This window comes from Aedes albopictus, chromosome 2 (assembly GCF_035046485.1).
Source record: "Aedes albopictus strain Foshan chromosome 2, AalbF5, whole genome shotgun sequence".
NCBI classification, from domain to species: Eukaryota; Metazoa; Arthropoda; class Insecta; order Diptera; family Culicidae; genus Aedes; species Aedes albopictus.
The window spans coordinates 218,291,838-218,350,361 of record NC_085137.1 but is presented as its reverse complement, the minus strand read 5'-3'; the positions used below and the strand labels follow the sequence as shown (position 1 = coordinate 218,350,361).

Here is a 58,524-nt window from a genome sequence, read left to right as displayed (position 1 = left end):
GTCAATGATGTTGGCTACTATACAACTATCAAAAGATGGATTTCAATATTGCGGTCCATCATCAGAAGTTTCTGATTGAAGTTTGTTGCTCGTTATAATGATTATTCGCTGAAAACTGCATGCCGGATAAAGCGGGATATCCCAGGACAGAGCGAAGTCCGTTAGCCGAACACAGATTAGCGTCGGGTAGAATTCTGCTATACTCTGGCCTACGAGACGAACACGTTACTCGTCACCAGTGAACCGTATAGTACATATGCGGAGAGGTTACGTAGGCGTTTTCGAAGGTAACGGAGGGTCTCAGGTGCGTTACATGGGTTCCGAGGGGGTTTAAGGAGGATTTCGGAGGCATTTCAAGAAGCTTCAGAGCATTTTCGGTGAATTTCAGAGACATTACGGAGGCGTTACACAGGCGTTTTCGGAGAATCTAGGTGCGTTACATGGGTCCGAGGGAATTTTAGGGGGAATTCGGTGGATTTTCAAGAAACGTCAGAAGATTTTCGGCGGGTTTTAGAGACGTCACAGAGGCGTTTTTGGGTATTTCTGAAATCCGTAGTAGTGCCCCTATATTGCCCCCGAAAACCCCAAGGGCCATCTTTAATTCGAAAATGGCATAGGATTTAGGATATCGGTGAAGTGTTCCTCCACCGGAAGCCATACCTAAGGTGGCAACCCCACCACGGTGGATAGAGGGCCTTAGGCCAACAATCTACTGTTTCCGAAACCCAAAAACCGTTACAGAAACCGAAAATGACAGATTACGAACTGATTTAACGACAACGACTTCTAGCGCGAAACAACGGTCAAGAATTGGAACTTAGAATGTATTATCCCTAGCCCAACAGGGTAAACGGGCACAACTAGCCAATGATGCATGCCGTATGAAGCTTGAGATCCTAGGACTGAGCGAAGTCCGTTGGCCGAACTTTGGAGAACACATATTGGCGTCTGGTCAAATTCTGCTATACTCTGACCTACGAGGTGAACACGCTCCTCGCCACCGTGGAGTTGGTTTGCTACTCAGCGCTCACGCCCTCGCTGCGCTTATGTAGTGGGAACCTGTTGATGAGGTCAGGTATCAGTAGGTCGGCTCTAGAGGCACGTTCAAGATTCCGAAAGGTGGTATCAAGATCCTCATGGGCGACTTCAACGCGAAGGTTGGTTCTGACAACTCGGACTATGAGCACGTCACGGGACGCCATGGTCTCGGAGAAATGAGCGAGAACGGAGAGCTGTCTGCAGAGTTTTAAGGTAACAATGACATGGTGATTGGGTGATCGCTCTCTCCTCATCGACCAGTGCACAAAGTGACATGGGTTTCCCGTGATGGCGTCACGGAAAATCAAATCGACCACATCTGCATCAGCCGAAATTGAAGACGGAACCTTCTTGATGTGCGGAACAAACGTAGCACCGACATTGCGTCCGACCATCACCTCCTAATTGGCGAGATATGATTGCGCAATGCTAGGATCCATCGACAGGAGGCGAAAATCTGGCGCTGGTTCAACACATGCCGACTGGAACACACTGCTGGGCCCATATAGCCGAGGCGGTAAACGCACGGGTATTCAGCATGACCATGCTGAGGGTGACGGGTTCGATTCCCGGTCGGTCCAGGATCTTTTCGTAAAGGAAATTTCCTTGACTTCCTTGGGCATAGAGTATCTTCGTGCCTGCCACACGATATACACATGCAAAATGGTCATTGGCAGAGGAAGCTCTCAGTTAAAAACTGTGGAAGTGCTCATAGAACACTAAGCTGAGAAGCAGGCTTTGTCCCAGTGAGGACGTTACGCCAAGAAGAGGAGAGGAGGAGGAGGTTCATCATCTGAAGTTTCTGATTGAAGTTTGTTGCTCGTTATAATGATTATTTGCTGAAAATTGCATGCCGGATAAAGCGGGATATCCCAGGACAGAGCGAAGTCCGTTAGCCAAACACAGATTAGCGTCGGGTAAAATTCTGCTATACTCTGGCCTACGAGACGAACACGTTATTCGTCATCAGTGAACCGTTAGTACATACGGGAGGTTACGTAGGCGTTTTCGAGGGTAACGTAGGGTCTCAGGTGCGTTACATGGGTTCCGAGGGGGTTTGAGGTGGATGTCGGAGGCATTTCAAGAAGCTTCAGAGCATTTTCGATGAATTTCAGAGACGTTATGGGGGCGTTACATATGCCTTTTCGGGGGTTTCGTAGTCTCTGGTGCGTCCGAGGGGCTTTTAGAGGGATTTCGCAAGCATTTCAAGAAGCTTCAATGCATTTTCGGTGGATTTCAGAGACGTTATGGAAGCGTTACACAGGCGTTTTCGAAGGTTTCGAAGAGTCTAAGGTGTGTTACATTGGTCCGAGGGGATTTTAAGGGGAATTCGGTGGAATTTCAATAAACGTCAGAAGATTTTCGGCGGGCTTTAGAGACGTCACAGAGACGTTTTTGGGTATTTCTGAAATCCGTAGTAGTGCCCCTATATTACCCCCGAAAACCCCAAGGGCAATCTTTAATTTGAAAATGGCATAGAATATCGATGAAATGTTCCTCCACCGGAAGCCATACCTAAGGTTGCAGCCCCACCACGGTGGATAGGGGACCTTAGGCCAACAACCTACTGTTTCCGAAACCCAAAACCGTTACAGAAACCGAAAATGAAAGATTACGAACTGATTCAACGACAACGACTTTTAGCGTGAAACAACGGCCAAGAATTGAAACTTTGAATGTATTTACTCTAGCCCAGCAGGGTAAACGGGCACAACTAGCTAATGAGGCATGCCGTATGAAGCTTGAGATCCTAGGACCGAGCGAAGTTCGTTAGTCGAGCTTTGGAGAACACAAATTGGCGTCGGGTCAAATTCTGTTGAACACGCTCTTCGCCACCGTGTAGTTGGTTTCCTGCTCAGCGCTCACGCCCACGCTGCGCTCATGTAGTGGGAACCTGTTAATGAGAGAATAATTGTAGCCTGATTCAGAACACGGGTTCGATACCTTACCATGATCAAATGTTACGCGCTAACCGATGCTGCCGAATTGCAAGATAAAGAGAACTTCTACAGTCAACTGAATGCTATCATTGACAAGATTCCGAAAGGTGGTATCAAGATCCTCATGGGCGACTTCAACGCGAAGGTTGGTTCCGACAACTCGGACTATGAGCACGTCATGGGACGCCATGGTCTCGGAGAAATGACCGAGAACGGAGAGCTGTTTGCATCAATGGCAACAATGACATAGTGATTGGGGGATCGCTCTCTCCTCATCGACCAGTGTATAAAGTGACATGGGTTTCCCGTGATGGCGTCACGGAAAATCAAATCGACCACATCTGCCGAAAATGGAGACGGAGCCTTCTTGATGTGCGGAACAAACGAAGCGCCGACATTGCGTATGTCCATCACCTCCTAATCGGCGAGATCCGACTGCGCATTGCTAGGATCCATCGACAGGAGGCGAAAATCTGGCGCTGGTTGAACACATGCCGACTGGAACACACTGCTGCGTTGAAAAGGTCCTTCGTCGAGGAGCTGGAGAACCGTGCTGCGGAATTCCAGAAGGTGGGAGCGTAGAAGATCATCAAGAACGACTTCATCGTCACGGGCATGAATAGTTTGGGTGAGCTACGCATTTTGAAAACCTTTTTCAAGCGTAGGTCACGCCACCAATATCTTAGTATGATCCAAGAGTTCGACGCATTATCCTTGTTAATACCGAAGCTCCTTCATTGCGGGAAATATAAACATCCGTAGGTGGAAATCGAACAGAACCCCAGGGTTCGTCGCATGCCAGCGGAAATGCTCCAAGCTATCCCGTGTACACTAATTACACAAGTTTACAAAATAAAACGAAAGTCGTGAACTTCTGTCAACGACCAAAATTTTTGAAGCACAATTTAGTGCTGATTTCGAAACCGACCTTCAAAAAATTTTAAGTAGAACAGTTTTTGAGTTTTAGCTCAATATCGAGTTTTGCAACTTTTCAAAATATGTAATTTACTAAAATTCAAATATATTGCGTTTTGTTTAACCAATTTAAAATCTTTTTCTATAAATTAAAAGCTGAATACAATACCATTCGATCATCTGAATACAGGTTTTGCGTCAGATTGATGAAATTCAAGATATTGGCGAGTTTTAGGGACGATCTTCTTAAATTTTAGCAAAATTCCCAAATTTTTTGAAAAAATGTATTTTTTTCAATAAGAAAAAACCCGATTTAATCCACCTATGGTGAACAGAACCCTTCTTACACTTATTAAAATTAGTGTTGTATTATTTGAATTTAACATATTTGTTTTGTGGAATTGACCAAAAGTTTTAGAAAATATTGTGGATTTGGCATCTAGTGGATTGGTTTCCAAAATAGCATCATGGACCTTGGACTAAACTACCAGAAATGCCAGACACTTCCTAGAGTCTTGTATGGAATGTTTTAAAAATAGCATACATATTCTGGAATTTTGTATCTTTCATTAACTGCTAAAAGATCTTGAATCGATTAACAAATGGGTAAGAAAATCAGCGAGATACACTTTGTCTAAATCAGTCAATTAAATTAGCTCCGAAGTACTTGGTATTCATGGTTATGGTGTAAAAACGACAAAAATGATATATCTACTAAGTTAATTAGTTTTGGCATTAGCTAGTTATTTTGGCTGTCTGGTTCTTCATAGCTTTCATTTAACATATTGTTAGTTTCCATTCCTGTGTATTTGTAATTTGTTATTTATAATTTTGTTGAAAACAATAACCTGCTAGTATACACTTTGTATGAGGTCAGCATCATTTATTGAAAAATAATTTCCCATTGACTGGTCAAAAACAAATGCAAGATAACAAGTGAATATAATAAAAAAAAGAATTTATTGAAATACTCTTCGTAAGATATCTCAGTAATCAAATGTCGAATCGTAATAAAATTTCAGGGGCTTATACAAGCATATTGTAGCTTTCATTTGGTGCTTAGAGAACCCAAATCGGTTGACAGACGGCTGAGATATTTATTATGGTACCCTTGGTCAAAAATTTCTCAAAAAGTTAACCTGTATTACCGTAATCCGGGGTAACATTGATCAGAATTTTCGATCTTTCTTGAATAATTCTCTTGTTAAAGCAAATGTTACATGTTTTATATTTTTAAAAGAAGTACTGGCCCTCTGAGTTTGTGTTAAGCTACTCGAAAAAGTATTGTAAAACTTTAAAACATGTTTAAAAGGGTTTTTAAATCTAATTTTTGATTGTGTTGATTTGGGGCAACATTGATCATGTCAGTGATCAATGTTCATTTGTGTTGAAAATACCCTTACTTACTAAATTCGGGGTCGCTGATTTCGAATATGTTGTCTAAATTCTTACAAATAATGTACTTTTAAAGTTATTTAAGGTAGGCAATGGCTTAAGGAATTGATAGTCGACTTTTAATAAATCGTAAATTTTACTGAGAAAAAGCATTTTCATAAAAGTTTCGTTTATTAAATCGAACTCTAGGATATCATATTGAAGTAATACAGTGATTTCGAACCTCATATTATATCTAGTATTCACGCCAAGCATGAATGTTTGGCAGTGTATCTCATTGCGTTACGAAACACAGTTATGTAAAAATCGATTTAATTCAATGTTTATGAAATTCAATTTTCATAAATTGCATGTCATTTAATAGCTAAATGATAGCAGATTACGATATACCATTCCTTATTAGAAACTGATTCAATGTAAAATGCTTGTTTGAAGATTTCATGAGGTGGGTCAAGCCGATCAATGTTACCCCGGATTACGGTACTCCCAAGTACTCTTTGAAAGATATCTCGGTAACCAAATGTCCAATCCTAATGAAATTGTATAGGGTTCTACTAGAATGTTGTAGCTTTTATTTGGTGCCAGGATAACCGAAATCGGTTGACAGACGGCTAAGATATTTATTATGATACTTTTGGTCAAAAATCTCAAAAGGTTTAGTTGTATAAATCCGAAGTACTCTGCGAAAGAAATCTCTGTAACCAAATGTCCAATCGAAATAAAATTTCTGGGCGATCTACTAGGATGCTGTAGCTTTCATTCGGTGCCAAGAGAACCCAAATCGATTGACAAACGGTCGAAATATTTATTATGATACACTTGGTCAAAAATCTTAAAAAGTTTAGAAGTATGACTCATAAGTACTCTTCGAGAGATATCTCGGTAACCAAACGTCCAATCGAAAAAAAATCAATAGCGTTCTACTAGGATGTAGTAGCTTTCATTTGCTTCCAAGAGAACTCAAATCGGTTGACAGACGGCTGAGAAACGTGCGTGACTTTTTTTTGTAACGCACATACACACACACACACACATACACACACACACATACAGACATTTGCTCAGTTCGTCGAGCTGAGTTCATTGGTATATGAGACTCGGCCCTCCGGGCCTCGGATCGAAAGTCGGTTTTTCGAGCGATATTTATACCCTTCTTATGGGTGTAAGAAGGGTAATAACTTAAAAATTCTTTCTCGACGTTTATTTGACATATCATATGTAGGCGAGTTACAGTAAAAATTGCAGCTCAATCGGAGCATTGATTACGGAGAATGAGATGTTTGAAGTGAGCGACTTTGCTTAAAAATAGAACAAAAATCGATTTCAAATCATCAACCTTGTATGGAAAGTCGAAAAAATTTCCGCTCTACTGTGATTTTTTTCTTTCGCGTTTTCGAACTCAGGGCATGATTCTACACCAAAAATGATCATCAGCTTACCGAGTTCAAAAATGCTGTAAACTAGTGTTATTGAATCACCAGATTGCTCTTGACTTCCTGCAGAACTTTGCCGAAGACGACACTTTTCTATCTGCTCTGGATCCCGGGATAAAGAAGTTTAAAATTTTACTTCACGACTAGTGCCACCTAGTGGCGAAATCACCAATTAATTGTTGAATCATTAGATAGCTCTTGACTTCCTAAAGAACTTTGCCGAAGACGACACTTTTGTATCTGCTTTGGATCTCCAGATAGAAAAGTTGGAATCTTTATTTGACGACTAGCGCCACCTAGTGGCGTAATCTCCAACTAATTGTTAAATCCCCAAATTGCTCTTAACTTTCTGAAGACCTTTGCCGAAGACGACATTTTTCTATCTGCTCTGGATCACGGGATAAAGTTTGAAGTTTGAAACTTTACTTGACGACTAGCGCCACCTAGCTGCGAAATCACAAACTAGTTATTGAATCACCAGATTGTTTTTGACTATTTTTACATACTTTTACATATTGATTTCTACAATACCAATTGATGAGCCTCCCGTTCCACCGTCGAGAACATAAACAAAAACTCACAAGTTCCAGCTGCCACTCCAAACAAGATTTCCTCCTGCAAAAAAATCATGTTTCACCAGAAGTTTCCTCGAAATCCCATTGTTTTCGGGAGTGTATGTTATCTACATGGTGTTAGCATTGGAAATGCCACGCGAAAGGTGGTTCATTTCAGTGAAGAAAATGAAATTTAATGGAAAAACAAATATTTCCGCCAACCTGCCGCAAAAAAAAAAAACAAAAAATTTTACACTTGTTTCTAACATAACCTGTCAGAAGATGCATGTTTGTTTCAAACATGGATTGCATTCGCTTCAAATGTGACGTTCGATTAGCTCCAAACAGTTTTATTTTTGTTGCCTGAGCAAATTGACAATTTATTTGAATTTACCTCAAATATTTTCGATTTTACCATATTGTTTTCTGCGTGTAGCAACCACTTCTACATAGCGCCTCTATCGGCCAAATTGCCAACTAATTGGATGATAGTTAGCATAGTATGGTAGATCTATTCTAGAATATTCTACAACTTTGCCAAAGAAAGTATGCTGCTATCATGTAATACGCCTGAGATACTTGTTCACACCTCCATTTAGACGAAATCCTATAAGCTCTGTGATTCCCATAACACGGACTGCCGTGTAATAGGAATTCGTGTAATAGATGACCGTGTAGACGAAAGCCGTATAGTAGGAGTCTAGACTGTATCTATCCAAAAAAGGTTTTCTGACTGTATGCGATAATTGGCGGGGTATCATGTTACTGTGTATCGTTCACAAAGTTCTCTGCAGGTCATTTTTTTTATTATCGTACAAATTGGGCCGAATGGTCTCAGATTTTCATGGATTTTTTCCACAGGCAGGGCTCATGGATAAATGAATTTAAAAAATGAGAAAAAACAGGGTCGCCTGTTTTCCCAGAAAATTCAAGTGGAAATTTCTTGTTTTCCCCTGATACTATGTACTTACTTTGAAAAATCATAACTCAAGAACGAAGCATCGTAGAATCAAAGTTTTAAAAAAAAAAACGAAAGCACATTTTCTCAGAAATCAAAAAAAAAATATGAACCGGACAAAATTTTCCACAAAATTTTCCACAGTTGAGAAAATTTGTAAAGAAAAGCCGCAAAAACTATGCCCGAACTCGTGGAAAATTTTCGAAAAATTATTTTTGAGAAGGTTTTTTCATAAGCTTTAATTGTTAAAATTTTTGGAATGCACTTTTTTTCGTTTTTGAGGTATGGCCAATTTTGTTCAAAAATATCTAAATGTGCCATATAAGCCTTATTTTGAAAAATCATAACCCACGAACGAAGCATCGTAGAAACATTTTTTTTAATGAAAATGAAAGCAAATTTTCTAAGGAATCCAAAAAATATATAAAGTGGAAAAAGTTTTCCACAAAAGTTTCCACCGTTGAGAAAATTCATAAAGATAAGCCGGAAAGCTATGTCCGAACTCGTGGAAAATTTTAGAAAAAAATATTTTTGAGAAGGTTATTTCATAAGCTTTAATTGCTGAAATTTTTGGAATGCACTTTTCTTCTTTTCTGAATTATGGCCAATTATGTGGAAAATGACCATGTAAGCCTATGTTATGTGGTCATTTTTCACAAAATTGGCCAAAACTCAGGAACGAAAAAAGAGTGCATTTCAAAAATTTCATCAATCAAAGCTTACCTTCTCAAAAATATTTTTCCGAAAATTTTCCGCGAATTCGGACATAGTTTTTCCGGCTTTTCTTTACGAATTTTCTCAACTGTGGAAAATTTTGTGAAAAACTATGTCCAATCCTTATTTTTTATGGATTTCTGAGAAAATTTGCTATCATTTCTCAAAAAAAAAACTTTGTTTCTACGATGCTTCGTTCTTGAGTAACGATTTTTCAAAGTAGTATCAGGGGAAATCAAAAATTTTCCACCTGAGTTTTCCGGGAAAATAGGCTACCTTGAATTTTTCTCAATTTTATTTTGTTCATATAGATCCCTGCCTGTGGAAAAAGTTTCATAAAAATCTGAGACCCTTCGGCCCAAACCCGTACGGTAATAAAAAAAATCCCCTGCAAAGTGATCCTTAACCGAAAACAGGAAAAGGTTGACGCAACACTCTGGCGGCAACAAGAAGGATCCCGTGCCAGACAATCCTGTGTGGACTATATTGTCACACTCCGTATCATCTCCAAGATAAATAAAATCAATGAATTCCAAGCATCTCTCTACCTGAATACGAATAAGCTTTCGGCCATCTCAATCACGAAAATATATGGGGCCTCATTGAAGCGCAGTACAGGGCGTTTTCGTGCAATGTACTGTACAACGGTGTCTTGTCCGATCCTATCCGGGTCTTTGCTGGAGTGAGGCAAGGATGTATTCTAACACCACTACTGTTCCTCATCGTTATCCATGAGAATCGAGAACCAAAGCGTGGGTTGCTGTGGCAGCCCATTATCATGGAACACCTAAATGACTTCGAATTGGCAGATGACGTTGCTCTCCTAGCTCAACGGTGCTCTGATATGCAGAGTACGCCCGATGATCTTGCCGATCGCTCTTCGGCGGCAGGTCTCTATATCAACGTCAACAAGACCAAATCGTTGTTAGATGTAAACACGGTGAACCCTTCCAGCTACACGGTAGCTGGGCAAGCAGTGGAGAATGTTGAAAGCTTCCAATATATTGGTAGCCAAATGGCGGCCGATGGTGCAACCAAAATAAATCGTCATAGGCGCACGGATCAAGAAGGCGAGGGCTGCCTTTACGAGTTTAAGAACGTGAAATTTGTGCTGCTGTACCCTAGTGAAACTTGGTGTGTATCAGCGGAGAACACTCAACGGCTGCAGATCTTCATCTGTAGATGATTGCGGTACATAATTCGTGCATGGTGGCCTCACAACTGGATCTCCAACGTGGAGCTCCCTTTTCGATGGAGGTGGGTTGGCCACACTCTACACAGGGACGAATTCTGCAAGTAAACGTTAGATTGGAACCTAGCAGGAATCGCCGTAGAGGCAGACCCAGAGGCACATGGCGGCGCACCCTCATCAAGGAAATAAAGGAAGTCGACCGAAATTTGACCTGGCCATAGGTCAAGGCGATATGGGGGGGCAATCGCCCAGGATGGAGATCTTTCAATAAGGCCCTCTGAATCACCATGGGCGCTCAAAACTGAAAATAAGTACAGTGGCGCATCCGTCAATCCCAGAGTCGCTAGCACGAGCATTGACCCGAACATCATCCCATAAGCCCTCTGAAGCCGATGAAAAGTTGTGAAATTAGAAGAAATTTCAAAATTGATCAATTAAACTTCGCGGTGATGACCTTCAAAATGGCGAAGGGTGTTTTTGTTTGTAATTAATCCAAACGGCATTGAAAGTGATTTTGAAAGAAATCGCAATTTAAGAAACTCTTCTCCCCATTTGATCGATCCATAAATTCGGCATTCCCCGCTGCTGCGGAACCTTCCAAGTGAAAACCCCACTCAGAGAAGCACGTTTCGGCTCGTCTGTCTACTCGATTATGAAATCGCTCACACACGGATGACGGCATCTCCGACCGATCAGAGTGCAGCACCAGCAATAGGTAAAAAGCCGTTCCATGAGATAACAACCTGATTCATGAATGAAAGTCACAACCGTTGCGCGGTCGCCGTTCGTTGAGTGTGACGTGTGATGATGTATGCGCACCACATCCAGTCCACACATATGTTTCAGTTTTGGAGGCGCGAAAGAACCTGCTTTCTTGCGGGTCCTCATCTCTGGCGTGAATTCAATCAATGCTGCCTGCCTGCGGGGGCACTTATTGTGAGACCATTCGGAAAAGAGTGAACGATTGCCCTCTTTAGAAGGACAGAGCAGGTTTCCTGATCACGAAAGTACACTCGAGGGAAGACAATTCGAAATGGGTTGAGCATGAGCACTGTGGTGATACAAGGGTGATCTTTTCCGCTGGGCGACCTGCCACATACATGACATGTTAAGGCCGTTTCGATGTAATAAACAGGTTGAAAGTGTAAACTGGGAACTTTGTTTACGAGGAGTTTAGAAAGTATTGAACGGTTATGAAACTATGGGGTTACACGGAGCTGTACAGTAAAACAAATCTATAGTTCACAATGACAAAAATTCACATGCTTAAAACGGTCTGCAGTACACGGCTTATTCAAATGCTCAGTGGTTACCTGGACAGTCATCATTTAACCCTCTAATACCCAATTCCGCCTTTAGACGGGGTATAGTTTGTGCATTTTTGTAATTTTTGTTTCGTGGAAAATCATTTTTTTATATTTTTGGCTGATATTTAGGACTATTCTGAATATCTCAAAATGGTTTTTGGTATAATTTAAAGCGTATATGGGTCATTCCACACCTAGTGTACACACCGCGTGTTATCGACCATCACGGATTTTGACCAAATTTTGTTGGAATGTTTGTTTAAATGGAGGAAGAAAAAATCCAAATTTTGGTGCGGATCGGATTACCCCTCGGCCCGTGGCAGCACCCCTCGTCTTTGCCAATACAAGAAAAATCCAAGTTTTCCCTTCCTTTTCTTAATTTATAGCTTTGATACTATAACATATACACATTTGTGACCTTCGGCTTTTTTGAAGAAAACTGTTGGAGGAATCCAGGAAAAATATTATTTTTTTGATACAGTGTTGCCAAATATGTTATTTTTCAATTTTAAAATTTAAAATCGATTTTTCGTCGAATGAGTATATTTTGATTTCAAAAATTTTGATTCCATCGTGTTTATCAGACATTTTCCAGTCGAAAAAGCTTAACTCCCCGAGGTCTTTTTGGGCGTTCCAGAGATACAGCGTTTTTAAGCTTGAAAACCGTTTTTCTCTAATATATAAAATAACTCCAATTTACAAGTTTCGCTAAGAAAACATTATTCGATGCAATTTAAAGGTGATTTGGGCTGAATTAGACCAATGAGAATAGAAAACGATGTAAAAATAATAATATGACAGTGTTGCCAGTTTTCAATTATGGATTTATTAGAATGGATAACAATAAATTGATAAAGTCAAACATTTATGTATTATAATCCTTATTTCAATTGAAGTTCTACCTATGTAAACATTAAGGTTGACGAAAGTGTTGCCAGACATTTTATTTTTTTTGTATAAATCTACATGAGAACATTTGTATCAAATCAAATTATCAAGTAAGAATCATAAATTTTTTTTTTACAATTTTATTGCTATTGGCAACACTGAACCTTGATAGTTTTCGTTTGATGTGCAACTTTTTATTCTTCGAACAAACCTTTAATAAGAGCAGTGGTAAATTCAAATGTTCACTGAAATTTATTCGTGGTTCAGAATTACGCAAATTGATTCCGACTGTTCTTGGTGTATTTTTAGGATTTTTAGCTTTTCAGTCCGATTGTGAGATCAAAAACAACCTTATGTTCTCATACTCCGACGCTTCGTATCGCATCTTGAGAAAGATCTGATACGGGTCGAAACGTTGGAGTAAGAGAACATAAGGTTGTTTTTGATCTCACAATCGGACTGAAAAGCCAAAAAATCCTAAAAATAAGTTCAGGATTACGAAAAATTATTCTGGATGACTATTTTTTTTAAAATGTGCCATCTAATCCTTCGCTTGGTTCTTTTTCATGTGCGAAACAATGCACCTCACGGGAACTCAAAAATCCTTCTCGTGAAACTTTTACATTTAAACTAACTTTTGAGCTCTTTTTGCATCCTTGAGTAATTTGAAGTGGCGGTTGGGTAAAAAGAACTTCTACTCAAAGTACTCTGTCTGTATGTGAGTTAATGAAGTTGACTGAACTCACTTTTGGGAACTTTCCTTTCCCCGTACAAGTTCAAAACAATGGATAAACAGAAAAAAATATGAATAGAAACTTGTACGTTAAGGCATACATGTCATCCAGAATGGGTTTTCGTAATTCTGAACTTATTTTTAGGATTTTTTTTACTTTTCAGTCCGATTGTGAGATCAAAAACAACCTTACGTTCTCTTACTCCAACGCTTCGATCCGTATCAGATCTTTCTCAAGATGCGATACGAAGCGTCGGAGTATGAGAACATAAGGTTGTTTTTGATCTCACAATCGGGCTGAAAAGCTAAAAATCCTAAAAATACACCAAGAACAGTCGGAATCAATTTGCATAATTCTGAACCACGAATAAATTTCAGTGAACATCTGAATTTACCACTGCTCTTATTAAAGGTTTGTTCGAAGAATAAAAAGTTGCACATCAAACGAAAACTATCAAGGTTCAGTGTTGCCAATAGCAAGAAAATTGTAAAAAAGGAATTTATGATTCTTACTTGATAATTTGATTTGATACAAATGTTCTCATGTAGATTTATACAAAAAAAAATTAAAATGTCTGGCAACACTTTCGTCAACCTTAATGTTTACATAGGTAGAACTTCAATTGAAATAAGGATTATAATACATAAATGTTTGACTTTATCAATTTGTTGTTATTCATTCTAATAAATCCATAATTGAAAACTGGCAACACTGTCATATTATTATTTTTACATCGTTTTCTATTCTCCTTGGTCTAATTCAGCCCAAATCACCTTTAAATTGCATCGAATAATGTTTTCTTAGCGAAACTTGTAAATTGGAGTTATTTTATATATTAGAGAAAAACGGTTTTCAAGCTTAAAAACGCTGTATCTCTGGAACGCCCAAAAAGACCTCGGGGAGTTAAGCTTTTTCGACTGGAAAATGTCTGATAAACACGATGGAATCAAAATTTTTGAAATCAAAATATACTCATTCGACGAAAAATCGATTTTAAATTTTAAAATTGAAAAATAACATATTTGGCAACACTGTATCAAAAAAATAATATTTTTCCTGGATTCCTCCAACAGTTTTCTTCAAAAAAGCCGAAGGTCACAAATGTGTATATGTTATAGTATCAAAGCTATAAATTAAGAAAAGGAAGGGAAAACTTTGATTTTTCTTGTATTGGCAAAGACGAGGGGTGCTGCCACGGGCCGAGGGGTAATCCGATCCGCACCAAAATTTGGATTTTTTCTTCCTCCATTTAAACAAACATTCCAACAAAATTTGGTCAAAATCCGTGATGGTCGATAACACGTTTCCACTTTTTCTCGGTCACTTCATATGGAATGACCCATATACATTTTTTTTTTAATCATTGAAAAATTGATGTTTTAGTCACCTTTTAGAAGTCATTGTTTATTTTGTATTGAATCGCTACAATTAACATATTTTAAATTTTTCCCAAATCATTCTATCCTTGTTTAATAGTTTATGTGAATCGAATACACTCTAAAATTATTTGTCTTAAAATTACACGGAAAATAAAATTTTCTTTGAAAAAAATTGAAATAATAATATTTTAACAATAATCATAAAATCTCAAAATGTTTTCATCTCAAAAAATCCGTTCCCCAAATCGGCTTCCAGGAAAAATATAAAAGTGTGGGGATGTTTAAAAATAAAAATTAGAAAAATCAAAAACTGAAATTCACGAAATCGAGAATTAAAAAGAATCATCTTCCAAAACATGTTTAAATCGATTTTAGATGACGAAAAATGATATTTAGATCAAAATAAAAAAAATGGGTATTAGAGGGTTAAAATAACGCTAAATACTGCCATGGAGGTGAGCTTTCTATTAAAGTTGATTTGTTGCCCATTATGTCCACATCGGCTCCAGTATCGGTAACTGGCACGAGCTGCATGATTATGTACGCGGTAAGCTACACACTTCGAAAAACTCATGTAATTTTGTGTCATTTTACGCCGACATATTGCAGCGAGCTAAATGACACAAAATTATGTTTGATCTTATTTTTACAAGAGACTGATTTAAGCTTGTTTGTAATTTTACTGCATGTACTTTCTGGCAGTAACATAACCTCAATTCCCCCATATGTTTATCAAGCTCTACTCCCCAGGTTTTCTCTATGTAAAATGTAATAAAGACATGGTAGCTTATTTCAATATGTTTTATTTAAATTTCATCACTTTGTGTATAAAAGCTTAATTACAATTCGCAGTTTTTCACTATCCCAGACCAAACACCTAACCCGTAAGTTCTCTTTCTGCCACACAGAAACGTACACTTCTCTTCCGCTGGATCCGTACAAACCGTATCTTCACACATAGCCACTGCATGCCGCCCTCTTTGCTTGTTTTTTCACTTAAACACTGCACAAATAGATTTAAAAATACTTATTACCTAACAAAAATATAACGCAGAAAAAGGTTTCCAAAATCACAGCCACGACGTCGTTTGACGTTTGATTGTAAACAAACGCAGCCTGGTTGGTTTGCGTTATGATTCATGTAAAATTTTGGCACATGAAACTGAAAAATAAGTGTAATGTTCCAAAGCTACTGGCACATGTTTAAAATTATGTCAAACATATCTTAAACGAGTTTTGCGATGATTGTTTTTGTGTTCACGTGTTCAAAGACGTAAAAATAAATCATATGTTTGTTTGTGTCATGGTCAATCACGTCAATTTCCTCTATTACGTCTCCATCAAAATTTAGAATTTTTAAGTGTGTAAATAAAAAAAAACCTCTCATATGATAGGTAGGGTCTGGGACCATTTGGGCAGGAGCACCTATTTTGGGCACTTGCTGCTATAACTCAGTCAAATTCAAACCAATTGATATGAAATTTTGTGCATGGCTAGATACTGTACGTATCTTACCGTATTCCAAAAATTAAGTCAATTGGTTGAAAATTGACTGAGCTACACCAGCAAGTGCCCAAAATAGGTGCTCCTGCCCAAATGGTCCCAAACCCTATACCTACATTTGCGTGCATTGAATCAATTTGCCACTGCGGAAGCTACGCACCACACCAGCGCCATAGGGAGATAAAAAATACTCGACTTTTTTCTACTCTTCCATTTAATTTCAAATTGTATCGATTAAATTTTCACCCTGCCCGCTGGGTGCCCAGTAAAGTTATAGGGTGCCTGTACCAGTCATAGCACTACATGAGGAAAACTATTTCTACAAATTAATAAGAAGACCAACGAATGTCATCACTATGTCCAATAATAGAGGATGTTTTTTATTATCGTACAAATTGGGCCGAAGGGTCTCAGATTTTCATGAAATATTTTCCACAGGCATGGCTCATGGATATATGAACAAAAAAAATGAAAAAAATCAGAGTCATCTATTTGCCCGGAAAGCTCAGGTGGATTTTTTTTTTGTTTTCCACTGAAAAATCATAACTCAAGAACGAAGCATCGTAGAATCAAAGTTTTGTTAGAAAATGAAAGCAAATTTTCTCAGAAATCAAAAAAAAAATGTCAAGTGGAAAAGTTTTCTACAAAATTTTCCACAGTTGAGAAAATTCATAAAGAAAAGCCGAAAAAAACTATGCCCAAATTCGCGGAAAATTTTCAAAAAAATATTTTTGAGAAAGTGATCTCATAAGCATTGTTCGCTGAAATTTTTGGAATACACTTTTTTTTTCCTGAGTTATGGCCAATTTTGTGAAAAATTACCATGTTATATATTATATGATGGTCATTTTTCACAAAATTGGCCATAACTCAGGAAAGAAAAAAATAGTGCATTCCAAAGATTTCAGTAACAAAGCTTATGAAATCACCTTCTCAAAAATATTTTTTTGAAAATTTTCCGCGAATTTGGGCATAGTTTGTCCGGTTTTTCTTTGTGAATTTTCTCAACGGTGGAAAATTTTGTAAAAAACTTTTTCCATTTTATTTTTTTCTTGATTTTTGAGAAAATTTGCTTTTATTTTCATTAGAAAACTTTGTTTCAACGATACTTCGTTCTTGTGTAGTAAGTACTGTCAAGGAAAAACAAAAAAAATCTACTTGAGTATTCCGTGAAAAAAGGCGACCCTGATTTTTTTCATTTTTTTTATTCATATATCCATGAGCCCTGCCTGTGGAAGAAGTTTCATGAAAATCTGAGACACTCTGGCCCAAACCCGTACGGTAATGAAAATAAAATCCCCAATAGCTTAATTTACAGAAAAAAATATAGTCACGGAGCCAAAACTACTTTTATTATTTTTAAGGCTTGAGCAATTCCTGGATAGAAAACTTCGTTTACTGTTTTTCTGAAAAAAAAAACACTGAAACGTCAGGAGTAAGGTGGCCCACACTTATATGAAAAACGAAAATTTCGAAAAATGCCAAGTCTTACCTCCTAAATCAGTTCTTTTGGACTCCCAGAAGCTACGCTCAAAATTTGAGCAAAATCAATTAAGCCTAAGGGGGCGCTCAAAACGCTTGAAGTTTGTATGAGAAAACTTGGCCAATCGTATGCAGAAATTTTAAGTTTTCGAAATTTGCCGGTAGGTGGCGCTGTAAGCGTTCAATAATCAAACCCTTTTGTATTATTGTAGGTGACTATATGCCAAACAACTTTGTCGAAGACCGCAAAGTGATCCAACTTCTGTGAAAAAAGTTATACCCTAGGTAAAGTGAGGATAAACTTTATTGTTGTCTTTCCAAAACATGTAAAGGAATAATATCAATAATGAAATCTCAATACTTTGCCTCACTTTGCCTAGGGTATAACTTTTTTTACAGCAGTCGGATCACTTCGCGGTCTTCGACAAAGTTCTTTGGCATATAGTCACCTACAATATTAATTGAACGCTTACAGCGCCACCTAGCGGCAAAATTCGTTTGGCCAAGTTTTCTCATACAAACTTCAAGCGTTTTGAGCGCCCCCTTAGGCTCAACCGATTTTGCTCAAATTTTGAACGTAGCTTCTGGGAGTCCAAAACAACTGATTTAGGAGGCAAGACTTAGCATTTTTCGAAAGTTTTGTTTTTCATATAAGTGTGGGCCACCCTAGTCAGGAGAAAAGCAGTTTTTGAATAAATTTTGCAGATCTTTGCAATGAATAGTTTAATCTCATAAGAACTACATGCACGAATACGTATGTAAAACATTAGAGTAATACCATCTTTTCGTAACATTGTAACAACCAGAACGTTCCATAATCCATGAAACTAATTACTGAAAAGCTCGGGTAAACTCACCCCATTTTACGGCTCCACCTGAGAGCCCATGAAGGGAAATTAAGAGTCCTTAGGCCACATTAGACCACCTCGCAGCACCACACACTGCCGCCATTCACTTTGTTAGTGTAATTGCTTTCGAACCCATTAGTCGGGTGGTTGGAACGTTGGAACTGTAAAAAAAAAACACCCGACATAACCGCATCACCACCCGTCCGTCAATTCCTGCTCAGCAGCTCGTTTTAATGTACAGAAGGGGCAATGAATTACGATTGTGTGATTGCTCATGCGAGTTGGTGATTGGTGTCCATCCAATCACCATTGCACGCATGCCCGTTCGTGGTGATACCTGAGGTATGACGACGTGTGAGGCGTCAATTGATGCGTTTGGACGGACGGATTGCAGGAAGTTTGGCTAGTCAAGTGTGAATGGTCAAATGAGTAGGAGTTTTGAATGCGGGTAATTACTCCTTACGATTTGAATTCATTTGAGCTAATTGAGGAACTGACAATGTTGAACGTGTAACGAGGATGCCATTTGCTTGTGAGTAATGTACGTTCACTACGAAATATTTCAGGGATGCGAAATTGAAATCTACCCTACAAGTTGCACGTAAATGACAAATAAGATTTACCAAAAAATCGACATTGTTTGAACTGTTTCTGCATTTAAGAACCGTTGCAAAAGTGGACAAAGTGTTCCTGGCAACCGCTTATGTTTGATTGGTATCGGCGCAGGTCTTGTGCCGCACGCCATAGGTAGTTGCAGAAAACCTCAGCATACCGTTCCGATTCATGATTTTTTGTGCTTCCGAAACTATGGTACAGGTCGGACTCGATTATTCGGGGTCGGGTTCTAAAGCTTCCTTCATAAAGGATAAGCTTACTTCATAAGCAAAGTTACTTGTGCCATTTTTCAAAATTTGTACTTTCCCAAATTGTAAGAAAAGTCACCTTTCTCATACTGGGAAACTTTTATTCCGCCCACCTAAATCTTATAAAATTACCTTTTTATCGTTATTAACGAGATTTCAGCCCAGAGCTAGTTCATCTCGGGACCCACGCTATACTTTCCTTCCGAAGGAAGAATGATATTCTATCTCAGGTCCTCGGGGTGATAGTCAAGTTTTCTAATCATCACACGAGGTCCACTTCACATCACCTCTACGTTTTTTTTCTAATATTTCTGAGTGAAATTTCTCAAAAGAATGTTTTAGAAGGCCTTGCATGGATTGCTTCAGAAATTGATCCAAGAATTCCCGTAAAAAACCGTTTAGGTATTTCTTAATAAAATTCTCCTGCGATCACTTCGCAAATTCCTTCTGGGAATTTAAAAAAAATGCCTGGAATGCCTTTGGAGATTCCTCTGAGAGTTTCTTGAAAAGTTCTTCCAAAGGATTCCTTTAGAAAACTCATAGTTTCCTTTGTAATGTTCTTCAACATTTACAAGAGATTACCCCAGAAAAAAAAACCAGTACTCCTTTATAAAACCTTCCTTGGATTCCTTCCAAAATTACTCAATAGATTTTTTAAGAACATCTGAATGCATCGAATTTTTTCCTACAATTTCCTTCAGATTTTTCTCAAAAGCATCCATTAGAAATATCCCTGAGAATTCCTCAAGAAAATCTTCCAGGGGTCTCCTCATAAATTCCATAGATTACTTCAGAAGACGTGCGAGATTTTTTTTCTTTCAGAAAATCATCCACGGATTCCTGCAGAAAAGCTTTCAGATATTGCTTCAAAAAATCTTTCACACTTTGTAAGAAACCTCCATAAATGTTCCTTTGAATTCTTTGGAGAAACCAAGCTTCTATTTATTTCATCCAAAATTGTTTCATGGTTTCCTTCAGAAATTACACCAGACAGTCGGTTTTAAAAGCTACCTCTAGTTTTTTTTCATAAACTCCACCAAGGGGGCATCCATAAAGTACGTCACGCTTAGAATGGGAGGGGGGTTCTGAAAAGTGTGACAAGCAATGTATTAAGTATAGGAAAACCCCGTATGAAGGGGGGAAGGGGGGTTGAAAATTCCCATTTTCAGCGTGACGTACTGCCCCCCAAGCGGTTTCTCCAAAAATTCTTCCAGGTTTTCCTTTGAAAATTTTTCCAGGGCTTCTAACAGATATTCCCTCAAGAGTTTCTCCAGAAATTCCTCCAAGAATGCTCCTAGATGGATTAATACTCCGCTCAGGGATAACTTTTTTTAAATTCTTTTTAGAAAAAAGCAGTATTTTAGGAATTCTTTTTAGCAATTTTTAAAGGGATTCTGACAGAATTACCTGCAGGAGTTTTCTGGATTGCTTTCGTGTATTTCTCCAGAAATTTCTCCAGCATTTCCTCCATAGATGATTCCAACAGTTTCTCAACGGATTCCTTAAGGAATTCAGAAACATTTCCTAGGCAGTTATACAGGAATTCATTTAGAAATATTTCCAGAATTTTTATCCTGGGATCTTTACAGAAGCCTAGCAAGGCGTTTCTCTAGATATCCCCACATAAATTTTTTTCAGCTATTCCTCCTGGGTTTTCTACGATAATTTAAATGATAAACATCATAGACTACTTTCTGAGGCTTCTACAGGGGTTCTATAAACTCATCAGTATACTGGATATTTCTCCGGAAATTCCTTCAGAAATTCTTTCAGATATTGCTTCAGAATGTCGAAAGTTCTGAATTTCTCAATGAATTTCTTTAGAAAATGATTTAGAATCATTTAGAAAAGCATTCATAAATGTGTCCAAGAATTCCTTTCAGGAAACAAGCTTCTATTATTTTTTCCAAAATTGTTTCATGGTTTCCTTTAGAAATTACTCCAGACAGCCGGTCCTAAAATCTACTTCTAGTTTCTTCCAAAAACTCCACCAGCGGTTTCTTCAAAAAAAAAATCTTTCATGGATTGCTTAGGTTTTTTTTCAGGGCTTTTATCAGATAGTCCCCCAAAAGTTTCTCTAGAAATTCCTCCAAAAATTCTTCTAGGCAAATTAATACTCAGTCAGGAATAACTTTATAAATTCTTTCCAGGTAAAGCAGTCCTTTTAGAAAATCTTTCGCAAATTTCTACACGGATTCTGACAGCATTACATGCAGGAGTTCCCACAGAGATTCCTTCAGGATTGCCTTCATGTATTTCCCCAGAAATTTCTCCAGCATTTCCTCCGTAGATGAGTCCAAGAATTTCTCCACGAATTCTTTAAGGAATTCAAAAACAATTCCTAGGTATCCATACAAGAATTCATTTAGAAATATTTCAAAAGTTGTTTATCCAGGGAACCTAATAGAAGCTTAGCAAGGCGTTTCTCCAGATATTACCACAGGAAATCCTTCAGAAATGCGTCAAAAGACTGTTTCAGAAATTCTCTCAGAGAAAGTCTTTAAACGTTTCTAGGAATTGAACCCAGAGTTTCTCCGGGTATTTCTCCAGGAAGTTCTTCAGGAATTTCTCCTGGGCTTCCCACAAGACGGGCTTGGTGGTCTAGTGGCTACCGCTTTTGATTCATATGCAGAAGGTCCTGGATTCAATCCCTGGTCCGTCCCTTTCCTTCTACTTTGTATCTTTCTATCTACTTTCTGTATACCGTAATCCGGGGTATCATTGATCAGCGGGGTAACATTGATCGGCTTGACCCACCTCATGAAATGTTCAAACAAGCATTTTACATTGAATCAGTTTCTGCTATGGAATGGTATATCGTAATCTGCTATCATTTAGCTATTAAATGACATGCAATTTATGAAAATTGAATTTCATAAACATTGAATTAAATCGATTTTTCCATAACTGTGTCTCGTAGCGCAGTGAGATACATTGTCAAACATTCATGCTTGGCGTGAATACCAGATACAATATGAAGTTCGAAATCACTGTATTACTTCAATATGATATCCTAGAGTCGGATTTAAAAACGAAACTTTTAATGAAAATGCTATTTTTCAGTAAAATATACGATTTATTAAAAGTCGGCTATCAATTCCTTAAGCCATTGCCTACCTGTAGGCGTTATTCGTTAAAGGATTTTAATCCTAAAATAACTTAAAGAGTATATAATTTGTAAGAATTTGGACAACATATTCGAAATCAGCGACCCCGAATTTAGTAAGCAAGGGTATTTTCAACACAAATGAACATTGATCACTGACATGATCAATGTTACCCCAAATCAACACAATCAAAAATTAGATTAAAAAACTTATTTAAACATGTTTTAAAGTTTTACAATACTTTTTCGAGTAGCTTAACACTTACTCAGAGGGCCAGTACTTGTTTTAAAAATATAAAACATGTAACGTTTGCTTTAACAAGAGAATTATTCAAGATAGGAAATTCTGATCAATGTTACCCCGGATTACGGTACTCTCCTCTCTAAAATATACAACTCATGTATATTCATATGTAATCTTGATTGATCGACTGTAAAGTTTTCTATCAAATATGGTTTGGCTTGCAGTCTCTTAAATCAAAAGAAACAGATAACCTCTTTTTCCTTTGATTTGAGAGACTGCAAGCCAAACCATATTTGATATATTCATATGTTCATAGCCATCGCTAGAACCAAAAACAGTTAGAAAGCCATTTCCCTTCCTTCCAACTTTCACAACACATTGTCAAAGTCAATCTATCGTCAGATAGCGCCTACGAGTTATGCAATCAAGCGAACTGTGTCGCTTCAGCTCCATAGTAATAATCGCACTAATCTATCATCTTACGCCTGGCCTCCACGCACCAATGTGCGAACCAATGTGCCAACCATATCCCACCAAACACTCCGACATCCGCATGAGTTTGTGGAGACGCAGAGGTATATTCGATCTGATGTGGATACAAACGATTGCAATCACCACTTCCTTCCCTGTCCCCAAATTGACCTGCAATCTGACGAGGCAGGCGCCATTGTCGCCCAAAAATAGAAGATCACCAACGCTCACACACTGAAGATGCCTGCTAGTACCCGGCAAATGATATCATTGGTTCCTTGTGTGAGTGTAGTTGGTCTGACGATACCGGAGTAGCACCTACGGGCGGTCAATAAAGCTCAAGCTCAATTCCTCCTGGGTTTCCCACAATAATTACCATGGTATTCAATTAGATATTCCTTAAAAGATTCATCATAACTGACTTTCTGAGACTTCTATAGTGATTTGAAAAATTCTTCAGTATACTGGAGATTTATCAGGAAATTCCTCCAGTGATCCCTTCAAAAATATCCCCAGAGAAAACTTCAGAGTTTTTTTTTTCATGAATTTCAGCAAAAGATTTCTGCAAAAACTCTTCCATAGAGTTTTTAAGATGTTCCTCCAAAAGTTCATAAAAAGTTTCTCCATAATTTTGTTTGAAATTCCTACAGAGATTTCTTCGGAAATTCTTTCAAGAGTTCCTCCCCACCTTCGGAGATTTCCGCAGAAATTAATACAAGGATTTTTTAGAATTTTCTCCTGCAGTACCGTCAGAAATATTCTGAAGCAATTTTTGAGTTCTTTTTGGAGGAATTCTTGAATAAATTTCTAGATTTTCTTTTTTAATTCCTAAAAAAAACATGAGGAACTTCTGCAGAAACTCAAAAAGATGTCTGCAGAAATTGCAGACAAAGGTACAGGTGGAGTTCTTGAAGAAATTTCTTGAAAAAAATTCTCCGACACGAAAATAGGGTGCGCCTCTGTGAAAATCAGTAATTCCAAAGAATCATGAGCATTACTTTGGAAAAGGATTACTCTTGTTATAACTGTCTTGCCTGAAACAATCATTCGAGGGGTTTGTAGATAAAAAATAGAACAGAAAACAGAGAAATTTTTATCTACAAACCCCTCGACGGAAACCGTGGAGGTATAAATAAATCAGGAGAAATTCTTTAGAAATCCTTTGAATAAACATCTAAAAAAAAATTCAAAAGAAACTATGGATAGAAATACATAGGAGAACTAGAGAACATTCTGCAGATAATCACAGAAGAATTTCTTGGAAAAATCCTGAAGCATCTCCGGGAAATTTTCTGAAAGAATCGCTTAAAAAAGGTCTGAATAAATTCTAGGCCTCCCTGGAGATTTTTTTTAAGAAACCCTTACAGGAACTTCCCGAAAAATCGTTTTCAAAGAAATTTGTGAACAATTGGCTAAAAGAATCGCTGAATATATGGAGTTTTACCTAAAAGAACCTCTTGGAAAATAAAATAAGAAAGAATCTCGGAACAACTCTTAGAATTTCTGTGAAAAAAATCTGGAACTGCATATTTTAAAGACATCTTTGGATGAATTCCTTGAAAAAAAACTTCTCGAGGAGGATCTGATGATATTCCTGGAGGAAATTCTTCCGAAATACATAAAGGCATATTTGCACAAACTTCTGAAGCAATCTTCGAGGGGATTTCCTAACGAGTCCCTGCAAGTATCCTAGGAGAAATTTTTGGACGCATTTTCGATAAAACCTGGGAACCAGTTTCAAGATGAAGCTTTTGAGCAGAGATGCCAGATATACAGATTATTCTGTATTATACAGATTTTTGACCTTCTATACAGACAAGATACAGAGTACAGAAAAATACAGATTTTTAAAATGTGATACAGATTTCTCCAGAAAGCATATAATATGCAGGTTATTTTAATAAATTTAAAGATTTGTATTTAAATTGCTACTTAAACTAAAAATAATTTATGATAATTTGTTAATTTTCCCACATTTTTTAGAAAAGTATATACCAGTAAAAATTAAAAATCGCCATAAAATAGTACATTTTTTTAGTTTCTATTGAAATCTGGGACTCTCGGTGTCTTCTATACCCTCAAATTCGGCGATACAGAAAAATCTGTATTGATACAGATTTTTGATAAAAATAATCTGACATCTCTGCTTTTGAAAAACTTCTTTAGAAGTACCTGTAGAAGACCCAAGGAACATTCCTGGACTGGAGTAATTTCTGACATAATTTCTGGAGGAATCCACAGAAACACATGAACAGGAATACATTTAACCAGGATGAATCTTTAGAGGAATTCTTGCTAAAATCACTCTTGGAAATCCTGCAAGAATTCTGTTCTTGTGCAAATTTCGGAAACATTCTGATAATAGTGGAGAAAATTATAGTGTAGTGCATGGACTGTATTCTTTAAAATGTTCTCGGAGGAATCTCTAAAAAATTCTTACTGAACTGCGTGAAAAAATAATTAATCCTGTCCTGCACTGGGGTCAATATGACCCAGACTGGCACGCTGAGCGAGGATTACGCCATCGTGGTGAGCATCTGCTAATGCACGAAGAAGGTTAATGGAGGGGTTTTCCTGGAACACCTAATTCTAAGGTGCGATATTCAAGTCATATTTACACTGGGTCATTACCAAGATTTAGGAGGATGGATTCGATTCCTGTGTCCCATCTACAAAAAGGGCGACTACTTGAACTGCTGGAACTACCGCGTGATCACACAACTGAGCGCTACCTACAAAATACTCTCTCAAATCTTATGCCGCCGTCTATCACCGATTGCAAGAGAGTTCGTGGGAAATATCAGGCTAGATTCACGGGTGAACGCGCTACAACGTTGTTCGCCATCCGCCAGGTGTTGCAGAAATACCGCGAATACAACGTGCCCACACATCTCCTGGCAGATTATGCACAAATACGGATTCCCGGATAAACGATTGATACGATTGATCAAGGCTAATGGATCGAGTGATGTGCGTAGTTCGAGTACCAGAGACACTCTCGAGTCCCTTCGAATCTCGCAGTGGGTTACGGCAAGGTGATTGCCTTTCGTGCTTGCTGTTCAACATCGGCTTAGAAGGTTAGGAGAGCAGGGATAAACACGAGTGGTACGATTTTCACGAAGTTCGTTCAGGTGCTTGATTTCGCTGATGATATTGATATTATAGCTCGTAAATTTGAGACGATGGCGGAAACGTACATCCGACTAAAGTATGAAGCTAGGGGAATCGGTTGAGTCATTAATGTGTCGAAGACAAAGTACATGGTTGCAAAGGGCTACAGAGAGGATTTAACGCGCCCGCCATCCCGAATCTCTATCGATGGTGATGAAATCGAGGTGGTTCGAGAATTCGTATACTTGGGCTCACTGGTGATCACCGACAATGACACCAGCAGAGAAATTCAGAGACGATTGTTGCAGGAGATCAAGTTTACTTTGGACTCCGCAGAACTCTACGATCGAATAAAGTTCGTCGCCACACGAAGTTACCCGTCTACAAAACGCTGATATACTGGTAGTCCTCTATGGGCACGAAGCATGGACTATACGTCCAGAGGACCAACGCGCCCTTGGAGTTTCCAAACGGAAGGTGTGGCGTACCATCTACGCCGCAGTGCAAATGGAAGACGGGACTTGACGAATGAACTGCGAATCGCATCAGGAGGCCTACGGTGGGGGATCACGTCATCAGGATGTCGGATAATAACCAGATTTTAAGGGTCATTTTAAGGGCAATCCGACCAGCACAAGAAGATGTGGTGCGCAGTGAGCTAGGTGGGTCGATCAAGTGGAGGACGATTTGTGGACCCTTCGCAGAGTGCTGGACCATGGACCGAGTCGAATGGAGACTTCTACGTCAGCAGAGGACACTCAGGCCGTAGTCTAACCGGCATGGTTAAAGTACAAATACGGTTTAATGTAAACCATTTCCGAAAGCAGTCTTTAACAGAAGACGGCTAATCACAAGACAGACAACTCCCACTCTGTCTACAGTTGCTAATTTATAATATACGAAGACCATGAATCTTGCTGAATAACAGGGCGTTTACCGCTACGCCCAACCAATCGTGTCCCAGTATAATAAACAATCAATGATCATCATAATCTCAAGAAATAGTATTTTGTTCCTGTCTACGCCACAATTTTTGTTGTCTATAGATACCTTTTTGCACGATTGATCTTCAATCACAACCTGCTTGCAATTCAATTAGCGGTTTCGCATATGATGAGTATCGACTCAATCCAACCATATCTAAGTGGATATCAAATTAACCTCCCTAATCTTCTGTTTGGTTTGGTAGAATTTAAATTGAAGATAATTAATTACTGCCGGGTATAGGTAGGTGCCCACTAACGGTTCGTGAGGATCACCTTGGTTTCGGTCACTGACTGACTGAGGGTGATCATCACTTGATTGAATGAGTTTGAAAATCTGAATATGTAGCTACATATCATTCACCGATCCTCATCTTGTGGTGCAATTGTGACTGATTAATCAATGCCGCTGCCGTGGTCGATAAAGTGCGCCGTGTTGTTCGCAATTGTAGTCTTGTAAATATGAAAAATTGGTCTTGGATGGATGATTGACATCAATTGATAGAGATGTTTTCACAACACCATACAACGAATGTGCACGGCTGCTGATGCAGCAGCATTTGTTCAACCGTAAGAGATCAACTGATTGATTATCACCAATTGCGGTTCAATTTATCGAATTGAACCTGCTATTTCTTGTCGGCAATTTTGTGCACTATAAAACAGTAATAAAATTAGTCATATTTAGCAATTTGAAATGGGAATATTTGGTCATGCGTGAGCTGGATTCAATCTAATTGGCTTCTTTAGCGGTGTTGAGATAATTCCATATTCTGAATCAGCATGCGAAACTGAGCCGAAATCCAAATTTTCATGAACTTTGGTGCCCGGGAACCAATTTAAAAATCAATTTGAAGTTTGTATGGGAGCGATTTGTCGAATCACCCCTCGTCGCATTTTGTACTGAGCGGAGCTGTCAAACGGTTACCCAGCCGTCAAAAGGTGATTTTTTTAAATCTCTTTGAAATCGATTTTAGGTATCAAAATAAAGTTCTAAAAATCTGAAAAAAAATCATAGTGGTTCAGAAAAAGGTGCTCTTTCGTATAAAATCAAAAAATCGATACATTTTTCTTAATTTAAAAACCCAATTAACATTCTTGTTTCTCCTCCTTTCAGCGTTCCGATCTTCAAAAACCTCCCGGAGGACACCCTGGGCAAGATTTCCGACGTGCTGGAAGAGTGCTACTACCAGAAGGGCGACTACATCATCCGCCAGGGGGCACGTGGCGACACCTTCTTCATCATCTCCAAGGGTCAGGTGCGCGTGACGATCCGACAGCCGGACACCCAGGAGGAAAAGTTCATCCGCACCCTTGGCAAGGGCGACTTCTTCGGCGAGAAAGCACTGCAAGGGTAAGCTTGGTTGATGGTAATCGTTATGACGGATGGGCTCTCTAAATCTACACGTTATTATTTTTTTTTTACTCACCGCAGGGATGATTTGCGAACGGCCAACATTATTTGCGACTCGCCCGAAGGAGTCACCTGTTTGGTCATCGATCGCGACACGTTCAACCAGCTGATCTCCAATCTGGATGAAATTAGGAACCGCTACAACGACGACGCCGTTAGTGAAAGGAAGAAGTAAGTATAAGACGCTGATGAGCATAGGTTGGAGCTTTTAATTGTTGGGATGGTAATTTTGTGTCTAATCGAAAGCATTCTCACATGAGGAGTCGTGAGTATATCTGCCTTTAAAACTGATTTGATCAGCTCAATAAAAAAACAATATTTCCGCTAGGATCTACGAGGAGTTCCGGGATGTTCGACTATCGGATCTACGCGTGATCGCCACGCTCGGCGTGGGAGGCTTTGGACGCGTTGAGTTGGTGCAGCTGGCCCAGGACAAGGCACGATCGTTTGCCCTGAAGCAGATGAAGAAGTCGCAGATCGTCGAGACCCGTCAGCAGCAGCACATCATGTCCGAAAAGGAAATCATGAGCGAGGCCAACTCGGACTTCATCGTGAAACTATTCAAGACGTTCAAGGATCGTAAGTATCTGTATATGCTGATGGAGAGCTGCCTTGGCGGTGAACTGTGGACCATTCTGCGCGATCGTGGACACTTCGACGATGGAACGACACGGTTCTACACGGCCTGTGTAGTGGAGGCGTTCGATTATCTGCACTCGCGTAACATCATCTATCGGGATTTGAAACCGGAGAACCTTCTGTTGGACGTATCTGGCTACGTGAAACTGGTCGATTTCGGTTTCGCCAAGAAGCTTCAATCAGGTAGAATCACGCTCAACATTTGGAAAATCATGATTGGAGAACTATAACTCTTATATTATTCGCAGGACGTAAAACCTGGACATTCTGCGGAACGCCGGAGTACGTAGCACCGGAAGTGATCCTCAACAGAGGTCATGACATCAGTGCGGACTATTGGTCACTAGGCGTGTTAATGTTTGAACTTTTAACCGGTAAGTTACATACATTGTTTTGCTCATCATCACATTTTAGATAAGATATAATCAACAATACTTGATTTGTGGCTACCGCTCAGTCCTGGGTTCACCGGCGATTGCAGCGAGCTCGTGGTTCATCCTTCTCTGCCACACACCGTTTTCCTGCACACCGCCGAAGATCGTCCTTAGCACGCGTCGCTCTAAAACTCCGAGTGCTTGTATATCCCCCTCGAGCATGGTCCATTTCTCGTGTCCGTAGAGGACCACCGGTCTTATTAGCGTTTTGTACAGATGCATTTGGTGCGTGAGTGAATCTTTTCAGACCGCAGCTTCTTCTGAAGCCAGTAGTAGGCCTGACTTACGCTGATGATGCGCCTTCGAATTTCACGACTCACGTTGTTGTCAGCCATCAGTAAGGATCCGAGGTAGACGAATTCCTCTACCACCTAGAAGGTATCCCCGTCTATCGTAACATTACTACCCAGACGGATCCGGTCGTGTTTGGTTCCGCCCACCAGCATATACTTTGTTTTTGAGGCATTCACCACCAGTCCGACCTTTGCTGCTTCGCGTTTGAGGCGGGTGTACAGCTTTGCCACCGTTCTGAATGTTATGGCGATAATGTCCATGCCGCCCGCAAAGCAAACAAATTGACCGAATTTTGTGAAATTCGTTCCCCGGCTGTTGAAACCAGCTCGTCGCATCACACCTTCTAGAGCGATGTTGAAGAGTAGGCATGATAGTGCATCATCCTATCGCAGTCCCCGGCGAGATTCAAATAAACTGGATAGTTCACCCGAAACCCTTACGCAGTTCTGCACACCGTCCATCTTTGCTTTTATCAAGTCTAATCAGCTTCCCAGAAAAGCCGTTTCCGTCCATGATTCTCCACACACCAAAAATCGATTGAGGGTTTCAGCAAAACTTTGCTGAATTTTGCCGAGCTGAAAGTTCCAGCAAACATTTTGCTGACTTTCAGCAAAATTTTGCTGATTTGTTCAGTAAACTCTGCTGATCACCAGTAACGACCCTTCAGCACGGCAAAATTCAGCAAAATATTGCTGAAAGCGTTTGGTGTACATAGCCCTGTGTGGTCGATACTGTCGGCATTTCTGGAGGATTTGCCGTACGGCGAAGATCTGTTCCGATGTCGATCGCCCGTCGATGAAGCCGGCTTGATAACTTCCCACGAACTCATTCGTTTTAGGTGACAGACGACAGAAGATGATCTGGAGCTATCCCAGACAGTAGGCAGCACTCAAAATAGTGATCGCTCTGAAGTTCTCACATTCCAAATGATCGCCTTTCTTGTGAATAGGGCAGTTACCCCCGAGGTTACCCCTTTCTTCCACTCCTCCGGTAGCTGTTCGATTGCCCAGATTGCGACTATCAACCGGTGTAGATAGGTGGCCAATTTTTCTGTGCCCATCTTGGTGAGTTCAACTGCGATACCATCCTTACCAGCTGCTTCGCCGTTTATAGCTGCTTTTACTGTACCCCAGCAGTCCTCTGGAGCTCATCGAACTCGCCTTCGTCTGAAAACACTGCCTCGAGAGATTTTGCGTCCACGTTATAGCGCCACGAGAAGTTCTGACTCTGTCTGCTTCGGTGATCTTCAGGTGTAACGACAAGGGAAGCTATTTTAACCCTTTAACGCTCATGGTGTCTGTAGAGCACCATCACTTTTTGGCGAATCCGACCTAAACCAGTTCACTTCAATATGTTATAGCTGTTCACAGCTCGATTACCTCTAATCGTTCGCACCATGGATCCCGTTCAACAAACCTCCTGCAGTGCTACGATGGTAAACCCGCGGTCCTACAATAGATCGGTGAATATACGAGTGCTCCCGATGAAGTCGAGAGATCGGCAGTCCTAAGTACCGAGCTTCGAATCACAAGTCCTGTTTGTTCACTGGTGTCTTTACCAGTGATCATGGCTCGTATTATCCTGTTGTTGACTTTCCGTTGAAAATCTTCTCTACGGCTGGCACGCAGTATCTTTAACTTTCCGGAGGACCATGGTACATGGTACTCAACCGCACCTAACCTGGAGAACAGACGCTGAAGCTTGCAGAAACAATCTCCCCTTCCCTGCTGGCAGCATACGTAGCACCAAAGTAGGCTAGTGACCCCAATGGGTTACACAGCCTTTATCGTGCAAACCCATTACCCATAACTGGAATTCTGTTAGATTCTCGTAATCTATGGCCATTTATAAATCCTTTCGAACATTCTTACCCACAGGTACTCCTCCCTTCACCGGAGCCGATCCAATGCGCACCTATAACATCATTCTAAAGGGAATTGACGCTATCGAGTTCCCCCGGAACATCACCCGCAATGCCAGTGCCCTCATCAAGAAACTGTGCCGCGACAATCCAACGGAACGATTGGGATACCAACGAGGTGGCATTAGCGAAATTCAAAAACATAAGTAAGGCCTTCACCACACCCTTTCGCCACCACAACTTCCTCACATAACAAACCCTTTCCTCTTCATTCCAGATGGTTCGATGGATTCTACTGGGAAGGTCTACGGAATCGCAGCCTGCCCCCGCCGATTCTGCCCAAGGTACAGAGCGTAGTCGATACCGCCAACTTCGACGATTACCCAGCCGACCCGGACGGTCCGCCACCAGATGATCTTTCCGGATGGGACGAAGACTTCTAGATTATCGGGCCCCTATTCTTCAACTCCTTTCATTCTTCATGTTTCTTCGTTAGGACAGATCAAATTCGGCTTGCCCTCTTTCATCAACCAAACCCCGAAAAAAAAAAAAAAGAAACCAAGACCGAGACAAGCCTTATTATGTGACTATGTTAGTAGATTTTAGCACATTCGTTCGTATGCTAGTATGTGGAATTTGTCGTGTTGATTCGAATATTACCATCAAGCCCAACAACTATAGTAGATGTATGTACTACGACCTGCAACCACAACGGTAGGAAAGATTCTTCGAGCCATAAATTCAAATTGTGTACACGTGCAAAATGTGCGGAGGGAAATGTTCTGCTTATAGAAGTAACCCAGCTGATTGACAACGAAAACGATTGGAGGTTGCGTGAGAGATAGATTACTGGAATGTGTCTTCCTAATCATAATTTAACCTGTAAACCATTTTTATAAGAACTATTTATCCTTCTGAAAAGAAAAAGAGAACATTTATCCGTGCTATATTTTTAATGTGTTAAACTTCCAATTTTTGAAAATAAATAAAACCAGAGCCTTTCGCGCACAAAATATCTAACATCCGACAATAAACATACAAACAGCGATAGCGCGCTGCTCAATCGTAGCTATTCGTTTGACCTTTATGTCATACAATACTTCTCTTGCCTTATGTAAAACGTTGATTTCTTCTTGTCTTTTCCATTGTTATAAAGTAATTTGATTTCTGTTTTTGTATAAAATGTACATAAAACCCATTTTTATTAGAGTCAAACTGGAACGAATCAAAGAAAACAAGTGGATGGCCGAATACAATTTATTAACTTTTATTGTTTTATTTGTTTTTCAAATTCTGATTATAAATCAGAGATGTCAAGATGGTAACAATTAAAACACACCAACACTTAAACCAGGAGTGTAATTATTTATTCCGAAATATTATGAAGTGATATTTTACTAAGCAAAGTTGAAAAAATCATACCACTGATTATCCCCGATCTTTTTATTACACCTTCTAAGCCGATGTTTATCACCAAGCACGAATGACCATTGCCTTACCGTAACTCTCTGCGAGCTTCCAAGGGACTCGAGAGTGTCCCTGATTCTCCAACTACGCACATCATTCGATCCATCGTCACCAGTTTATCCGGGAACCCGCATTCGTGCATAATCTGCCATAGCTGATCTCGATCGATTGTGTAGTATCTAAGCCAATTTAAAATTGATGAACGTGTGATTAGTGGGCACGTTGTAGTCACGGAATTTCTGCAGTACCTGATAGATAGCGACCATTAAAGACACGGACAACGTCTTCAGCTTTCGGCTGTACAGACTGTTTTAAACTTAACATTAGACAACGGACAACGGAGCATGCACCAGTGGAAACGGGGAAGAAACTATTCTCATAAAAAGTTTCAACACCCGAAGCGGGAATTGAACCCTCACCCCATAGCATGGTGCGATTATAAGCTTGGTGACCCTAACCGCACGGCTACGAGGCTCCACATTTGGCATTTGGTCCGTTGTAGTGCGTTCACCCATGAATCCAGACTGATATTGCCGAGGATATTGCTCCACAAACTCTCTTGCTATTGGTGATAGATGGCAGCATCAAAGTTGAGAGAGCACCTTGTAAGCAGCGCTCAGTAGTGTGATCGCGCAGTAGTTACCGCAATTCAGTATGTCGCCCTTTTTGTAGATGGGACACACGATACCTTCCAAACGCTCCTCCGGTAATATCTCCTCCTCCTAAATCTTGGTAACCCAGTGTAGTGCTCTCACCCGTACTTCTCAACTTCTTATTTTACAAGCACGCTCGTTAGAAGACTGCCGAGATTGTCTCGGCCTATATCGGCTTGTGGCACAAAGCCTTTGCGCGAACTGTTCAGCCACAGACAAACAGACGTTACACTTGCGAAATTCCCATCGACCACGCTTTTAACGATCATTTTAAATTTTCATAGTTGTGGCTTTCACAACCAGAGGCGCGCGCATCGTTTTTCTATGCGTATGACGTTTCACACTAGCGCCTTCTGTTGACGATACTGCACAACACAGTGATTTGTGCAACTTTTCCACCAGGTGATGGTAGTGTGAACTAGGCGATGGATTTCCATGAAAATCGTTCAAGGTGTTACGTCTGCTTGTCTGTGGTTCAGCTTCTCGTAGAACTTTCGTGTGTCCTTAGTGCGGTACAGCTCCCCCATCTCTTCGCGATCTCGTTTTTCTTGCTATCGCTACTTTCTCCAGAAGGCTAAGTTCTGTCTGTTCCGCGCCTGTCTATAACGTGCCTTATTCGTCAACACCGTACGGTGTTGTAACATTCTCGCCCATGCTGCGTTCTTCTCGTTTTTCAACTGTTCACATTCACCGTTGTACCAGTCGTTTCTGTGATTCGAAATCGCGGAGCCAAGTGCTGCAGCCGAGGTACTGTTGGAGCGACGGCAATCTCCTCTTGAACAACCCTATAGTGGTAATCACATTCAAATGTATGCGTGACTTTTTTGTAGATGTAGTTGTGAAACTTGGGGGAAAATATGTGCACTCTTACCCCGGTTGTTAGTTTTATCATTATTTAGCCGTTTTACCCAAATCATTTGGGTAATATTTTCATATGCAATCTGAATAGCCTTTGAATTGGCGTGCATTTTTGTGTATGGAAAAATTCAAGCTAGTGTTCGTGTGTCGAAATGTCACTTATCTCTATTCAGCGAAAGCGGCGAGATAATCGAAACCCCCTACTTCATCGGGCACCACTTTTTCGCCGCACTCATCACCCGTCTACCGACACGGAAGTTACGGGACTTTTTTCATTACTGTTTTGCATTGTATTCGAACAAGACGTGTTTTTCATTAAAGATCGTTTTCCTTGTAAAACCGCGTTCTAATTACTCGTCCGAAAGGTGTTCCCACTGTCCGCTCTAACAGGTTATGGGCCCAGTGGATGATCGGAAAACGCAGAAGTGATTCGGTTTTCGCAGTAAAGTGTTTTTCTCGGTCGGGGTAATTTCGTCGGCGGTTTTCGGCACGCGTGTGCGAGACAAGTGGATACAATATGGCGGACATTTCGAAACTTTCTTTCATACGACTGAATAACAGTAACTGGCAGTCGTGGAACTTCCGAATGCAGATGCTGCTCATTCGGGAGGAACTTTGGCATGTGATAAGCGGTGCAAAGCCAGAGCAGCCGGACGACGATTGGATTCGCGATGATCAACGTGCTTTGGCAACAATCGGGTTGTGCTTGGAAGAATCGCAGTATAGTTTGGTGAAGAAGAAAGAAAGTGCACAAGAGGCGTGGAACTCGCTAAAGGCGTACCACGAAAAACCAAATATGTCGTCGCGAGTGTCACTTTTATTATATATAAATTAAAACGGTTGTGCTCCATTAACCTTTTCGAAGGCGGTGATATGGAAAGTCACCTCGTCGCTCTGGATGAGCTGTTCGAGCGGCTTGAGAACGTCGGGCAGAAACTCGACGAGTTGTTAAAAGTGGCGATGATTCTTCGCAGTTTACCGAGTTCGTTTGACAGTTTAGTGATGGCTTTGGAAAGCCGACCGGACGCGGACGTAACACTCGATCTCGTAAAATCCAAACTGTTGGACGCGTACCAACGGAGTGCGGATCGGTCGAACGGTAAATCGGTTGGTGAAAAGGCGATGAAATCGAACACAAAACGCGACGATGAGAAAGTGTGCTTCTTCTGTAAAAAGCCGGGGCATTATAAGAAGAATTGCCGGAAGTTTTTAGCGCTGCAGAAGAGCAGCGGGAATGATTCGAAACAGGAGGGCAAGTCGGCACCTCCTAAGGCCAAACAAGTGCAAAAAAACAATGAGCCGTTGTGTTTTATTGCGGGGCATACAGTGAAGAATGTGTGGATCATGGACAGCGGTGCATCATGTCACATGACAAGTGACAGAAGCTTCTTTACGTCGCTGACTGAGCGTGCCGGAGCAGATGTTGTTCTGGCCGATGGCAACAAAACCAAAACGGCTGGTTTGGGTGAAGGTGTTATTCGCGGAATCGGCGGTGACGGGAAACCGATTGACATTCGCATTATTGAAGTGTTGTTTGTGCCGGGATTGGATGGAAGCCTCCTGTCGATCGGAAAGATGGCAAGCAAAGGACTCGAAGTGCGTTTCAATGATGACGGTTGTGACATCGTGAACAGTTCCGGGAATGTCGTTGCGATCGGCGAGCGATTCGGGAACTTGTATAAACTGAGTGAAGTGGAACGCGCGATGCAGTCGGTCGGTGACAGCCACAGTGAGAAGTGTCGTCACTTGTGGCACCGGCGATTCGGCCATCGGGACATGGACGCGATCGATAAAGTGAATCGGGAAAACCTCGGCGGCGGAGTGAAAATGACGGAATGTCGAAGAGAAGAAGTTTGTGAAATCTGCCTTGAGGGGAAGCTCACCCGGAAGCCTTTTCCTTGTGTTATGGACAAGAAGTCGAAGGATATTTTGGATCTGGTCCACACTGACCTGTGCGGACCATTTAACAACGTGACACCGAGCGGTAATCGGTACTTTATGAGTCTGATAGATGACCATAGCCGGTTCACCGTTGTATACTTGCTGCGCGAAAAGTCGGAGGCGAAGGAGAAGGTAAAGGACTACGTGTCGTTCTGTCAGAACTACTTCGGGAGGAAGCCCAAGATCATCCGATCGGACGGCGGCGGTGAGTACATAAACAAAGATTTACAACATTTTTATGCAAAAGAGGGCATCGTTGCCCAATGTACTACCGCGTACTCGCCTCAATCCAATGGAGTGGCGGAGCGAAAGAACCGCTCCCTCCAGGAGATGGCTTCATGCATGCTCCTGGATGCCGGCATGGAGAAACGGTACTGGGGCGAGGCCATCCGTACAGCAGCGTATCTACAGAATCGGCTTCCCTCCCGAGCTGTCGACGGTACACCGTACGAACGGTGGTACGGCAGAAAGCCGGTACTGGATCATTTGCGAGTCTTCGGGAGCGATGCGTATGTCCATATACCTGACGTGAAACGGAGCAAATTGGACCCTCGGTCGCGGAAGCTGACATTCGTCGGATATGCGGAGGATCGGAAGGGATACCGATTCTTGGATCGTACGACAGACACAATAACAGTGAGCAGAGACGCTAGCTTCGTCGAATGGGATAACGGTTCGTCGCAAGTGGAGCTGAACAGTCGGAAGAAGGCCAGTTCGAATTTGCCGAAGCAGGGACATGAAGAACCGAAGTCGGCGAGGGATTCTGGATCATACGGCGACGAGTGCTCTGACGGAAGCGATGCAGGAGGTTTTGAAAGTTTTGATGAGGATCATCCGGTTCAGGAGGAGCGAAATACCGGAGAACAAATCAAGCAGTTGCCGAACAGGAAGACCAGAGGAGTGATGCCGAGCAAATTGTCGGATTACGTCGTCGGCATTGCTAAGCGTGCCGTGGTGGAACCGACGACCTTTCGTGAAGCCATGGAGTCGCCGGAGAAGAGATTCTGGGTCAGCGCTATGGAGGACGAGATGCATTCTCATGGTAAGAACGGCACGTGGACGCTTGTGGAGGCCCCGCAGAACCGGAAGATCGTTGGGAGCCGGTGGGTCTTCAAGGTGAAGCAAAATGAACACGGCGACATCGTGAAATACAAGGCGCGTGTTGTAGCCCAGGGTTACACACAAAAATTCGGTGTAGACTATGACCAAGTATACGCTCCTGTGGTCAGTTACACGACATTGCGGACGCTGCTTGCTGTGGCAGGACGAAACAACTTCGTTCTGAGGAATTTTGATATTAAAACAGCCTACCTGTATGGTACCTTACACGAAGAAGTCTACATGAGACAGCCGCCTGGTTTTGAGGTACCGGGGAAAGAAAACCATGTTTGCCGGCTCCGGCGCAGTATTTATGGATTGAAGCAGTCCGCACGTTGCTGGAGCGAGAAGCTTTCAGAGGTGCTTTCGAAGCTAGAATTCCAGCGAAGTTCAACAGATCAGTGTCTTTTCTTCAAGGCGGTTTCGGATGGAAGAAGGATATACGTGTTAGTTTATGTAGATGACATGTTGGTCGCTGCGTCAGACCAAGCAATGATCGACGATGTCTTCCATGGATTACAGCAGTTCTTCGACATTTGTGATCTTGGAGAAACCCGCTACTTTCTAGGGATGGAGGTGGCAAAGGACGATGGAATCTACTCTATCAGTTTGCGAAGCTACATTGTGAGGACGATTGCGAAGTTTGGAATGAGAAATGCGAAGCCGAGTCGTACGCCGATGAATGTTGGATACCCTCAGGATACGGAACCCAGTGAGCCGCTGCAGGATGGGGAGCACTACCGAAGTTTGGTAGGTGCTCTTCTATATATCGCTGTTACAGCTTGGCCGGACATTGCGAATACAGTTGGAATTCTGGGCAGGAAAGTGAGCAGCCCTTCCGAATCCGATTGGACGGCAGCTAAGAGAATCCTCAGATACCTAAAGGGAACGCAGGAATGGAAATTGATGTTGGGACGATCGCAAGCCGCTGGGACATGTCTGGTAGCATACTCCGATGCTGACTGGGCGGGAGATGTCTCCAGCCGCAAATCAACGACAGGTTCAGTGATTTTCTTCAACGGTGGCGCCATTAGTTGGATCAGCAGGAAACAAACCTCAGTAACCTTGTCGTCAATGGAAGCCGAGTACTGTGCTTTGAGTGAAACCTGCCAAGAGGTTGTCTGGATACGTCGATTACTGAAAGACTTCAACGAAGAACAGAATCAACCAACCACTGTTTTCGAGGACAATCAGAGTTGTCTAAGCTTTGTCAGCTCTGATCGCCTGAGCAAGCGCTCGAAGCACATAGAAACGCGTCAACATTTCGTCCGGGACCTCTGCGAACGCCAGGAGATATGTTTGGAGTACTGTCCTACAAACATGATGACCGCGGACATCTTAACGAAGCCCCTTGCCGCAATCAAACATAATCGTTTCTCGGAAATGCTGGGGCTCACGGATGGTTCCATCGGAGATTGAGGAGGAGTGTTGGAGCGACGGCAATCTCCTCTTGAACAACCCTATTCAGCGAAAGCGGCGAGATAATCGAAACCCCCTACTTCATCGGGCACCACTTTTTCGCCGCACTCATCACCCGTCTACCGACACGGAAGTTACGGGACTTTTTTCATTACTGTTTTGCATTGTATTCGAACAAGACGTGTTTTTCATTGAAGATCGTTTTCCTTGTAAAACCGCGTTCTAATTACTCGTCCGAAAGGTGTTCCCACTGTCCGCTCTAACAGGTACTACCTATGGCAAATCGGATGTCCCTCCAATCATATTCAAGTGTAGCCGCGCCAAGCTGCTCTTCCAATGGTAGTGTCACTGCTAACTGCTGCGCGAAGTCGTCTTGAGCCACTTCTACGTTACGTAGCCACTTGATGTTGAGCCGCAGCGTTCGACTTCGACGCGTGGTAATCATCCTCATTCTTGTTTTCGATCGAATCCACTTTCGAATGAAAATCGTTCGCATTCCCGTTTACGCCAGAAAAATTAAATGGCCTACTGATTCGATCGAACCAAAAACGTTCGAAAGTGGATACGTCCGTAAACAAGAATGAGGGTGAATAACTGTCGAAAGTTTTGAGCGCATGCATATAGCGACTAAGTAGTGATCCGAATCCGCTCCCGGATCCTATGTTGGTCACCGTGATCGAATACCGTTGAATGGAGCCCCTGGCCGCATCTGAACGTTGTCGCCTGGTCTTCTTGCTGCCTGTCGTACTTCTGGAGGTGTATCGTCGTTCGCCCCCGGGTAATATGCTTCTGGTGCTTACGGCGGGGGTAGGACCACATCGGCCAGATCCTCAACGAGCGGAGGCGTACCTACCGGGCCCCGCTGGGTCTAGGCCTCAATAACTTCCGGTCGTACACTCCACAGCCGGTGGTAGCATGCGAAATGGCTTTGGGGCTCGCAAACTACCGGCACCTGGTCTCCACGTGGGCTGGTTAACGGGCGATTTCTTGGTATTCGCCGCTCGAGTATCCTTTGGTCGTCGCACCGAGAAGGTTCGCTGGCACGATCCGGCCTTGGTTGATCAATTGGGGTTTGGCCACACTCCTTTTGGGGGATTACCACGTGGCCGGGGAAAACCAGATCCTTCGTCCCGGACCAGATGGGGTCGTTCCGAGGCGTCGTCTGGCCGGCTGGGGTGATTCCTTAACGACGGCTTCCCCGGAATCGTTCCGGAAACGTGGCCCCTGCTACCAGGTCGGAAAGCGACTTCGATCCGGCAGGGGATGGGGTTAACTCTTCCGTATTGATAGACCTCTACGGGAATTCCACCTACTACCAGCGAAGCTGGAGAATTTTCACTCGCGGAACGGGCCCAGCAAAACTTCCTGGGTGGACTACCGTTATCTATTTTAAATAGGTCCCGTATTCGTTTTGGGGGGAGGGGAATCGGCAAAAACTGCGCGTGGGAATCACTGTAACGTTCGTTCTCTTCAAAAGTCCCGTAGCAACTGACTCGCGGACGATCTCCCAGGCTCGCACTACCCTCCGATCTTCCTGCTCTCTCCCGACGCTCTCGCTCATCTCCCGGAAATGGGAGAACGTAAACGCATAGTTCTCCGATGAGATGTGAATGGTGATGATTGAGTTAGTAAATTTAGTAAGTTTTGTACAATAATTTTAAGTGTAAATTGTGAATAGTGTTTTAAATGCCTATCTGTTAGTAATATTAATAATAATTATATAATTCAAAGGCCTTGTGCATGTTTGTGTTTTTGTGTATGGAGCCATACTATTTTAAATATCTGAATTAAGAAAAACTATCTTTCCCTACCAAAAATTAATCAAATTGTATTGGTTTAAGTAATTTATTTTTATTATTTAATTTAATTCAATCTATGTACAATTTGGAACCAAAGTTCCATTGTTGTCGAGTATTATCCGGTAACAAGTTGAAGAAACGGCCATTAACTCTCAACATGCACATCCTTGCGTTGATCGGCTGCCACCCGATCACACGTTGTCGCTTCTTGCCCAACACTATAAATCCTGTTCCCAGTTCATTGGTGCCACACGCAGAAAAAAGCATGGTAAAATCAAAAATATTCCAGGTAAACTCAAATAAATTGTCAATTTGTTCTGGCAACAAAAATAAAACTGTTTGGAGCAAATCGAACGTCACATTTGAAGCAAATTCAATCCATTTTTGAAACAAACATGTATCTTCTGACTGGTTATGTTAGAAACAAATGTAAAAATTTTTGTTTTTTTGTGGCAGGTCGGCCCTACGGAAATATTTGTTTTCCAATTAAATTAACAAAATTATTTCCTTCTCTAGGAAAATCCACTTCCCGCGTGGCACTTTCAATGCCAACATCATGTAGATAACATACGCTCCCGAAATCAATGGGATTTCGTGGAAACTTTTGGTGAAACTTGCCTTTTTTTGCAAGAGGAAAACTTGTTTGGTGATGCAGCTGGAACTTGAGAGTTTTGTTTATGTTCTCGACGGCGGAACGGGGGGCTCTTCAATGGGTATTGGAGAAATCAATATGTAATTGAGTTTGTTTTAAAAATTAATATTTTAGTTTTAAATATTTTATCAGTTTACCGAATAAACATGAATATTTTTGTTTCAAACGAACGAAATTTGTCTCCGTGTTTCCAATCGTAGTCCTTATTTCGTCGCGTGGGTCTTTGCCGATTGTATCGAGTCGTATTTTCTCCTATGTTATTCGCAATGGAGATTTTTACGGGTGGCTTATTGGGCCTACGCCAACACTCCTGTCTCGCCGGAGGGCCATCGTGCCAGTTCTGTTTAACGTCCCAACCAACACTGGGACGATCACTCTGATGGGGCTACCACCCTGGATCTAGCTGGGCGTAATGCAGCATTTCTTACTCAGCCGCTGGATGCCAGAACAGAGGCTGTTTGAGCCGCACCTCCTTGGTGAACAGACGCTCGATCTAGCTGAAGCAGGGGGATGACGAAGGACCAGAATCATCAACCCAGCATTCGATTCAACATGGCGTCCAATGTTTTTGTTTTGATTGCTTAATTCATGGAAAAAATGCGCTGGAAACATGGATACTGCTTCGCTGCCACATATAATATCGTGATAAAGAAAGAGAAACAATCATCAAAAACAACGATTTCGTTTTAAATGTGTAATTGGGTGCTTTAGAGGCATCCGGATTATTTCAAAATCGGATTCACCACCCTACGATTAGTCGAAATCCAAAATTTCATAATTTTCTGAATCCGGGAACTATTTTTAAAATGCATTTAAAGTTTGTATGGGGAAATTTTTTTGCTCGGGCCGAACTGTCACTTTATCGATTGAACTGTCATTCTATCCACAAAAATGAAAACTGTTTTGTTAATTTAACCATCAAAACAAAGGTATTGGAATCCAATAAAATTACGTTATACTCAGAAAAATGAGCTCTTTCGATTAGACTATAGAAAATAGCAATATTTTATTCACTAAACAACCCAATTTCTGAAATAAGCACTAGCAATAAACGAGCCACACACCCGAAAATCAGGAACAAGTTAGGGTAAACCGACCAGAAAGTGGGTACCAAAACGCGCCGTACCAAAAACGATGATGGGTAAAGCGGCGATTTACCGAGTTTGACAGCTGTGTCATCCCACTGAGCTGAAGTCAGAAGGACAACACTACAACAGTGCCCAGGCTGCACTACCAGCTAAGCATACAACCAAAAAATAAGAATATTTTTATTCTTTGATACAACTCTTAGCTGGCGGTCTTTGTCATCGCTTGACCCGTGGTGGGAGCATGAGGTAAGGAACTTGTTATACTTATGACACAGAACAGATGTGTATCTTCGTGCTTATTGTTGGACTGTAGCAATATTGTGCATACTGTGGCAATGTTGGCCGCACTCACTGTAGGCATGTTGTGCAAATACGGCGCCGGCGAGAGCGCCAACAGTAGAGTAGAAGAGAGAGAGCAATCAGAAGTTGTGTGTTGCTTGACCAGTCAAGACGTGATTAAAGAGTACAGTAGCGAAATTTGAGCGTTTTATTTCTTCCCGAAATCCCGGTTCCGCGTTCCGCTTCGGAGACCCGTTGTGCTGCGTAGGTTGTGTCCACCTCTGCTCAACAGGTTATGGGCCCAGGAGTGCCGACGGAGAGGTTCCGGTTCGCTGCGGGAAAGTGATTCGTTCGTTCGTTTGCGCCGCGTGTGGAATTTTGTGTAATTGCTGCAGCGGTGTGTGCGTGGGTTGTAAAGACAAAATGGCGGATGTGAACAAGTTCGCGTTTGCCAGGTTGAACAACCAGAATTGGCAAATCTGGAAGTTCCGAATGGAAATGCTCCTAACCAGAGAGGAGCTGTGGCACGTGATCAGTGATGCGACGCCGACGGTAGTGACGAATCAGTGGACGAAGGATGATCGTAAAGCTCGGGCCACGATTGGGTTGTGCATAGACGACAACCAGTTCGGACTGGTGAAAGACGCGGAAAGTGCAAAAGATTTTTGGGATCAGTTGCGTGGCTATCACGAGAAGAACACGGTGACATCACGTGTCTCGTTATTGAAAAGATTGTGCTCGGTAAATCTCGCGGAAAGTGGTGATCTGGAAAATCATCTGGTGGTGTTGGACGATTTGTTCGATCGTCTGGCGAATGCAGGTCAGGAGCTGGAGGAATCGCTGCGGATTGCGATGATCCTGCGCAGCTTGCCCGATTCGTATGGTGGTTTGGTTACGGCGTTGGAGAGCAGAGCGGATGCAGACATCACGATGCAGCTGGTGAAGTCGAAGCTGTTGGACGAGTTCGAGCGTCGGAGGGAACGTTCCGGCAAGGTAAGCGGTATGAAGGCGATGAAAAGCGAAATAGTGCGAAGTGAGATGCAAAGTGTGGGTAGAGTGCAATCGAGGGCGACGACGACGACGATAGTCTGCTTTTTTTGCGGCAAGCCCGGTCACATGCGTCGAGAGTGCCATTCGTATTTGATGGCGAAGCAGGAGCTGGAACGAGATGTAGTATATGAGATTGACAATTGTAAAAATGTACAAATAAAATGTAAAGCATTAAAAACAACTGTTGTGGAATTCACAGAATGAAAACCTATCACAAACTGTCTGAAAGAAAGCCATCGGGATAATGTCTGTTGTTTGTGCTCCGCCCATCGGTAAATGAAGTAAAAAAAAAAATCTTCACCGTCTGCTTTTGCTTCCCACCCCGCCGAGCCGAGACTCACTTCGAGCGCCCACCCACTGTGTACTAGTCTGGACATTGGATTGAATAAAACGAACTGCGCGAAGCGCATTTCATTCATTCTTCCATCGGACACGGAGCGTGCAACACACTAAGAGTTGGATCGAGCTGACGGTAGCAGCGAGGCTTTGAAAAATTCTCTCGCTGTTACTTCCCACCCCGCCGGGCCGAGGCTCAATCCGAGCGCCCACTGAGCGTGCGCCTGTCCGGGCATTGGACTGAATAAAACGAACTGCGCGAAGCGCATTTCATTCATTCTTCCATCGGACACGGAGCGTGCAACACACTAAGAGTTGGATCAAGCTGACGGTAGCAGCGAGGCTTTGAAAAATTCTCTCGCTGTTACTTCCCACCCCGCCGGGCCGAGGCTCAATCCGAGCGCCCACTGAGCGTGCGCCTGTCCGGGCATTGGACTGAATAAAACGAACTGCGCGAAGCGCATTTCATTCATTCTTCCATCGGACACGGAGCGTGCAACACACTAAGAGTTGGATCGAGCTGACGGTAGCAGCGAGGCTTTGAAAAATTCTCTCGCTGTTACTTCCCACCCCGCCGGGCCGAGGCTCAATCCGAGCGCCCACTGAGCGTGCGCCTGTCCGGGCATTGGACTGAATAAAACGAACTGCGCGAAGCGCATTTCATTCATTCTTCCATCGGACACGGAGCGTGCAACACACTAAGAGTTGGATCGAGCTGACGGTAGCAGCGAGGCTTTGAAAAATTCTCTCGCTGTTACTTCCCACCCCGCCGGGCCGAGGCTCAATCCGAGCGCCCACTGAGCGTGCGCCTGTCCGGGCATTGGACTGAATAAAACGAACTGCGCGAAGCGCATTTCATTCATTCTTCCATCGGACACGGAGCGTGCAACACACTAAGAGTTGGATCGAGCTGACGGTAGCAGCGAGGCTTTGAAAAATTCTCTCGCTGTTACTTCCCACCCCGCCGGGCCGAGGCTCAATCCGAGCGCCCACTGAGCGTGCGCCTGTCCGGGCATTGGACTGAATAAAACGAACTGCGCGAAGCGCATTTCATTCATTCTTCCATCGGACACGGAGCGTGCAACACACTAAGAGTTGGATCGAGCTGACGGTAGCAGCGAGGCTTTGAAAAATTCTCTCGCTGTTACTTCCCACCCCGCCGGGCCGAGGCTCAATCCGAGCGCCCACTGAGCGTGCGCCTGTCCGGGCATTGGACTGAATAAAACGAACTGCGCGAAGCGCATTTCATTCATTCTTCCATCGGACACGGAGCGTGCAACACACTAAGAGTTGGATCGAGCTGACGGTAGCAGCGAGGCTTTGAAAAATTCTCTCGCTGTTACTTCCCACCCCGCCGGGCCGAGGCTCAATCCGAGCGCCCACTGAGCGTGCGCCTGTCCGGGCATTGGACTGAATAAAACGAACTGCGCGAAGCGCATTTCATTCATTCTTCCATCGGACACGGAGCGTGCAACACACTAAGAGTTGGATCAAGCTGACGGTAGCAGCGAGGTTTTGAAAAATTCTCTCGCTGTTACTTCCCACCCCGCCGGGCCGAGGCTCACACCCAGAGCGCCATTTCCTCGATTCGTGAGTTTTCTTGCGACAGTCATCCGACCCAGTTGATAGCTGGGCAAACGATCAGAATGGACTCGTCAGATGTCGGTCGCGACAGTGGCGCAACATTCAACGGACCGCTGGCTCCCACAAAGTAAGTTTGCATAGACTCCGGTGGAAATAGACGGAGGTCTAGTTAAAAAAAAAAAAAAGAAGAATCGAACTCGGTGGACATAGACGAGTTTCGAATATGCCTCCGGTGGAAAAAGACGGAGTGTATTAGAAAATTGCTTTCGAAATTGAGCTAATCCAAGTATTTTGTGATTCGTTACAGAACGCCCTCGAAAAAGTCCCTTCTAAAGGAACTGAGCGAGGTTCTCAAAAAGAACAACGCACTCCGCGAGCAAGTGGCAAGTTTGTCAGGCTTTGGCAGTGATTGGATTCCGGCGTCGTCTAGCACGGGCCACTCCGATGGACCACTTCTTTCGGCGATGAGCAGTTGGTCACTTGGTGCACTGAACATACCGGAATGCGTACCATCGGAAGGGCAAGCTGAAATTGACAAACAAGCATTCGAATACTGGAAGGACATGCTTGTTTCGTCGCTTCAGCTGGCCAACGCTACAGATGAAAGGATGAAATACGGAGTGTTCAAGATCAAGTCTGGCCCCAAGCTCCGGGAAATCTTGAGCACGACATCTTCTACACCAGAGATGCCGGATGAGCAAACTTCCCCATTCTCGAACGCATTGGCTCGACTTGACGCATACTATGGATCCAGGGCATACACACTAACGCAACGAGGAAAGCTTATGATGATGCTGCAAGGAGCTACGGAAAACAGCATTGCATTTGTGCGGCGCGTGACCTGTGCTGCGAAGCTGTGTGGTTATGGACCGGATGAAGAGATGGAGGCGGTAGTGAGAGTTATCACACAAAGGGCTAACGATGCTAGAGTTCGGACACTGGCCAATCGGAATTGGCTGAAGCAAGGTACCATGAAGGACCTCATCGATCTGATCCAGGACCATGAGATTGAAAAATCAAGCGAAGAAGAGTTTCTAAGGAGGCAAAGGCTGAGAGATTCGCCATTGGTTGCGGCGGTGTCTCACAGCAATGAGGAATATCGTAACCAACGAACAGCTTTCAGTTCGTACGGAAGAGGCAGAGGATTCCCGAACCGTGGTGGTGGAAGAGGAGGACGAGGATTTTCGAGAGGCAACAATCGTTCACAATCCAACTGTTGGAGGTGCGGAAGCGTTTATCACCGATCATCTGAATGCTTTGCGATCAAGAAGGACTGTCGAATTTGCCGACAGTATGGCCATATTGCTCGTTGCTGTCCATCGAATCAGTCCAGCCCATTGGAGCAGAGAAGACCCTTAAAACGCCACGCAGAGGAAGAGGAGACTACCGTAGAACGGAAGATTGCCGCCATCGAATGTGCGAAAACGGAAGCTGATCCAGACCCAAAGGTACAAAACATTGATGATTTGGAGTAACATGTTTTATTGAAACAATCTTAAATGGATTACAACTTGAAAGAAAAGTTTTATTTGAAATAAACTAATTGAAATAAAAGAAAATAAAATATTGATTTAAATGTTTGCGTATCATTTTACAGGCTAAAACCGATTCACAAGTCGCCGAATCTGATACACTAGAGGTGAACAACATGCAGGCCACTTGTGGCCATAGAATTCCAAATGCAACGATTGAAGCAAAAGTTGCCGGGATTGGCGTTAAATTTCTAATTGATTCTGGTGCGCAGGTGAACACCATTACAAAGGCATCTTTCGACCTGATTTTAGCCGATCAGAACGCTAAGTCTCAAATAATTGGTCTGAAATCCTCTTCTGACACACCATTGAAAGCGTATGCAATGCCTGAACCAATCAAAGTTGTCGCCAATTTTTCCGCTGAGTTGTTCATTTCGCACGATAGACCAGTAACAGTAGAAAAATTCTACGTGGTGGATGAGTTCAAAGCACTTTTGGGGCTTAACACGGCGATCAGATACTCAGTCCTTGACGTTGGTTTAAATGTGCCTATACGACAGCAGAAACGGCACCAGTTTCAGCCCAATGGACGCTATATTCAAACCGTTTCAACCAGAGAGTTTCCAAAATTCAACATTCCTCCAGTGTCGTTGAAGTATAATGCTAATATGCCGCCCGCTCGTAATGTGTACACTCACATTCCAAAAGCATTCAAGGAACTTACGAAACAGAAGATTGACTATCTTCTATCAAGCGGGATCATTGAAGAGGTCACTATGGACATGGATCGTTCATTCTGTTCTTCCCTATTGGTGGTACCCAAAGGAAAGAATGACATTCGACTCGTCATCGATTTGCGGGGACCCAATCGATGTATCTATAGAACTCCCTTCAAAATGCCCACACTTGAGTCGATACTGATGGAACTTCATGGTGCCCAGTGGTTCTCCACCATTGATTTGACGAACGCATTTTTCCATATTGAGTTGGACGAAGGCTCACGACATTTAACGAACTTTTTCGCCGGAGATGGGCTCTACCGTTATCGCAGACTCCCGTTCGGACTGACGAATGCTCCCGATATATTTCAGGAGACTCTGCAAACCGTTGTACTTGCTGGATGTGAAGGTCAGATTAATTACTTGGATGACGTATTGATCTTCGGGCGTACTAAGAAAGAACACGACGAAAACTTGGAACAGGTGATGAAGAGCTTGGAAAACCATAATGTCAAAATAAATGAAGAAAAATGCGCTTTCGGAAAGCAGTCGGTTGAATTTCTGGGCTTCGTAGTGTCAGCTGAAGGATGGAAGATCGAAGAAGAGAAGATTTCAGCCTTGCGAAACTTCAGGCATCCAGAGTCGATTGCAGAGGTGAAGAGTTTTTTAGGATTGGTCAACTTTATCGGAAAATTTATCCCAAACAGAGCAGACAAAACGATAAGGCTTCGAGAGTTAGCAAGAGCTGATCGATTCTTCTGGAATCAGGAACTCGAGGACGAATTTGAGCTCCTAAAAAATGAGGCGTGGGACACCATTACGCTTGGATATTTCAACAGAGACGACCGCACAGAACTATTCGTCGATGCTTCACCGTTTGGCTTGGGGGCGGTATTAGTCCAATTCGACCAGGAATCTAACCCGAGGGTAATAGCGTGTGTTTCAAAGGCGCTATCTGTTACAGAGCAGAAGTATCCCCAGACACAAAAAGAAGCCTTGGCAATGGTTTGGGTTGTTGAAAGACTTTCTGTGTACCTCACGAGTATGTTCTTTACAATACGAACTGATGCAGAATCGAATGAGTTTATTTTTGGTGGCCAGCACAGAATTGGGAAAAGAGCAGTGACGAGAGCAGAATCATGGGCATTGCGACTGCAGCCCTACAATTTCAATGTCAAAAGGATACCTGGAGAAATGAATGTGGCAGATGCACTGTCCAGATTGGTCGAACAAAGTCAGCCAATCAAATCGTTTGATGAGGAAGCCGCCACCAATCATTTGCTGTACTTTATCGATGCAGGAGCAATGGAAATTTCCTGGGACGATATTGAGAAACATTCGGAAAAGGATACAGAGTTGGAGAAAGTAAGAGCTGCACTTGAAACAGGACACTGGGAGCATGGTTTGCGCAGATATGAATCACAGGCCAAGGAGCTTAGTGTTTTTGGAAGCTCGGTTTTCAGAAGCGACAAGATAGTTCTTCCAGAAGAATTACGAACAAAAGCTATTGAGTCGGCTCATCAGGGCCATATGGGAATCGGTTCCACCAAAAGAATCCTACGTGACCATTTCTGGTGGCCTGGAATGAGTTCGGAGGTTGAATCATTCATAAAGCGCTGTGAAACGTGTCTACTGCTATCAAAGAAGAACCCACCTATTCCGTTGACCAACAGAGAACTTCCCTATGGTCCGTGGGAAATTTTACAGATTGACTTCTTCACTGACAAAGAGTTTGGATTTGGAGAATTTCTCGTGATCGTCGACACATACTCGCGTTATTTGCACGTCATAGAGATGAAACACATGGATGCAGATTCCACAATCACGGCTCTGCACAAAATCTTCGCCGACTGGGGTTATCCTTTGGTGCTGCAAAGTGATAATGGCCCCCCTTTTCAAAGCGATAAATTCGTACAGACCTGGGAAAATAAAGGGATCAAGATCCGCAAATCGATTCCTCTTTGCCCACAATCCAACGGAGCTGTTGAAAGGCAAAACGAAGGGATAAAGCGAGCATTGTCAGCCTCTAAATTGGATGGAGTAAATTGGAGACAAGCCCTGAACAAATACGTGCACATGCACAATAAAGTACGGCCACTCACTCGTCTGGGAGTAACGCCATTCGAGCTGTTAGTTGGCTGGAAATTCCGAGGAACATTCCCTGGATTATGGAAGACTCAAGCATCGCCAGAACTGGACCGTGAAGATATCAGAGAGAAGGATGCGTATTCGAAGCTCGAAAGCAAGAAGAATGCAGATTTTCGAAGAAATGCCAAAGATTCGGACCTCGCAGTTGGAGATAAAGTCATCTTAACGCAAACCAAGCGAAATAAGTCAGATTCAAATTTCAATCCTGAAAAGTTCACGGTTATAGCACGAGATGGAGCCAAACTTGTAGTAAAAAGCAGCCGAGGAGTGATTTATTCAAGGAACGTAGGGGATGCTAAGAGGGCCATCCAAGATTGCGAAGACCACTGTCAGGAAAATTCTGATAACGTCCAAAGTTTTGCTGGCATTCCCAGTAATGATGCAGTGTCAGAAAGAGGTGAAATATTTTCTTAATTTTATTATTCAAGGATTCAGCTTATTATCTAATTTTCAAGGTGGTAACATTTCGAAACACTCTGAGAGCGTGGACAAAAGATACGAAGCAGCTCAAAATATGGATCTTCAGCAAACCTATCCAAATATCGATAAAGATAGAAACATTGGTAAGTTAAAACAAATAACTAAGAATAAATCTACTGAGTTTTACTTTCTACAGATGGATCGTCGAATGTTGATGTAACTGGAGGTCAATCCAAGGGAGGCAGCGCCGTAGTGCCAATGCCACGGCCGCAACGAGAGAAGCGGCTGCCAAGCAAGCTGAAAGACATGGTGTTGTACAACATATATGACTAAAATAAGCGGAACGAGGAAAATCAATATCAAATAATAAATTAAATTGTTGATTGATGTCATAGCTATTATTTTAACTTAATGTAAGTCTTTACATCAACAAAGAAATAGGAATGATTTATTAACAATTAGTTCATCGGCAATAAAGAAAACCATGTATAAAAAAAAAGTAATAAAATAATAAAATAAAACACATAATTCATCATTTCATGAGAGTAGAGGAGGAGGGGATTGTAGTATATGAGATTGACAATTGTAAAAATGTACAAATAAAATGTAAAGCATTAAAAACAACTGTTGTGGAATTCACAGAATGAAAACCTATCACAAACTGTCTGAAAGAAAGCCATCGGGATAATGTCTGTTGTTTGTGCTCCGCCCATCGGTAAATGAAGTAAAAAAAAAAATCTTCACCGTCTGCTTTTGCTTCCCACCCCGCCGAGCCGAGACTCACTTCGAGCGCCCACCCACTGTGTACTAGTCTGGACATTGGATTGAATAAAACGAACTGCGCGAAGCGCATTTCATTCATTCTTCCATCGGACACGGAGCGTGCAACACACTAAGAGTTGGATCAAGCTGACGGTAGCAGCGAGGCTTTGAAAAATTCTCTCGCTGTTACTTCCCACCCCGCCGGGCCGAGGCTCAATCCGAGCGCCCACTGAGCGTGCGCCTGTCCGGGCATTGGACTGAATAAAACGAACTGCGCGAAGCGCATTTCATTCATTCTTCCATCGGACACGGAGCGTGCAACACACTAAGAGTTGGATCGAGCTGACGGTAGCAGCGAGGCTTTGAAAAATTCTCTCGCTGTTACTTCCCACCCCGCCGGGCCGAGGCTCAATCCGAGCGCCCACTGAGCGTGCGCCTGTCCGGGCATTGGACTGAATAAAACGAACTGCGCGAAGCGCATTTCATTCATTCTTCCATCGGACACGGAGCGTGCAACACACTAAGAGTTGGATCGAGCTGACGGTAGCAGCGAGGCTTTGAAAAATTCTCTCGCTGTTACTTCCCACCCCGCCGGGCCGAGGCTCAATCCGAGCGCCCACTGAGCGTGCGCCTGTCCGGGCATTGGACTGAATAAAACGAACTGCGCGAAGCGCATTTCATTCATTCTTCCATCGGACACGGAGCGTGCAACACACTAAGAGTTGGATCAAGCTGACGGTAGCAGCGAGGTTTTGAAAAATTCTCTCGCTGTTACTTCCCACCCCGCCGGGCCGAGGCTCACACCCAGAGCGCCATTTCCTCGATTCGTGAGTTTTCTTGCGACAGTCATCCGACCCAGTTGATAGCTGGGCAAACGATCAGAATGGACTCGTCAGATGTCGGTCGCGACACGAGAGAGCGAAGAAAGAAGGAATAAGCCGAACGACAGAGTGCGTGGTCCGCCAAGTGCGAAGCACGTGAACGACGAAGACTGTGGTGGAATTGGTGGCAGCCGCAGCAGTGCCAGTGTGTGCTTTATGGCTGGGGTGGATCAGCAGAAGAGCTGGTACATAGACAGTGGGGCGAGTCGTCACATGACGAGTGATAGAAGTTTTTTCAAGTCGTTGAGGAACAGTAGCGGGCCAAGTGTAGTGTTGGCGAACGGAAAAATTGTTACCGCTGCTGGATGTGGCGAAGGCATAGTGTTTGGCGAGGATGGAAACGGGAATCGGGTGGAGGTGAAACTAACCGATGTCCTGTACGTTCCGTCGTTGGCGAGTGGTCTAGTGTCGGTGAATAGACTAACGTCGAGAGGTTTTTCGGTGAACTTTGTGAGAAATGGATGTGATATCCGCGACACATCTGGGGAGAAAGTGGTCATGGGTGAAAAAGCGGGACAGTTGTATCGACTAAAGTTGGCGAAGGTGGTGAAGAAGGTGGAATCCCGACCACCGAAGTCAAGCGAGAAGAAAGTTGTTGAACGAGGAAAACCAGTCAGCGAGGTGAGCTGGTATTCGGAGAAGTCGAGACGAGCTGACGAGTGTGAAGAGGAAGACGAGTTTTACGACGTGGATACTTCAGGCGAGGAAGAAAGTCCGTTGGAGAAGACGACGAGTTCGGATCCGGATGACGACTGGAGAGAAGTCAGGCGATCCAGGAGGAGTAACCGTGGTGTTCGACCAGGCCGGTTGGGCGATTACGTAGTGGGCGCGTAAGACAGGAGGAGAATACCTGAAGTGTTTTAAAGTAGAGACAATGCGTACAACATTGAGGAGGAGTGTTGGACTGTAGCAATATTGTGCATACTGTGGCAATGTTGGCCGCACTCACTGTAGGCATGTTGTGCAAATACGGCGCCGGCGAGAGCGCCAACAGTAGAGTAGAAGAGAGAGAGCAATCAGAAGTTGTGTGTTGCTTGACCAGTCAAGACGTGATTAAAGAGTACAGTAGCGAAATTTGAGCGTTTTATTTCTTCCCGAAATCCCGGTTCCGCGTTCCGCTTCGGAGACCCGTTGTGCTGCGTAGGTTGTGTCCACCTCTGCTCAACACTTATGACTTAGGATCAGAGCTATGTTGGACGCTCTCCTTATACCCCGGACAGACATGTGATACGAGTGTGATTCTTGTACAACGGTACGCAGTGTCAAGAAAGTTTTGACAAGACTGACTTGAACTGAGAGAATTTTCAGTATGGCACTCATTTCAAGCGCAATAGGCTCCTAAAATGAAAAATATTTTCCCGATTTTGTTAAACACGAAGCATGCTATTCTGAAATCAATAGATTTTTTTTCCGAACTTAATCGATTAAAGGATAAGTAATAAACTCGAACATAAAATAAATGGTAAACAGTTCTTTTTTGACATTCGAGGTCAACCTTGACGTAACGAAAGTGGACCGACGGGTTGCAAAAGAAATCACATTGGCTCACTTTTGACAACAAATGTTCCTGTTTGACATACACGGTAAACAGAATTTATTCAAAATTGAGTGTTAAACAAGGAGAGTTTTAAAGATTATCAAATTTTTCAAAAAGTTATTTAATGGGCTTTACTTGATAGAAATACATGAAAAATGAGTAAATATGTCATATTACTCAATTCTTGACCGATTTATGCAAAAATTAAGATAGGCCTTTAGGAGCCTATTGTACAGTGATTCTTGTATCACTTGCGTGTCATAAGTAATTATCGACTAATAGGCTCCTAAAGTCCTATCGGGATTCTTGTTTTAAACCACAATATATGGTTCAAGAGTACATATTTACTCATTTTTTGACGTTTTTATTAACCATAGTTTAAAATATATAATTTTTATTTTTTTAGTCTTTTGTCTCGTCCCTAGCTTATAACACATACTTTGAGTGATTTTTTTTCACCGTGTATGTCAGATAGGAACATTTTTGAAATCCCAGTGCGAAAAATGTCGAGCTCAGTCACACAAGGTTGACCTCAAATGTCAAAGTAGAACTATTTACCATTTTACTTAATTCGAATTTTCTCATTATTCCTCTGTTTTTCAAGTTCGAGTAAAGTACAATTCCGATTAGAATACCATGCTTGATCGTATTATTCAATATAAGCGAGATTTCGTCTTTAATTTTAGGACCCTATTATTACATCGACTCACCAATTTGCAGCCCATTTCATCACAATAAAAACAGGAAAAGTGTGTAACATCTACTCTCTTTAGCATTTATTGAAATTAAGAAACTATGTTGAAAACAACTCTAGTTTTGCAAGATCTTGCAGTTACTCAAAAGCAGGGAGAATAACCGGGAGGGAACACCCGCGAACAAACGCGCTTAAAAAAGTGTTTCGCGAAGTACTAGACGGGTGCAGCCACCGCCAGGGGCGCTAGTGTAGTTTACCGATTATGTGGCAAATTCTTTTTTGAGTATAGTCTTCCCGATGCTGGCAATTTTGACGTTTGCGCGGATAAACAACAAAAACAAACGTATCACGATGACCGAAAGAGGCAGAACCGAAAAAGGTACAGATTATGCCAATTTTGTAATTATAACTTATTCTTAATAGTTTTCTCCCTCATTTTTAGCATGGTTCATTCTTCGCCGCCACATATTATGTTTCCAGTTCAAAACCGAATTAGCGACATTTTTTCTTTGACTTCCGCTGCTTTTGCCTTGCGTTAAACACTATGTCGGAAGTGGGGCGCTGTATATATACTGTATATATACTCTATAGAGTACCAGGTGTACAATACAGCGCCCCACTTCCGACATTGTGTTTAACGTAAGGCAAAAGCAGCGGAAGTAAAAGAAAAAATGTCGCTAATTCGGTTTTGAACTGGAAACATAATACCACTCTCCTGCACACCGCCAAAGATGGTCCTAAGCGCTCGAACACTTCGAATACTTGCATAGTCCAGGTTTCGTGCCGGTAGAACAAATCAAATCCGCGTCGCAGTCTTTTCCATACACGTTGTGTTCTGTGCTTTGTGTGTAATATTTATCCAGTTGCGGCGGAACTGGTTCCACGGATTCGAAAAGTCGGCACCTACATTTCAAAAGGGCGTAACTGCATTTCAAAACAGTACCTTCTTTTGAAGCTGTGGATCGTATTTCATATTTCCCATGAAATTCATCCCCACTATCAGAAAGAGGGGGATTTTAGCTTTCTTTTAGTGCTTATAGATTGTCCAAAAGATTGAACATACGATCCACAGCTTTGAGAGAAGGCACTATTTCAAAAAACAGTTACGCCCTTTTGAAATGTTGGTGCCGAAGTGTTCTACTCGACACCCAGTCGATCCAAAAAACAGCCTCAAAATTCACGACAAAATGAGGAATTTCAATAATTGAATTATTCGCCGAAGTTCGGTCACTCAATGGGAGACGATTCCGACGACGATGAGTTCGATTATCGGTTATTATTCTCCCTGCTCAAAAGTGTGTATAACTTGATTTTACTCTAAGATCTGCGGAGGCGGCCATTGTAAGCCAATCGTGCAGAAAGAACTGTCAAAGTGTGAGCCAAATGAACAGGCTGATCGTTCGTAAGAAGGCGTCGATTGAACGGTATTGCAATCCGAGCTAAATAAATTAAAATTATTTATTTTTAATATCGAGAAATTGACGGTATATGTAAGTTTAGTAAAAAGATAGAATTTAATTAATTCTGCTTTCAAAAGCTCAAGCTTATGACGAAACTTTTGTTGCTGCACTTCTCGAAAAAACTTTCATTGCTGCTTCTTGCTTCAGTTCTGCCAATATGTTTAGCTTAACACTTTACAATAAATTTCAGATTTCATCGATTGCTCCGCTATTTTGTTTCAAAATTTTGAAAAAAAAAACTATTTTAATTAGAAAATGTAAACAAAACAACTTGAACCACTACGAAGTCACGCACAAAGTTTGAACATCTAGCTTTGCAGCAAGTGTTGGCAGCTGATGTAAACAAAATGAACAGCGTTGCCGAATCGACATATGTAACTTCCGCTTATCTCTATGTACACTCAGAAATAAAAGTATACACGGAATTACTATTATTTATGCATTTTGTATTCGCATCTCTCTCACTCTCTTTTTGTTTTCATGCTATCTGCCGTTTAGCCTGGGTTGAAGAGAAGTGTTTCGTCAACCCAGGCGAAGCACCAGATAGCATGAAAACAGAAAGAAAGTGAGAGAGATGCGGATACAAAATGCATAAATAATAGTAATTCCGTGTATACTTTTATTTCTGCACGGAGAAAACGAACTATGCATTTTAGCTTATTTAAAAATAATTATTTCTCATTTACTCGTTTTAACCATTACAATGCATAAAAATATATGCATTCCTTGGGATTTCTGGCATTTATTCAAGCTTAAGTGAATATCAAGTCATTAATTGTACACATTGGACTTTGGAAATTTTTAGTTGGCCAATCGACAGCCGCCGCCATCGCGTTGTTAAAAATTAGTTGTGTTCGTCCGCGGTTTCCCTATGAAGCTCATAAAAAGCATGTTTACCACTGAGTTTTAATTAATTCCAGATTGTTCATTCTATTCCGGTAAGTACATCTAATATTTTTTCAAAGACGTAAACCTTCAAAATGTTTAAATTTCCAGATAAATGTTCCAGTTTCTACAACTTTGTTCGACGAGGAGTGTGGCGGTGCTGAAGATCTACAAACAACATTAAATGTGAATAATAATAATTGATCATGTAATTAGTGAGTTTTTTATAAGTGAAAAGGCAATAAAGTGTTTCTGATTGGTTTTTGCTTCGTCCAAACTTGTCCTTTTTTTGTTTGAATAATAAATAAAATAAACAAGATCTATTTTATGCATTCAATTACAAATAATATCAGCATAAGCATTCCAATGAATACTGTCAATATATGCATTTTGAGAAATAAATGCGTTTTATGCATTGGCGGAATATACCTCAAAATATGCACTCCAAAGGGTGGGCAGATCGAATATGGTTTTAGTATAGCTTTTATGCATTTTAGCATTTTTTAATCTAACCGTGTGAGTGTACACGGTTAGATTAAAAAATGCTAAAATGCATAAAAGCTATACTAAAACCATATTCGATCTGCCCACCCTTTGGAGTGCATATTTTGAGGTATATTCCGCCAATGCATAAAACGCATTTATTTCTCAAAATGCATATATTGACAGTATTCATTGGAATGCTTATGCTGATATTATTTGTAATTGAATGCATAAAATAGATCTTGTTTATTTTATTTATTATTCAAACAAAAAAAGGACAAGTTTGGACGAAGCAAAAACCAATCAGAAACACTTTATTGCCTTTTCACTTATAAAAAACTCACTAATTACATGATCAATTATTATTATTCACATTTAATGTTGTTTGTAGATCTTCAGCACCGCCACACTCCTCGTCGAACAAAGTTGTAGAAACTGGAACATTTATCTGGAAATTTAAACATTTTGAAGGTTTACGTCTTTGAAAAAATATTAGATGTACAGTCAACTTTCGTTCGTTGCACTAAGCTCGTAGCCCAGTTAGTGAAAGACTTTCACTAGCTGGGCTGAGTTTTGAGCTGTCAAATAATCTCTAACAATAGAGATTCAGAGCTACCAACCTTGACAAATCGTGCTTCACGTCAAAAAGTGACATTCGACTTCGTTTTAACTGGGCTATAGCCCACCTAACGGGCGCCCAGTTAAAACGCAGCCCACCTAAACGTAGCCCAACGACCGAAAGTTCACTGTACTTACCGGAATAGAATGAACAATCTGGAATTAATAAACTCAGTGGTAAACATGCTTTTTATGAGCTTCATAGGGAAACCGCGGACGAACACAACTAATTTTTAACAACGCGATGGCGGCGGCTGTCGATTGGCCAACTAAAAATTTCCAAAGTCCAATGTGTACAATTAATGACTTGATATTCACTTAAGCTTGAATAAATGCCAGAAATCCCAAGGAATGCATATATTTTTATGCATTGTAATGGTTAAAACGAGTAAATGAGAAATAATTATTTTTAAATAAGCTAAAATGCATAGTTCGTTTTCTCCGTGTAGAGGATTTCTAAAATTGAGCTGTTGCACTTTTGTGCCAAAGTGAGTCAAAAACGACTCAGTTTTGAGTCGTTT

At 42.0% G+C, this 58,524-nt stretch overlaps 1 protein-coding gene across 1 annotated transcript; it reads left to right on the top strand.

Annotated features, from left to right (window-relative positions):
• Nucleotides 1–28,143: 28,143 nt before the first annotated feature.
• On the top strand, nt 28,144–33,050 carry LOC115253917 (cGMP-dependent protein kinase, isozyme 2 forms cD5/T2-like; the record flags this gene model as incomplete). Its single annotated transcript, XM_062847969.1, has 6 exons — nt 28,144–28,412; nt 28,494–28,643; nt 28,801–29,294; nt 29,360–29,485; nt 31,717–31,906; nt 31,978–33,050. Coding segments are annotated over 6 exons (1,395 nt in total), but the record flags the coding sequence as incomplete, so codon positions are not given.
• Nucleotides 33,051–58,524: the final 25,474 nt, after the last annotated feature.